This window comes from Chanos chanos, chromosome 5 (genome assembly GCF_902362185.1).
Source record: "Chanos chanos chromosome 5, fChaCha1.1, whole genome shotgun sequence".
Taxonomy (NCBI): Eukaryota; Metazoa; Chordata; class Actinopteri; order Gonorynchiformes; family Chanidae; genus Chanos; species Chanos chanos.
In genome coordinates, this window is record NC_044499.1 from 18,726,935 (window position 1) to 18,789,953 (window position 63,019).

General features: G+C 40.1%; 1 protein-coding gene across 2 annotated transcripts; it reads right to left on the minus strand.

The window, feature by feature from the left end:
* Positions 1 to 6,274: 6,274 nt before the first annotated feature.
* On the minus strand, positions 6,275 to 44,521 carry st3gal3b (ST3 beta-galactoside alpha-2,3-sialyltransferase 3b). 2 transcript variants are annotated; one of them, XM_030773586.1, is made up of 13 exons: positions 44,205 to 44,521; positions 42,679 to 42,826; positions 38,358 to 38,441; positions 37,870 to 37,917; positions 34,840 to 34,882; positions 33,373 to 33,465; positions 28,559 to 28,653; positions 25,410 to 25,473; positions 25,061 to 25,156; positions 24,664 to 24,850; positions 14,475 to 14,621; positions 10,848 to 10,994; positions 6,275 to 7,920 (listed from the first exon to the last, which is right to left on the minus strand). In XM_030773586.1, exons 2-13 carry the CDS (start codon positions 42,785 to 42,787, stop codon positions 7,831 to 7,833), a joined length of 1,203 nt encoding a protein of 400 aa, XP_030629446.1. In that variant the 5' UTR covers positions 42,788 to 42,826; positions 44,205 to 44,521; the 3' UTR covers positions 6,275 to 7,830. The 2 variants fall into 2 exon arrangements, with proteins under 2 accessions (XP_030629446.1, XP_030629447.1); XM_030773587.1 differs by lacking the exon at positions 38,358 to 38,441.
* Between the last annotated feature and the right edge of the window lie 18,498 nt (positions 44,522 to 63,019).

Consider the following 63,019-nt stretch of genomic DNA (forward strand, 5'->3'; position numbering starts at 1 on the left):
AATTCTCCCGAGTACACAACAGAAATGACAAACAGATTTAATGTTTTCAGACTGTATGATTAATGATCATATAGCCTACAGCCAAATCAGTGGTACTTATGTTGGACTATAGCCTATACTTGTCACATTAGGTTAGCATTAATGATACATAGACATTCGAGTTCTGACAATGTTGTAAATACTAAGTTAAAAAAAAAAGATATTTCAAGTGTCAGTAAAATCTACACAGTAGTCGTATCCGATATCGGTTGGTATTCCCCTCCTCATGGAAAACTCACCGTTTATTTTCACAAGTCGGCAAATTTTAGAATTACATTTTATGGACAAAAAATAAATAAAAGCAAATGAAACAACAAACAAAGGTAAATAATCAGTGGTGTATTCCAAAGAGTGTGAATATTCCATATAAAATGCAAGTCCAAATAAAAATCACATTTCAGGTCACTGATAGTCCAATGTAGGCTACTCCTTTCAGAGGAACATCGCCTCTCGGTGTGCACTGAATTGAGCTCTATCGAAGGCGGTCCATGAAAATGCGTGCGGCACTCCTGACGACAAGACACTTCTGCTGGACAGGCTACAGGCACTCACCAGTCAGACATGTGTTTCAGAAACTTATCCAGATCTTGGATAAGGGCCTCTGCAGTATGATTAAGGAATCAGATAGTGATTTTGCCCCTCGGTTGCGATCCGAATTTCAAATTTGTCCAGTATAAATGTATACGACGCAATACGAAACCTGCGCATACGTTCTGCGTTATTAGACCAACATTTTCCCCCACATGTTTATTGCGGGTTGTCCATTAATTCCCTGCACTTTTGCCAACCGGTGAGGCTTTTCGGAGTTATCAAATTACTACATCAGCAGAAGCGACTGAGTCACTGGAAATTATCAATAGGTTTTAAATTAAAATGTGAGACGGTCAATTTGCCTAGAGCATTACGAAACCAGAGACTAGCCCACAGAATATCAGGAAAGACGGCTGTTATTTCCGTCTTTCCACTTGAGATAAAGGGTCCGTATGTCATATTTCAAATCAGAATACTATACAGTCTGTGAAAAAGAAAATTATGAGGAAAACAACGAGGACAAATGGAGTGTGACGTCAGGTCTGTACGAACTATAAATTATTATGCTCAGAAAACTGAAAAAATCATAAACTTTAATTACCATAACAACAATTAAATGTTAATTTTGTAACATAGTTGTAAAGAATTAATTTTTATGTATTTGACACAATACATTCGCTCGAAGGAATCAGATTAGTTTAACAGAGCTTATTATACACTGTGTCAGCTTTAACACGTCAGCAATTTGCTTTTTTTTAGATGACACAGTGCTGTAGTCATGCACATTCTAAGGTTTAGAGAATTGTTAGTGTATAGAGCAGGACTGAGAGAAACCAGACACGAAAGGAGACATTTTATTTGTTTGTGAAAAATCTACAGTATGTGCAATATTATGATCATGAAGAAGGGCTGAAGTTATTGATATTGCTCTGGTTTGCCATTTTATGTGATGTGTAGTAACCTAATTAGCAAATCAGAATAGTTTTCAGAGAAACAGTAATAGGGGACTAAGAGCAGAGCCTTGAGGGACTCTAAAGGAACCGTAGGAACTGAACTCTGCGAAATGATTTTTTTGATTTCAGATGTAGTGCCATAAAAGGAAGCAGATAATTTACCTTTGCTTTCAGTCCAGGTTGTTCACTACACATGATTCTGAGTTACGCTGACTGAATGAATTCTTAATTACTTCAGCTGGATCTTCAAGAAATGTCATCCTAGATGTTTCCTTTGAGCAGGTTACGTCAAGATCTAAGATACAGGAAATTGCTTTCAAGCCTCACAGACCTTCAGTAATATCTAATTTATTCACTCATATTAATCCTCAAGCGCATACCTGAGTTAATCCCTTAGAGAATATTTACGTGTATCGTAAGTAGGTCAACGTTTGGTACTCTGGCCTTGTGTGATCACTGCTGCACGACCTGGCCCCTGGTGACTGAGTCATTATGTCCCTGGTGGAGCAGGTCTCTGCAGTTGGAGGGGGTCTACTGGGTATTGGCATTCCTTGGCCTTGGTTCTTGAAAGCACCTCATCCCACCCTCACTCCCACCCCCTCTCCAACAGTACTCCCTCCACCCACAAACATATGCTAGCTCTGACACTCCTTCCACTGCAAACACCAGGCTTGAAGCACAAAGCTTGCGCAAACAGGGCCTCGCTTGCCTTAGTCTCAACAAAACAGCAAGACAAATGCTGGGAGGCTCCCTACAGCCCTATTTATAGACCAAACCAACAATACTTACAGTTGAGTATGAAATGGAGGAATGTGGATTGGGCCGCAGGAGAAGGACAGTTACCATGAACACAGCATTGTGTTGGACTGTGAGAGAGTTTGATCAAAATAGTGAGTCAACATAATCCTAATGGAGAAAAAAACAACCTCAAAGTTCCTGAATGATTCTACGACAGTCTACGTGAACTTTAGCATATGCCATCTGAATTTTTCTGTGATACAGGCCACTTACATTTCAGATTTATGTTCAAGAGTCTTGACACTTAAGTATAATCCTGTCTAAGGAGCAGGACAATAAAAATATAATTGGATTTATTAACCAAGGTCAGTGACGGTCAATGGAGTACAGAAAAATAGTCTCTCATAAAGAGAAAGCACATGTTAAGAAAAGGGGTTGAAAACATCTTACAATCTTACACATCTTACACTATTTAATGTTTGTGAAGAGTCACTTTTGGAGAAGAGTCCAGAAATAAACATATAGAAGAAAATCAGCCTCAGGCTGACAATGCATGCTAAACATTCTCAGGGCTTTATTGTAAATGTGAGTGTCTATGCACAGGCACAATGAAAACGTCAGCACTTAAACACAACTAAAAATGCATGACTTCATGACAAGGAGCAAGAGAAGCACCTTCTCTGACATAATACGAGACTGTCAGAGTGAGTGATGGACTTGAAGTTGCACTATTGTGTAAGGCTTCAGAACACGTTCCGTGTGTACCCATGGTTAAATCTGTGAGCACAAGTAAAAACAAACGCATGCACTTATAACGCACACTATGGTCTTGCCAAAAACTGTAATCAGGCCATGATTAATGCTACAGACTTTATTCATGTAATCCCTCCCACCTTCGTCAGAAAAAATGCCACTAGTAAGTTACCTATTTGCTCAGTCCACTGAAAAAGCTTTTAGCACTGTGATCAATGCCATCATTACAGAAGAACCCTGACATGTTTGCGCATCTCACCCTGAAATATCACACTTGAAAACGTGGCTGCATCTTTACTAAAGGGCTGTATGTTCATATAAAAATGCTCATGTATTCATTTACACAAAATTATTTTCATCCTACACCCCACAATTTGTCACACAGGAAAGATATTATCCATTCCGTAATACAATAACCCAACTGGCCTTTAGTAAGCTGCAGGAAACAAGAAACTTGTGTGAGAAGAAATTCTTCATTAATAGTTCTTTATCTGATCCTCAACACAGAATAAGCCAAACTGCTAAAAAAAGAGATAAAATGACTTGTGCTTAAAGTAGATACTGTCTTGATATAATCAGAATTGGACTGCTTTCATCATAGACTAATTGTGTAAGAGCCAGAGATTCAAAGGTCAAATTCCCTTAAGGGAATGTTATTTATACTCATCTCATTCAGCTATACCTCATTCGGCTATGAGGCGAGACAGAGAATAAAAAGCAATTGAGCCTTACAGTGAAGGCCAGAATGGAAAGACAATGGTAAAACGGTTGTTACTAACTGGTACTACAGAAAACAAACCCTTAAAGTTCTGGAAGCACATAGTTACAGTGTACACAGAAGTGCGGCAAGCATGTTTGTAAATCATTAGATACTGTAAAAATCCCCATGTTAACCCCACGTAGATTTTCAAGTATTAATGAAATTTCCCTATGCAATGCTGTCTGATGTTAATGTACTCCCTTTGGTAACCAGTTTCTTTGTTAAGTCAACATGGATGCAATAATTTTTGTAATTTCATTGTGCTTGCACAACGACAATAAAGTTCTTGAATCTTGCAATGAAATGGGTCCCAGAAGCTGGTTTGCCACCATAGCTGACATCAAGAGTTCTGGAATTAAAATGGTTCCAAACACATGTGCTTCCACCTGGTTCCACAGCTCCCAGGGGCATGTCTGATGTACAGCATTAGATGAGAGCGCTGATATTTGACAGGACCGGACAGCGTACACTTCCAGATGTGAAGGACATATTTAAGAGTGAATCGTTCTCCCTGAACTTCTCAGGTTTCACTGCTCACACATAATTTTCATCCCCTGACTTTCGTCATGGACACTTTCTTTCCATTTGTTTGGCCAGTCTCTCAAGTTTATTTTACCTCCTGATTTATGTACGGAATTAATTACTGATCAATAAATTAACAAGAAAACATCACCATTCTCAAATTCAGATGACTCACCCTTTTCTAATTCAGATAATAGAGCGTCTTTTTATTATCCGTACTTTCTTGAGTTGATTGGCCTTGATGTTCCTGGGGCAGTTTAGTAAACTAAACATTTCATCTTAACAGTCCATTGAGTAATCAACATGCATCTTTTCTCAGTGACATTATGACAAACACTGAGAGGCTTGGCAAAGTTGTTCAACAGCTACTTGCAACTTTATTTTCCTCTTCCCAGAAGAAACAACTTCAGGTTGCCTCAAAGCAAATGCTTGGTTAAGCCTGATCTTATGCAGTGGTTCTTCACCAGTGTGGTACTGTTTTGATAGCGGTCACCAATGTTCCAGATGTCTAACTAGATAGTTTCTTGTTGCCGAGGTTATTGTTGTTTATTGCATACACGGGGAAACAAACATCTAAACTGTAAACATACCCAAGAGATTATAACAGACTAACTGCTCAGATGTCCAAAAGAACAAAACACATAAAGAAGTGTCAAGAGATGCTAGCATCATCAACCCATGACATTTCCTCGTACTGGGACAGAAAGAATAAATAGAAAAATGTTGAACTGTCCCTGGGACTGTTTTCTGTAATGGTTGTAGATTAAATAGTAGCTGACAGAATTTGTTCATCTTTTCCATCTATTACTCATTTTATGAAGAATTTCGTTTTTATGCAAAAGGTTCGTGAAGAGGATCCAAAAAAGGGGAAATCTGTCAGCGTCGAGAAAATGAGTCATCGTAAGGGAAGTAATTGGCTTTATTGAACACGGCTCTTGCAAACAGACCGTTACGACCTTCAATAAACTGACATCATGCACGTATAAGCTGATATCAACCTCAGTGTGGACGCTGGACAGGGAAGGTTAGGTCACCTCAGCCAGGGCTGCCAGACCCACAAAATATAATGTACTTACACCACAGAGTGACAGCCTGTACTGGGGACATGACTTCAACAGCAGGATAGACATCACCGCTGGTCTTTTAAAGGGCTGGATAATTACCATCTCAGAATACCATTCAAACATGAGCAGCTGTGCTGCTCTCCCTGCACTACTTCTATTCCAGGTTAATGTGTTCCTCTGTGCACAAGAAGGTCTTCCAGGGCCACTCGAATGAAACAGAATCCTTACAAAAATTCAGCTGAAGCGTTATAAGGTAAACAGAGAACAAGAGAGTCGAAAAAAAAAGAGAGCTAAAAAACAGGGTTTTCTTTACATTTTCACACACTCTTTCTCTGCAGCTTTGGCATAGACAAATAAGGATTGATTTTTTTGTTTCCCTTACATCGCTCTCTTGTTTTCAAATGCTCAAATACTGGATTCAATTTAAGATTATTGCTTGAAACAAAGGAAAGGCTTCATGTTGGCTCTGTGTGTCTCAGGAATATACTTACCCAGCACTGTCATGCAAAGCCAGAGAAGAAGTCAGCGTAATGCGGACCAAAGTATTTCTCAGATCTCACACTCTGGCAAACAGGGCATCCATTCTCCTTCATGTCTGTTACTTCCTGTCTTCGGTTCCATTCTCACAAATGTGTTCAAAGACACCAGGCAATAGCATCAAACTACACTCATACCTCTCTTTAAGGGGCAAAATGATTACATTTTTATGTGGACTGTCTAGAACTAAACTGCAGCCAGAAGTATATTTTTAAGAATGCCTCTATGGTGGAGATGTATCAGTGTTTTTATTAGATCAGATAAAAACAGAGATGGATACTGTATATGGCAAGTGATCTGACTGGAATTATAGTGGCCGTTAGCTGGAGCATTACATTAAAAATAATATCAATAACAAAAGACACACTCTCAGAGAATTTCAACTTTAAATCTGACCAGAAGGTCAACTGCTTTATTACAGCTCAAATAAAAGACCAGTTTAAACACAAACACATACATGAACAATTACTATAATACTGGCAGAAAAAAAAAAAATTTGCTGATTGTTTTGGATTATATAATGCTGAAAGGTGACATACTGCACTGGTATAGAGGCATCATTTGCTGTAGACTCATCCGCCTGAGGATCTCTGTCTGTTCACGTGTCTTATTTTGCTGGCAGCCAGCTGTGTAGAAGAGCAGCCTTGTCATCTGTGCTGCAGGACAGATCACCAGGCAGACGAAGTGCCTTTTCTCAGAATCATTCTCCAGTGTGAGGGTTGAGGCAAGAGTACACAGACACAATAATTTTGACTCTCCCGCTTACCCCCCCGAACCGTTGGCCAGTCAGGGCTTCGCTGCATCGTCTCCGCAAAAGTGCTCGACTGGGGAAAACTGGAAAAGAGGTACTCAGGAGCACTGAAATCAAGTACCTCCACAGAATTTCAAAAAAACCCAGATTGTACATCCCAAGAGTACCAAAGCAAAATCAATTTTTCTGAAGGTGCTACTGAAACTATTGAAAAACAGTAAACGTTGTATGGACATGAATTTTTGCAGTTATCACCAGAGGGGTGAAATCTGCTGAAATAGCTAGGTCTGACCCTGTAGTACCCCTGTTAGGACTGACGAACATGCAAATCAGGGGGGGAGGGGGCTCAGTAACATAAGCAGCGAAAACCATGAAAAAACAGTCCTCTCTTTGCTTAAAAACAATAAACAAAACAGAACACAAAGAACCCCAAAATATCTCAGTTTTTTCCTTAAAGAACACCATGAAACTGAATGAAAATAAATAAATTTTAACAAAGAATAACCTCTACTCCCTCTGAAAAGCAATCATAATACATTAATCTCACATTCTGGAGGTCTGCAGCCTCATGAACTTGGAGAGAGGTCTAATTAAAAGGCATGTCCCCTTGCCCCTTCTGAAGGCAAGGGCGGGATATGCACCAAGGGTCCCGGACGGAGATTCTCCTGTGAAGGCAGAGCTGCGATGGGGGGTGATTGCAGGGATTTTTAAAAAGTACCGTAAAAATCTTTGATATTTACACTGTGAATACATTCAGGCAGTGGTGGAGGGCCATGTCCTCCAAAGAGGTACGTTTGGCAAAAAAAAAAAAAAAAAAAAGATTTGTCTACAGTTTACCAAAGTGTTTCGTTTTTCGTCCTCCAGCTCCGTTACTGTTAAGTTAGCTCAAGGTCCTCAGTACCATTTGTTTGATTTCTAGGAGGGTCGAGGGGGATAGAACTGGAACATGAGATCGTTCTTCCCCTGAGAACACTTAGAATCCCCTTTAAAGATCCTCCAAGAAGGAGTCTGTGGGTCTGAAGGCACATGTGCATCTGCACTGAGGCGTGATCAAAATCCCCTTTGTAAATATTTGGTGCAGATAGGACATACACCTTAGCTTCCTTAAGTCCTCTTCTTAATTTTAGGCGCAATGTCCTCTGTTTCATACTTCTCTGTGTAAGGCGACCTGCTCTGGCAGACTCAAATCCCGTTTGTCAAGTCTGTTATGACATTGGCCTTGACCAACTTACGGAGAAACTCCTTCTCCTTTGAGATGTTGTGAGTCCATGACTGCAAGGAGAAAAAGATGGACCCAGATTAAATCTAAAACTGAACAGTGCCAAACCCAAACTGCCTTTTTTGTTCCTACTGAAAAGCTAAGAGTTTGAAGCAGACAGTCACGTACAATAGCATGCTTCAACACGGCTTTCTAATAAAATAATTCATTCACTTACAATCTATGCACTGCAACGAATACTTCTAAGTCAAACTTGCCTACACAACCCTGAAAGCAATATAAAGCTTTCTGGGAAGAACTTTCTGATCTGTTGGTGGCTTTTATTACTACTACAACAACAACAAAAACAAAGACCATGAAACCACATGTGAAGCATGTTTTTAGTGGTTTGGGATCAGAAGACTTTAGTAGCAGTTGCTGCTGTGAAAACCATCTCTTCCTGAGTTTAAACATCACCACAACCGGACATATTGTCTGAAAAATGGATAAAAGCATGTTTCTGCAACTGTTTTTCTTCTGCATGTTTCTCGGCCTTTAGCCAAGGGAAGTAAATGGCAGTTTTGTCTGCTGCCTGTGACTGTGGACCCTCACTGGGTCAAGCCCACTCAACCCACAGTGGAGCAGGCTTGGGTCTGGATCACCCATCTGAAACCAGAGCCCCAGGTTCCTGTGAGAAGGCCCCTGGCCTGAGTGGGAGGACTCCACCATCTGCCTTGCACAGAAAGTTCTGGTCCCACTGGGGCCACAGCAATGGGCCAGGCTTCTCCTCAAAGTTTCTGTGCTGTCTACTACAGCTCGGCTGAAGTGTTTGATGGATCACAATCACAAAAAAAACACAACTGAAATTAGGAATAGGGTTTCACTCTTGTTCAGTACAAACAGGACATAGAGCAGTTTGAGTGGAGTTTAATAGTGGACTGACTATTCTCAGGTCTCATTGCCTGATGATGATGATTATGATGATGATGATGATGATGATGATGATGGGAGGGTGGGGGAAAGAGTGAGTGTGAGAAGGGTGGGGACTGCAGGGAGCAGGAAAAAATTCTCCTCCTTTCATGAAAGCTGCTAGAGCTACAAAAGCTCCTGTCCGGGTGGTGAAAGCCCAAGAGAACCTTATGATTCAAGGCGAGTCACTTCTCAAATAATAAACGAAAGCACACAAAACTCTTTAAGGATCATTACACACGCAAGGCATGGTATTACTCAGCAAGCAATCAAAGAAAAAAAAATTCACTCCAGTAACTGTTATTCTTAGATAACTCACAAGATGTTTAGTTAGTCACAATGATTGAAAGTGACTGATACTGAGACTGAAGCAATAGCTGATTCAACACCCGTGTGACAAGCAAAATGAGTGACCAACTCCCGCAATTATCCTTACAAGTACAATTGAAAAGGATTAAGAGCTCCTTTAATCAAAGTGGAAAAAATAACAAAACAATACATGACATATAGCGTAGCACAAAAACTATTCATCAAACCCATAAATGAAGACGGAAGACATCGGTGACGTGTGCGTTTAGCTGATCTTTAGGCCACTTTGTCAGTCATTTATTTGTATCAGACTTAAAACAGCGTTTAATACCTGTATAAGCATTTTGACATTTCACTACATCCACGCACAACCTACCATTCTCCCCTCTCATGTGACCTAAGACTACAGCAGTGCTGGAGCCAAAGCAGACAGAGGAAAATAGGAGTGAAAACTTCGTCTTCACCGCAACTAGTCGAGTGAAGTGAAGTGAAGACTTGTAGTCTGAGTTTAAAAATATTAAATAGGGTTAAGAGGAAAGTTACATTTTCTACGTGCTTTGAGTACAAATCAAAGATTTGTATTTGGGATTTTGTGGAGTTATGTGGTACTTTGATGTTTGAGTTTCGTGATCAACTTGTATTGTAAATTACTAACATGCAAATGTGACCTCAGAAACTACTGTTAACACAGCCTCCATGACAACACTTCATTAAACTGATCTCATAATTTAACTTGGTCACAATTTAATTTCAAGACAACTTGCTCACCAAAAAATGATACCACTGTAAGGCATATCTAGCCTTCATGAAGCAAGCTATCCAGGTTCCTAATTGAACTTATTTGGATATCAAACACCAAATTTAATACGCCTATCAAATTGTTGTCCTCCATATCTCCATAACTTGCTGTGGCCGCAGTACGGGTCATTCTGACACTGACTTAAAGCTTGTGTACTTGACCCCCAATTTTTTCTTATAAGACTGTTGACGCTGCAGGAGGGATGAAAGCTGTGTGTGGCTGATGTCTGGTTGTAGTTTGGCAAAGAGAACTAAGATGAAGAAAAGAGTACAGCTTGAGGTCAGAAGCTTCCATAAGGATGGCTGTCTCAGAGACTAACACTAATAGGCTCACTGTGGGAGGCTCATTCATGGTGGCACGGTCCAGTGAGAGAGCCTGGGGCTGAGACAATCCAAAATATCTCCATCACTGCACACAGGGTAATGACAGGAAAAGTACTGTAGATGAGGCTACTCCTGTGCCAGTGTGAACGAGTCAGTCATGCTGAGGTGACCCCCTCACAGCAGGAGCTCTAAAGAGCTGAGTGGTCCTTAAGTAAAAGCTATGTTATTACAAACAAATATTAATGTGTATGGGTCACCAGATCAAAACAGTTAGGGACAGAGCATAATTTAGTACGAAAGACAATGTCAGCAATGAAGACAGATTAAAAAAAAAAAAAAAAAAAAAAAAGACAGACAGAAAACAAAGACACAAGAAGGGAAAACTCTGAAGATGAGGTGCCTGAGATGTTCCATTGATTACAATGCTTTTGTTAACTTCCATTAAAGGCATTAGTTAAACTGTACCTTATTTCCAAACAAGTCTTCGTGCATCAACAGCATACCGAACATTTCCTTCTTCATATGAATAAAGTGGAACAACAGTATGTTGTACGGAAATATATAATAGGATTCGGGAAAACAAACAAACAAAAAAACATACCTCTTTAATGGCAGACATTTTTACTGTCTCATAGTAGTGCAAGGGTGCATGAGGGGTGCTCATGTCGTAACCAAATCCAGCAACAGCGACCTCATCGCAATTGTGTAGGGCCATTGTTATGGCAACGGTCCCCAGTGTTGGAATGTTCTGTGGAACAGAGCAGAGCAGTAACATTTCAGAGGTATGCAGAGGAGAGGAGACGTGAAGGCAGATATCTGAATTTGTCTGATCATCATCTCATCTCATAATTTAAAGTTTAGAAGCCTGCTCAATGTTTGTTGGGTTTATTTTTTTTTTTCTGAAACTCAAATTTAACTAAGCTTTAAGTATGCTGTAGGGTTGTTACTGATATGGAGCAAAACTTAAGAGAGAAATATGATGTAAAGGTTAGAGACGATGAGGGAAGTTATAGGTGAATTTTTAAGTTTCAAATTGTGAATCTATATGAATGGAGAGCTTGATGCAAATGGAAAAATGATGCAAAAATGAATCAGACTCAATCTACTATGTATGTGGTCTGCTGTTCTATTATTGTCACTGTTCATTTTTTCCTTTTCCTGCAGACTGTGTGTCAGTAGAAACTGTGTTGTCCTCCGTAGGCCAGGTGGCTGTTAGGGCCTTGGCTTTGTTCTGGCCTGCCGTTGTTAACTCATTCTGAGCTGCGTGTGATTAACAATTTGCTTAAACAGCCCCCCACTCGTGACATGCCAATTTCAGAAAGCAGGCCTCCACTTCCTCGTCTCCCCTGGGTAAGTAACCATTCTAAATAATTAGCCTGCAGTAGCCTGGGGTATGTTTTACACACACACACACACACACACACACACACACACACACACACACGTGCGCGCGCACACACACACACACACACAGAGCAGGTAATCAGTAGTGAGACTGGGTCAGAATACCCAACCCCAGCAGGTGGGTGTTAGAGGACTAAAAAGGGAAGGATGTGTCAGTGCGTATCCCGCCTTGATCAGTGCCTTATGGGACAGCTTCCCTCCTGCACTGCCCCCCTGCTTACACACCCTGAGGGTCTCGAAGGCTACCACGTGCTTTGCACATGTTGCCCTGTTCAAAGGTGGGCGGTGGCCTCCAAGAGGTGGTAACACTGCCTTTGGTCCCACACACAGACCCCTGTCTCTTTATGTTACAGATAAGACTGCTTGACAGGTTTATCAATCTCAGATGCCAATAGCCCTCAAGAAGCAAACTAGGTAGACATTCGTAAAATTACCGTAAATTCTCAAACAGTGGCCGGGCTATTATTAGAGACAGGCCATTATTTAATGTGTTACTATTGTCTACAAGATCATAATGCAAACGAAACAGCGCAGATTGTCTTAAGTTTGTGTGCTATTGTGAAAGCTGCAGTGTACAATTGCTTAACTAAGCTGATGCAATATACACATCAATGCACAATGCACAATAGCAAACACAGATTGCACAATAGCGGATGTTTCATGAGCATTCAAACTGCAGAATTTTCACAAATCATTTTAACGTACCAATATTAGCCTATCTGAATTTGGAGAGAGAACAATTATCGACAGATTATAATTATTGTGGATGTAGCAAATGATGCAATAGCATGCAAAGAACAGTAATTCTATCACAAAATGAAACTGGTAATCATTTACTATATCTACGTCAGTTAGTGTTGATTATTCTGTGAATTATTTGTTTCATTGTTAATCAAGGAGGTTAAATGGAAACAAGTTGAAATAATGACAGATTTAAAGGTAAAATTTGTTTCTCTGTTTCCAGCTCACTGGATGACATGTCCCTGCCATAACTATGCTATCTAAAATCAGACATTTTCCCAACTTTTCCCAAGTACCATAAAGACTTGCTGTTATGTGAAACACCTCATAGTAATAATGAAATCACACATAGGAAACAGGAAGGAGAGAGTTTTGGCATTGTTGTCCCTGAATACTAATAACAGGCCATTAACACACATAGTCTTTCAGCAACCACAATCCGTATTAGTTAGAACACTATGGGTATGGTGTTTCTGTTAAAAAGTGAAACTAATAGCAACAGAGTAGTGAGCATAACTACAGTATGTTGTTTTACTGATGTAAATAATGCTGTGGAAATATGATGAATTTACCACCCGAGCCTTTCTGTATTTTAAGCCTTTTTTTTTTTACCCAGCCTTAATTTGAGACCCGGCCATTATCTGAGACCTGGCTTTTATTTGAGAATTTACAGTAAGTACAAGTTTGTGGAGTTCTTCCTGTGATGTGTTCTGTTTATGGGTCACTAGTATGGGAGTGAGTTTTGGGAAGGCCAGTATTTGGGGCCTGAAACACGTCAAAAACACTTCTTTTATGACGACATAGTCCGTCTTCTTACTTTAGGGGCTTCTTGGAATTCTCTGTCAAATCTGTGTGACGCATATGTGTGTGTCTGTGTAAAAGGGAAATGTTTTGGAGCCAGATAAAAAAGGCGACACATCTCTCAGTCAGATGGCCCACAAAGGGCCCATCAGCATGAGTTTCACTGATAAAAAGGTTTGACTTTGAAGACATCTGGTGGTTTGAGAGCATCTAAGGTGTTAGAGTAGGGAAACTTTCTGCATTGCAAAGAAATTATAAGGTAAATACAGGGAACACTCATAAACCCCACAGATGCAATCAACTGCATCAGGGGTCATCATCATTGCTGAGAAAATCTGTACCTCCTGTAGCTGTGTTTTTACCAAAGACACAGCTGATATGCAGGGGTTTTCTGGAAAGACACAACTATGCTGCATGCTTCCAACAGCAATTTGGAATGTGCTTTTTGATTCTTTTCTTTCATTTAAATCCCTTTTTCCTGCAAATTTATAGCATTCAAAGACCCATGATGTTTTCTATGTCTCTCCCCCCAAACTCCCAACCGTCAGTAATGGCCTGAGCAGGAAGTGTTACTGTGCCAGTTACCAAAACAGCAAACTGACAACACACGTGTCTAGTCGCGTTCCTTTTGACACCTGACCACAACAGACAAGCGCGATACGGGCCTAGATGACACTGCCTGGTGTCACCCCCAGTTTAAGGCAATATTGATCTTGTTAGAGAATATAACCTGGCACAGTGTAATCAGCACTGGATGTCTGATAAAACGGAACCACCCAAGTCCTTAGTTGTGGTTTTATGGAAAAGGCTAATGCGATAGTAGTTCTGTGGAGAAGGTGGGTGGTTTCAATGAGAAAAAAGTACTTGCAGAATGCCCCATCATTTAAAACACAGCTGGATTGGACAAAGTCTATAACTTAAGCTTTCCCTTCTAGAGGATTAGCCATGTTGAATTTGACCTTTATTGATCTCCATGGTAATTTAAGAGCACTTGAGCCAAACACTTGAAAACACACCCCCTACCTCAGGCTTCCTGTGACCTCCATTTACATAAAATTGACTTTGCACATGAACTGCCAAGCTTGTTCTAGACTGTTTGAACTGAAAAAAAAACTTCCCATCTCGGAAGGTAAGATTTAGCCGCACTGAGTTTTTTTTACTTTTATTTTTTTCCAATTTAACGTGAGTGTTCACCTACATGGAAATGCAAAAGATAATGAAGCTCTTTTTTTTTTTTTGAAGACAAACATAAAACAAAATCCACAGTGGACATCACACATACCCCTTTACCCATAAGGCCATTGTTGAGTGGCAGACCAATGAACTGGAAGGCAGCTTCCTGGATGAAGTATGGATTGAGGATACGTATCTCTGAAGGCTCCCGGGGGACCTGGTGAGCCACTGACTTCCAGAAGCCTTCTACCCCCTGCTGTGAGAACAAAGAGAGAAAAAAACCCCTCAAAGTCAGCTTTCACAGGCTTTGATTTTGGAAAAAAAAAAAAAAAAAAAGCTCTGCTAAAAAGTCTCTCAAGTAAATGCTGAGACAACCACACTTATCATATCGCACACCCGTGTTAGACAATACAATAAAACCCAGAAAAACATACCGGGGAATATTTTACAACAGGGACAGAAAAGATGACAAAAGAAATCACTGGATGAGCGCTGGATGTTGTAAGAGGGAGGCAAACAGCAACGTTTCCCCTGAGTAACCTTCAGATAAAGTGGAGAGGCTGTGACACCACAGAGGTACTATCACTGCATGCTGAAGGTAAGGAAAGAAGAAATGTGACTGGGAGGTACATGGACAGCTTTCATTAAAATATGTGGCACTGTATCCTTCGTCATACTGGCCTACAGGAAGTGTACAAATGAGATCCTGACCTCCACGGGTGTTCGGGGAGCCAGCGCAGCCCCGGGTTCTCCCATACCAATTACTCAGGAGACCGGCCAAGTCCTGCAGCTGAGCAATTATTCAATCTGATCTGGAGCCCTCGTATTGAGATCATCAGGCGTTTATACCACTGACGATCGACTCTGCAGAGCCACAAGACTGCTCTGCTGGCACACAGCCAGCCGGGTCAGCAGACTTAATGGGAGTCACCTGTTCAAATAAGCAGACGCTGCCTTTGATATTGCCAAATAATGGCAGCGGCTGTTGAGAAGGGTGAATGGCTTTGAACCCGTTTTTTTTTTTTTTTTTTTTTCCTTGGGTCCCCGCACCCATGGCAAGCCATGGCAAGAAACCATCTCTCTCCTGTCAACAGGGGGTTTGTGTCGTTCTAGCAGGAATACATAAAGTCTAGGGAATTTGCTGAAGTCTCTACCAGGTGTACGCAGCAATTGACTTGGAATCAGCATAACAGGGTTAATATTTTATATTTCATCAAATTCAGTGTTTAATATTTTTTCACTGATGTCCATTACGTAAAAACTATTGAAAACTATTCATTTGTCTCTTGCACCCACTCATCTTAGTAAAGCACTGATTCAGAAGAACCAGCCTGTGCAGAAAGTAAACACTACAGAAACATCCTGGCATCTGAAATCTGATCCCTGTAGTGTTTGGTGAAACGAGAGTGATGGCTTGTTTGAAGGCAGATAAAACAGGAAGCCACAGATTGATTCTCCTACAATCGCTCATGTAGCCCAGGATGCCTTCGTCAACTGAACTTCTCGTATGTTCCTCTCTCAAGAAAGGGTGGTTATACGGACTGTAAAAGAGTTCAACGACATCGGCAAAAATCCCTGTTTTTGCTCCTAGGACAAGTCATATTGACCGAATTCAAATGTGAGTGGAATGCTATAATCACGCACAAAACAGAGCATAATCAAAAAGGCTGTTGCTAGCACAACAAGTGAGAAGAAGTGAATTTCAAAACAGAAACAGTAATTTTGTACCTCATCTATTAATCTTATGGCATTTCAAACAAGATTTCTGGTACGGGCAAGAGGTTTGTACAGGATTTCAAACGCGTTCACAATTCACTGCACGGACAAGTCCACAAAAGATCTTGTAAAAGTCATTGAAAAATAGCCATTCCAGTCAAACACTGTGCATATCCCAGAGGTTTTACAGCAGTCCCATTGGCTGAGATTGTTCTCAGTGATCTGGTTGTACAGGTGTCATGGACAGACAGGCGGAGGGGCAAGGCCCGCTCACACTGACTTTTATGGGCTGTGAGTAAGAGACCAACCAAAAACACTTGTGTTCCAGTAGGATGATTAAACACAGCCATCCACAGCCCATAACGCAAGAATGTATGTTAAACCAGGCGCTGTGTGAACAGCAAATAAATGCAGAAATTTAAAAAAAACAAAAAACACACACACTCCATCCAAAAGGTGTTGTTACACAATGGTTTTCTTCAGAGCTATAAACAGGAGCTCAGGAGACAAATATTCTGCTGTATTAATATGGAATGACAGGAGCTGGATTTATGCTTCCTTATTTTCTGAAAGAATATTTGATATACTTAGATCCCTTGACTTCCTGTAGGACACATTTTCATAGCAGGGCTCTGGTCTGACTCTGGTTTACATTATGACCCTAACAGTTATACAAGACTACGTGACCATTCTAAACATAGTCCTGTTGTTGGTGTCCCCTCCTAATCTTGACTGGCTCTCATCCAAACCCCTCACCAGCATTCCTCATGGGAAAAACCCAGCCAGGAGACTGGAGGGAGAGGGAGAGGGAGAGAGAGAGAGAGAGGGGGAGAGGAGAAACTTGAATGATCACCTCTCCTCCCACACCATGAGTAATGTGCAGAATGGGAACGCTAACAACCGCTGCACTCCCATCAAACAAGGCTGCCCCTGTAACTGATCCGTCCAATAAAGCAGCAGGTGAGAGAAGCCTCGCAGTCCCTGAGCACAGCTCCAGCACACCTTTAACAAGCTTCCAGCATGGCCGCTGAGTGTTAAATCACTCCATAAAAATCACAGTCCATAGCCTTGCCCCCTGCCTCCTCACTTAAACTCAAGGGGGGAAAATAAGAGGTCAGGAAGAAGGCTCATCTGACTACACATTTGGATTTCCCAATACTTCTTTTGCAACCAATGTATCTTTTAGTGGATGGATTTAATTACAGTTGAAAACAACCAAGAACAGATGAGGACTCAGAGACATGCCTTAAATGGTTGAAAACAATTAATGAAAAAAAAAAAAAAATCTGCGTAATTATATGACTGGACAGGAAATGCAGGCAGACCACTGAGTATGACAGACAATATAATTTTAGTACAAACTAAGGCAGGGTACAATCCATGTAGACCCATCAAGGAACAAGTCCATCCAGAGTGGATCATGAGTGAGGAAGACCAACTCCTTCCAGAGTGGATCACTGGTGAAGAAGAGCTCTATTGTCCCTCTTTAGATCAAACAAAGGCTAGATTTGGAAATTCCGTATAATTCAGTGGTCTTCAGAAATGAAAAAAAAAAAAAGGATACGAGAGGTATTAAAGAATTAGTCTAGAGCAGAAAATCGTCTTGCTGGCCAAAAGCACTTCAGTGACAGGTGTAAGACGCTACAGAGGTAAACACTAAAACTAAACACGGCTAAATATTAAAACTTCCCAGAAGGGCTATTTTTAGAGTGCATTGCCCAAGATAAATACACACTTTGAAGTGCATGATGCAAAAATCCATGGGTTGTATGGGGATGCATGGATCAGCGGCTTTTGTAGGGTCAGTGTTTGTTAGTGTGAAGCTTGCCTGTCTAATCTAATCAGGTATTATACGATTCAGATCAACCATGTTTACATCTCAAAAGCAGGCAATGGTTTTGAAAAAGAACTCACTCACAGGACCGCAACAGAGTTTTCACAAAAGCTCCAATGAAAATGTTTCCATTTAGTCTCTCTTATTAGAAAGGATTATAGTGGGACAATGTGAGAATGGAAGACTCAAAGGGAGATTAGGAGGCAACTGACCTGGAAAAAAACTTGATGTTAGCTAATGACATGTGGTGTTACAGTAGGCTGAATGTGGTGTTACAGTGGGTTGAAAATCACAATATTATGAACTTTGAGCCCTTTGACCACATGCCTATAAATCCATGAACCTGGAAATAAAACAGAGATTAAAAAGGTGTGTCACTGCGACAAACAACAGTAGTTAGCATGTAACACGATTCTCCCTGTACCCACACTCCAGAAAAATTAAGTTCACGCTTTGATCAAGGTCTGCTTTGGGGTGTGCTCTGATTTGACAGCACTCTCTCTGTTTGGGATACAGGACTCTCCCTTGTCCTGGGAATGAAGAGAGCAGGGAAACCTTATCTTGCCTTCACAAAAGAGCTATCAGTCAGAGGAAGAAGCAGAGGGGAAAATCCAGTGACAAAAGGCCAGAGGGTGATCACCAGGACCTGCACACTCCAGTCAGCCATTCTCCAGGTGCTCTGACATCTCGCTTCTGAACCCTTAACATACAAAGGGACCGTTAAACAAAAGGCGACAGGCTACTCCTGCCTCTATAAAGGCCCATTGATTTAAATGCCCCATGAAGCACTCTCAGTCGAATATCAACCAGGAGCAGAAGTGCACCTTGTGATGCAGTCAGATTCAAAATGACAGACCATTTACATTCACTGCTGTTGCATGGCTCCTGTGCCAGAAACTTTTTGAAATGTAATGCAAACACAATGCCAAAGAGCAAACAAACCCAGACCATACGGACAGGGTTTCCTTTTCCTGTTTATTTTTTAAGATCTATTTAAAGGGTCAATAAAACAGGCAGGCACACTGTTTCAGTGAAACAAACTGTTTTTACGGCGTGTACTCCAACTGCCTAGGTCCATCTGAGAACCTGGCTAAGAGAGGCACTCAAGCATGCTGCAACACAGATGTCTTCCTGCTGTCTGAGCCAGTAGGCTCTGAGCAGAGCTGGACTTTCTGCAAGGTGTTAAAACAAGGTCAGTGCCAAAGTAGTGCAAGAACATGTAAGTTTGCCAAGCTTTTCATCAAAGGAATGACAAAAAGTAGTGTAACGCAGATCAGTTGGGCACATGGTTTCATAGGAGTCCTATTTCAGAGTTTACTGGTATTAACATACATTCATGTCACATGGAATCATTGTGCTGTTGCATGAGATATGGGTGAATGCGTTTAGGAAAACGCTTGTTCAAAGCTGGTTTGTGAAATGGAGATCCATTTGTAAAAGTTCTAACATAACACTGAGGGTTCTCCTTTTGTTAAGAGGAATCTGAGGCATTTGCCCATTTCTTTCCTTCTGCTCCAACTGTGACCTCTCCTTCCCTTGAGGATTTCAGAGATCTGCTTTCTCGACTCATTGGGGTTATGCTGTGTGTGAAAACCCATGCCTTCACACTTCTAAAACAGAAAATACTAAACAACGCAAGCTTTTGACAAATTTCAGCCTTTGGAAACCTGTCTGTACAAAGGAGCCATGAGGCATTTGGGGTGTTCCAGCTGAACTTTTGCACCAGGTGAAATGTCACAGTATGCCCAGCTATTGATGTGTCCAAAACGGGAGCCGACTTCCTGCTAACCTTTTCAGATCAGTCAAGGGTGGACGCGCAGCTGACTGGGAGGTTTTAACTTCACCTACATATATAGAGATTTCTCATTAAAAACTACAGCCACAGAGCTCAAAAGCAATTGTGCTCACAGTAGACAGACAGAGCTGCTGCAGCTCTGGAAGGTAAAGGAGGAAAAGTGTCTAATTAATCTCCAAATATGGTGAAGGTAAATTAAAAAAAAACAAACAAAAACAAACCTCGGACATACCGAACAGATTATTAAGATTCTTCGTTCGGTAAAGGTCTAGAGATATCTTTTCTTTAGTTTATCTAAAGTGCCATCAGTGGGTTGTGTATGAATTTGTAGAGCTGATTATTGTACGGTGCTAAGTGATGAGGATATACTTGTCTGTATATTTACATAGCTGGTTCCAATCTCTTCAGCTTTGCGTTTTAGAGATGCTTTATGACTCACCTTTTCCTGAAGTTCTACAGTAAACAGTGTCACTCTCTCCTAGCAAAATCATAAAAGAGCTCTGCCAAACAAACAAACAAGAGTCTCACTCTAGCATCTATGACGAAAGGATGAAAGAAGAAAAAACCTTACTTTAGAAACAACAAGTGTCATAACAGACTAAAAAGGACATAAAAAAAATATATGTGAAAACTACAAGAAAAGGTTTCCGAGTAATCATTCCATAAAGTCCTGGACAGTAATCTGGAACTAACCTACCTTCGCAGGACCAATAAGGATTGCATAAATGTGGAGAGCTAAGGTCATAAAATGGAAGTGACATGTTTTGCCTCCACTAACCATGTAAGGCTGAAATAATTAGGGATTAACAAAGATATGGAAGCAGGAAGCAATGGATTAAAAGAGGGACAATGATGGTGTGAAAGGTAAACGGTATCCTGAATAAAAGTCATTCTCATGGGAGCTTTATGCTCCTAACGACCTTTGTAACTAGTTAAATCACTTCATGCTTATCATATTTGATGCTCCATTCATTTCCTCTCTCATTTTTGTCATCTTATTTTCCCTTCTTAATACAGAACTTCAGATCACTAAGCCACTTTGAGGGACTAAAACAACATACAATGTAAGAACTGAGGCATGTCAAGAAAGCCATATAAATATCTTAAGTTATGGGTGGCTAGACAGCTGCTGTGAAGTCAAGCACAGAATGTGTTAAAAGTCAAACTTCAGAAGAAAAAAAACCCATAAGCAATTAGCAGCATTAGCCACTTTTCTAAAGTTATATACAACTAAAAAAACCAAACATACAAAAAAAACAAGATTAAACAAGCGCAACAATTACTTTGCATATGTGAGATCCGATCTCATGGTTAGGTTTTCTTACTGATGCTCTGACCTTTCATCATCAGAAGAAGAGAGAGCCAGATGTGGTGAAGGTGACTTAGGTGAGTCTGAGATACTTTGGTGTTGCAAAAGAAAAAAAACAAAAACAAAAAAAAACTTCCCATCATTTGCTTTCAATACCACAGACCAACTAAAAAGCTCCACATTCCTTGCACCTGTAAGTGCCCACGCGACACAAAGGAGACAAACGACTTCAAAAGCTTCTGTGAGCAACTGTTTAAAGTTACATTACTCTAACTCGGAGGGAAAGACGAGAGCAAAGAGGCAGTGGCATCTGGGGATTTAGGAAGACTCAAAAGACATGTTTTTCTAAAGATAATTGTCTCCACAGTTGCACATGGCTTTATGTGTGTGTATGTGTGTGTGTGTGTGTATAGCCTTCCAGCTTGTCTCTATTAGAACAAGAGAGTGAAAAACATCCTTGTACAATAGACCTGGCTTGCTGTAGTCAACTGCTCATACAAACAAAAAGTGTTTGTTATTTTTCCACTGCGTTTCAACCATTAAAAAGAGAAGTGCTGTTTTACTGGCAAAGTGGTAGCAACCGTACCACAAATCACTCAACAAGAGATTCTCTCTCCTAAAGATGTTTTCCAAAAAACTGTCACAAGCGTGAGACAAGATACTGGGGTTTGGTGGTGCTGTAAATATGTCAAATATGTCGAACTAGCATGAATTCATTTACATTTCCTTTAGTCTCCTAATGTTTGGTGAGATTAAGAATCAGAAAGCTTTGAAAGGATTCCCAATGATAGTTTTGATTAGTTCACAATTATTCAATGGGACAGCTGCAAGTAGGGATGTGTACAAACCTGAACTGGATAAACGCTTAGTCAGACTTCCAAGAGACATTAAAATACATCTCTTCTTACTGGCCCATTTAAAACAAACACATCCAAAAAGGAAAACCATTTGAAAACGGCATGCAATAAAAGGGCAATACGTGAGAATCTCTGAGCCGAATGCTAATCTATCTTAAGAAAGGCATCGAACTTCAGATCATTTTTCATTTGTAAGAATTCAGTGCAGGGATGGTCCTCATTTGTCAAGTGACAAACACTTAAAAAGTCCCTTTAAACATGATACACTTACAACTTAATCCATCCACACTTCAAAGACAAGCTGTCTAAATGTCTCAGGGTATGGCAAAGTCTGACTCTAAATCTAAAGATCTCTCTCTCTGAATGAGCCTACCATACAATTTAAATGTTCTAATAATCAACCCAGAAAAAACAAACAAAAGAAAAAGCTTAGCATATTACAATTTCTGTATCTGACGTCAAGATCTTGCATCAAGTACTTTCATTATGCTTAATTATTTAACAAGTTCCCTCTCCTAAACTTTGATTCCAGCATTCAAACTCACACTCTGGAACTTTCTTTTAAACACTGATTCAGTGGAAGAAATTGTTCCTTGCAACAGATCAAAGGCAATCTATCAGGAGCCTTTGGGCAGATCAATTATCTGCAGTGTTTCCACTTTACAGCTTGTTAGGATCAGACCTATGAACGATTCTGCTGTTTTCAAAGGCAAAGGACTAATCAAATGGTCCAGTCTTGCTTTCCCGTTCCCAACTCTCTGATATTTACATTTCACCCTGTAAAAACTCCAGCTTGCTCCTGGTTCCAGAAAGTTATGCCTCTCACTCAGTCATAACATAAGAAGAGGCTGTGATGTCTTTATAAAAAAAAGAGCCTTTACAAAGAAAATGGATGAGGTCTGAATACAGAGACAGAATAAAACCAAACAAAAAACAAACAAATAACACTACTATGGTTGGCTGATCATAAATCAGTGAAGATCTTTAGAAAAAGTCTTTAGGTCAACTTTGAGATCCATATTTCTATTTCTAAACAATTCAGGAGATCTACATAAAAGTATTACATGAAAGGTATCACTCACCACTTTTAGATGAGTGATTAAGAACATGAAAACACTGTCAAAGGGTAAACATAGTTTTTGAGTGTCCTCTGGCAAGTATCAATGAAAACCTTTTTATGAAACGTTCAATAACAATAATAAATAAAAAACAAACAAATAAAAAAATCAACAGTAATAATAAATCTGCCAGTAGCCAGCTACGAACAGTCTGGCTAACTGACAACATTCATAGCTCATCTAGCGTGGCTGATTAAACGTAAACGTAAGGGGAAGGTGTTTCTTAATAAAGGGAAGCATTTCCGCTCTCTCACATGTAAGTCGGTTTCTTCTCTCATTAACAACTCGAGAAGCTGCGCTGAAGAGTCGTTCGCTCTCAACACCAGTGCGTGGCGCTGATAGAAATTTGTGAGCTGTGGAAGCCAAAGGCAGGAACCGTAGTTGTAGTCCTTTGTATTTCTGCCTCCCCTTGTGTTACAAATATTACAATTAGCAGTTTTACTTTCTTTGTTTTCAAGTTTAAAGAAATTCCAAATAGCTGATATGATTCCAAGTTTGATTGCAATACCAGGGCTCCGCTGTTAGTTTCGCGGCAAGTTTACAGGCCACATCATTACATGTCAGCGTACTCGTAATTGGAAGCATTAAATTATGATGCCGATACCAAGTATGAGTGTTTACCATGCTGTATCAGCCCGATATGAGTACAAACGAGTAGTATTGGGGCATCACTAATTTACATCACACCTCATTACCGTTATTATTTCATTCATAAAAACTTCCTTTGTTTACATTTAACAAGACTTTCAAAAACACTGAGGATCCCTGTTTATATTGTTGAGCAGCTAAGGAACTGACCACTGCTTGAACTTGCTTTACGGCCATTTACCTCAGTGATACCTTATAGAACGTCCTTCAGCTATGCTGGACACACATTCACCACAGCAGACTAACTCTCTGAGTCAAATGGAGTGCTTACGTGCGCTCTTTGTATGATAAGACGTGGAATAGAGGTAAAGTCATTAAAATTGCCATCCCCTCCCCAGACGAGATAAGCAGAAGCTCATTCAGTTTGCCCGACCCCAATGATTAAGAGGCTAATTCACAAGCCGTCAGTCAAGCCACGCAGTAAACCGATTTTTTTTTTCCCTTCTCAAAAATGAGACAAAAGCTCTTGAATAATACATGCGTTTTCCTCCTTCATCAGGCAAAAACTGTTCTCAAGCTAAAAGTGCATTCAAAGTCTTTTTTCTAATATAATTTCAGTTCTTTATATTCAAACCTAATCCAAGGGTGGAAGCCAAATGAATACTCTAAATTCCTGTGGTCTGCCAAGAATAATAATATAAAAAAAATTAGAAAGTCCCCCAACCCTCTGGAACCCTCTATAATTAAGATCTATGTAGCTATAAAATGTGTCAGTGGTGTCTTCAAATACTTCATGCCAAATGGAAAAGAAAAAAAAAAGGACACGCTCTACCCATGTTTACACAGATTAGTCATCGGCGTGTGGAATATAACACAAGAAAACAATTACATCTGAGTTACGTCGAAGAAGAATAAAAGTGAAGGGAGGAGAATCCGTGACGTCCAAGATCCTCTGTTAGTCATGAACATCATCAAGAACATCATATCCTCCACTGATTTTGGATGCCTGTCTAAAAAAAAAAAAAAAAAAGAAGAAAGAAAGAAAAGAAAAAAAAAAGAAGAAAATTACTCTGTCTCTTACCAATCTCTCTTTGAAGACCATTTGTCTCAGCCATTTGAAGTCAAGAGGTTTGAAAGCTGAGAAGACAAACAGGGAGTCCTTCTCGTAGCGCTCGGCCTTCTGAATGGCTCCCTCGGGATAGGTTATTCTCATCGTGGTCTTAGTCCCCACATCTTTAGTGTATCCACTCACCGGAGCCTCGTTCAACCTACACACAAATCATTTCCAGGTCACTTCCTTCTCTTTAGTTTACAATGACAAGATAAACCTTAATGCTACTATCACAGCGTGAACCAAAAATCACTGCCCATCATCTTTCATTTGTCATATGAGCATGTTAATTCACCTCTACCCTCATCTAATGTGGGCAGTAATATTTGGTTTGATTCAAAAATAGGGTCACCAGACGATATCTCACCTTACCACCACGTCATACTCGTCAATACGGGAGCCCAAAGATTTATTGGCAAGGATTCCTCCATTACCCACTATGACGCACCTTTTACAGCTCAAACTGCAGGAAGAGAAGAAGAGCAATTATAAAACACTGTGGATTATGACACCAGCTTGCATAGCTCTTAAATTCTCAACAGAAACTTATGTGTTCATTTATATTGCTAAGAATGTAAACATGACTTTTAAACCTGCCTATTTCTCTACAGTAAAACAACAAACGTTTTTTGAATAATTATATGCCTGTAAAACGTAAGGGAAGGAAACATCTTTGAGTATGATAATTTGTGTTATGTGTGTATGCTTGATTTTACCTGTCTAAGTCTGGACCCAGTCCATAATTCTTTGTAGCAGCTAATATAACATCTATGATCCTTTCTGCAAGAGAGAGTTAAGACAGCAAACAAACAAATAAACAACTGGGACAGATGGAAATGTCTCCAGGTGATAATTAGGGTATTTGCAATCCTAGCACTCATCTGATATCTCAGTTTGACATTTTAATGCACAACACAGATCACAGTTGGTGGTCTGATGCAGTGGGACGATTCTGTTATTCATTCAGTGTTAAGTCAGTTAAGTCAGTTTTCAACAGAGAACTTTATTGGGAAGCAGAAACTCAGTGACACCGCAAAGGAAAATGCAGCCCTTTAAAAGAGGAATGCCATTTTCAAACAAGAACATTCCTCTGACAAAGTATGCAATTTACTGTTCTCAAACTCTTTAAGTCCACTGCTGAAGTAAAATTTACAGAGATGTTTGGTCACAGGGAACATTCCTACGATACCCCAGTCAGTACTCAGGGAATCCAGATCGTGTCTTTCATTGACTAACGAGTAAGACATCCCATGGTGTTACACAACAAACATTCAAAAGGTGTTAGGACTGAGGAAAGAATCTAACACGCGAAGAAGAATCAGGAGCTGCACTCTGTCATACTACTGGAGCAGATAAGACTGGGGCTATCAACCTAGAACAGAACCAGAACCGACACAGCTCCGCTTACATACAGGCCTTTTAGGAACAGAAACACCGCATATTAAGTGCATGTCCCGATGCAAATCTCCAGGGGTGTGTGGGTGGGTGGGTGGGTGTGTGTGTGTGTGTGTGCATGTGGGAGGGGTGTCACATAAACATGGAAGGAAACAGCAGGCCTTTAAACTTAATATACATCTCAGGACCACAGATAGTGAATATTACTGATAACAGGTTTGGCCTCTTAACCGTTCCAATGATTTAAGAGCTCTAGGAAGCACCAGTCACTGTCTGCATGAGGTGTTGATGGTTGGTATCAAGCATCGCCAGTGATCCCATAAACAGAACAGAGACCACACCAGAATAATTACACTTTTAAAAGCTACATCGACAAAAGAATTGTTTAAGCAGGTTTCTGAGAAAAAAAAAAGAGAGACAGAAAAAAAACTGTTGAGTTTTTCAGATAACAATGTAAGCAATTCAACGAAATATCTCTTCAGGTAGTTAAGTGAGCCCTTCACCTTGAACCTTAACCATTAAAGCAAACATTTGTTCCAATAAAATGAGCACTATGTCACAAAAACAGAGAGCTGACTGGTACCTGAACAATTTAAAGGACAAGCCTGAAGTACATTCAAATTCTTTCACCCTCCTCGCTCCATGTTCCAAAAGGCCAAGCCAACTGTATAAATAAGTTCAACTACACTCACCATCCACTTTATTAGAAACACCTACTGTGAATCTCATCTGTTCACTAGCTGCTTTATGACATATACCTATACCTACCTTACAGCTGGACTATAGAGGTGTACAGTTACAGACTATAGCCCACCTGTTGCCATACACAATTTGTCAGGCACCCTACTACCTGTTCACTGATGGTCAGTGTCTGGCCATAGGACCACTGTGGACCAAATATTATTTGGGTGGCAAACCATTCTCAACACACCCCAAACAATGATATAGAAGAGGTTAGTCAGAAACCGGCCACTCATGAAGGGCTAGAGGACAGTTAAGACAAACTGTGCGTGGCAACAGATGGGCCATAGTCTCAAACTGTACAACAATAAGGTGTGACTACAAGTTGTTTCTAATGAAGTGGCTCATGAGTGTATAAGTCAACTGTGCGTGCAATGGTGCATGTGCTGCATATCTGGGGGAGGCCCTCCACTATGAGTCATCAAAAAGTATGTGTCTACACTGGTGAACATAACCAACCTATTCAAGGCTCTTAAAAGCCTTGACAAAACTGTCAATTCATTGCAGCTGAACCTAACAGTTCTTCCTTGAGTCGTGGGGGAGATATAAAAGAGTTCCTGAGCAGACTTTGGCACTTTGAAAAACAACAAAATTACAATCACAACAATGTGAGTGGATTTTTAGCCATTATTCCATTGTCCGGTATAGGATTTGCCCCTATATTCATAATGCCAAATTATAAGACCTATAGGTAGCCTTATGTTATACATAGTAATCTACACATCTCAGAGAAAAGCATAATCTAGGGGAGAAATCACAACGTGTAGGTGGTCACAGATGTGACTTGAAGAAAAAAAATGAGTTTAAAAAAAAAAAAGGAGAGATCTATTTTTATGGGGTTTTTTTCTCTCATTCCTGATTTGAAAACCTTTGTTGAGTTCTATTCAAAAACCACACGTATCACCTCCCAATGTGAATGTGGCTAAAAAGGAAAGCATGTTATTCTCACGATCCGTAGCGAAAACAGAAACCAGGTGTAATGTAAACATGGGGCCACTCTCCTTTGAAAGTCTTCATGTGTGAGGAGATGGAAGCCCTTAACAGAACACAAAGGTTATATTCAGCATGCCCTTTACGTGCACGTTGCCCTCAAGTGCTGGAAAATTTGACAAAGTGCTCAAAATCTAAGCTATCTTTTCAGATAAGTCCTGATGTAATCTCAAAATTTCAAGCAGCATAGCTGGAGATGACAGGAAAAGTGCTGATAGTGACAAAGGGAAGATTATATTACTAGCCCACTGACTGGTAGAGAAACCATTGTATGAAATCATTTAGACACAGAGGGCTTTTAAGAGGAAACAGAAAAGAACTCAAAAATATTCTTTAAATATAATAATTTTTTTATCCAGTATGTTGCACAGCTAATTTGACAAATGACATTCTCAGTGTTAACACTGGGAGAGACAAGAGAGGTCTTTTTTTGCGGTGTCTTCATACAGAGTGCTGCTGGTGGAAATCATTTGTTAGAACATGACTTTTAAAGTTCTTTAGGACTCTATGTCATGAAAAAACAGTTTCTGCTTCCTGGGATAACGAGTTCTACATACAAGTTTATCTGCCTCTGAATGTGTAGTTTAACAGATAGAACTGAGAGGGAGGAGACAGTAAGAACTAAGAGTTCAGATATAGGGACGGCACGTTATGAAGAAGCAGGTCATATATTGAAAGGCAGAAAGGAACAACACTGCCAAATGACAACAATTATAACAAGAGGCCGAGAGTTCCATACCTTGTGTCTTAAAACCAAACGGAGGTAAATAATTGCTGACTTTTGCGAGCCGCTTGAAGTTCCGGTCAAGAAACATTGGTGCTGGCTTTACAAACCTGCAACAGAAACACGCATGTTAACTCAAGTGACTTCTGCACAAGTAAAGGAGGAAAAAAAAATGTACACATCTTCATTTTCACAGCTCCAAAAACTGATGACATGTGGAGAGGGTGAGACATGTGGAGAGGGTGAGCTTCCCTGAAATAAATACTGTGCTGAGGCTTTGGTCGCCTTATGAAAAAGTTTTGTTAAAGTGCATACAGTTCCAACACATTACTGATGAGTGAGGTTAACACATTTCAAGAAGGCAAAACAGAAAAGCCTGGTGGTCCCTGTCTCATGTTTCTAATGACGATCAATTGAGTAAAATATCCAACTAAGCTTCACTTGCAATGAGTGATCTGAAGAATAACACAACAAAAATCCTGTGCCAACCCCCAAAAATAATAAACATTTTTGAGTTATGGCAAACAACCATAAAAACGGACACGCTCTGCCAACAGAAATTCTATCAGAGCAGACACTGGGCTACAGCCTGCTGACTTTTTAATGGGACAGGTCTCTGAGGGCTTGGGCTCCATCTTCCGCTTTTGACCTGTGGTTCCTCTTTTAATGCTTCTGGTTAGAGTGTAACACAGCGGGGTTGTAGCAGCACAAATCAATCATGTGTCACTGACTCCTTCTCATCCCTCACTGAGTCAAGGTAGAGGAGGCTCTGGCCTGAAGCCATTTCCCTGGACGCGCCTTTACCCGGCTGGATGTGCAGTTTTTAGAGGTGCAGCAAGACGATGGATATCCGTGCTACTGACCCGCATCTCCTCGCAATCATTTCTTATCTACTGAGCTACTCTGTCCAGGGGCTTTCTGCCATAAAGGGGAGAGGGAGGTGGAGGAGTGTGTTTTAAGAGTGTGTGTTTCAGAGATTTTTGGAGTTATGTTCAGCGCTTGTACAGTCTATTTCTGTTACATTTTGAGTAACATTTTAAGAGAACTGTTAAAGAGCTAAAGATATTTTTTTTTCAATAGTTACAGCATGCAGTGTGTAAAAAAACCTCAGTAAATAATATATGTTTTAAGATTAAGGCATGTTTATACTGCCTTTTACTTTTAAACATTAACAACACAGCAAAAGAAAATTCTAGAACATTATGATTTGAGAACTATGATGTTTCTCTGTTCCAAAGTTATCGCTAAGAGTGTACACAAATATTTCTTTTCTCTAAATATTAATGCTCTGTGAGTGTGTTGAAGCATGCTTCTGAAACCCAAAGGAGCCGTTTCCCTTAGACAGATTGTGAATGTGGTACTACTGGAAGTATGGTGGACAGTGCTTGTCTGTTTTTACAACCCCTCTGACACACTGAGGCTATTCCTCATTACAAGGACAGGGACTCTGCTGCAACCTCAGCCAGCTTTGAAGATTTTTCATTTTTTGACCATATTCTTTACAGTACATCTAAGACACAAAAGAAAACTTTAGCTCTGAAGATAAGCAACTAGAAACCTCAGCATTTAAATATGAAGTCATGGCTGTTTTATAGTAAATGTAGCGGTAGCAATTAGCGGGGTGAGGCCGGGTGGGGGGCAGGGGGCTTAAACCAAAACCAGGTTAGGACCAAAATACATCAGCATCAGTGTTAACAATTATGTAATGTACATTAGCAATCCAACTTGTTTAATGAAGCTACTTAAAACACCGCTTACAATTGCTAAGAAACCTTGTGCGCAATCTATCATGTCCCATAGCTTCTAGCATTTCAGTAGCGTGAAAGGAGAAGAGCTATTAGATTATAAAGAGCCGCAGAAGCATGGGCCTGTATGAGAACATAGTCATTACATGTGGAACTAAGGACATCCCAGCCGTGTTTACGCTGCGGCAAAGGTTTCTGTATGGCTCAGAGCCCCGAGGAGCAGTGCAACAGTGCACCACATGTCCTTAACAACATCTGCACGGAGAACAAGAAGGTCCTGTGACTCCCTCTTCTGTCATCACCCGCTATCAACAGCATCTGCTTTACCGACAGCAGCTGAGAACTCACAGCGTGTTCGAACGGTGTCCGATCGAATCAGAGCGGGGAAGTGTCCATTATCTGTCTTTAAAAGAAAGTGATAAAAAGTGGAAGCGCAGGAAATTGAGAGAAGAGATGGATGGGACAGCTGTTGGCAAGCGGCCGGTATCCGATAGAAAAGCACCCCTTTTCCATATACTGGCTGTTTAAAGGCCAGATGATGTTCCACTGTGTGGAGAGGAAAAAAAGAAAAAAGAAAAAGGGAAGAACGGTCACCCAAGGCACTTTCCTTGTATCACCTGACAGAAACAGACGCAGTGAGGCCTTGCCAAAACAAACTGTGATTAATTAATGTGTGGCTTTTGGGGCTGGGGCTGGGCAGGTTATAAATAACAGGGTGTGAGGACTCCAGACCCTCAGATAGACAGGGGTCTGCTTGTCATAAAGGACTCCCAAACGGGAGGCCCAGGCACATTGTGCTCATTTCCTCAAGGCTATCTCTCACTGGGGGCAGTATTTTCATAACCGCCTGCTCAAGTTCAACCAAGACATTTGATTTAGGGCTCCAATACAAACAATTTGGGAAAGGAGAGGAGGGGAGGTGTTGAAAATAAATTGGATTCTGAGGGTAGTCCAAGGAGTGAACAAACTCTGTGCCAACACAATTTTTACTTCGAGGGGCTTTTTCTGACATAGCAGAATAGAATTAAAACCCTTTAGCAGCCATAACTGTGTGTCACTGCTAATTAGTCAATATGAAAAACATTAAAACTAGGAAGCCTTGTTTTACATCTCAAAGACATTTGTAGGGTGATGAGCAGTAATAGCCATATAGCCATAAGCCTTGCTCTTAATCTGTACTATCAATCAGAGAATGAAAGATTATGCAAACCAAAATTAGTGCAGCAGTTGTGAAGGCCATACATGTGACAATGCTTTCAAATATAGGTGATGGTTAACTTAGGACATATCCCGATGGGGTTAGCTCCGGAGCTGTCTAAAGAACTTGATAATGCTGGATACCCGCAGTTAATCAACACCTAGAATGTCTGACCCCGTTCACTGAGGCTATCTAAGGACAAGGTCACAACTTGGGTGGGAACGACAGTTTATTCGGTCAATTCAGACCACGGATAAAACCTACTGGCACAATTACACATACACAAACGTGGTAAAATAATGCAAACTTGCCACTTTCTTGCACGACACCCACTCAGCACTCCCCGCAAAAAAAAAAAGAATGAGTGTAGCAATATCTAATAGCCATATCAAAACCAAATCATTGTATTTCAAAACATCATTAGGAGCAATTTAGCAGTTAATACAGCAGCGTAAATATTTGTGTCTGAAATACAATGTGGTAGCTATTAGTTTTTCCTGCAATGGCACACGAGAATATGGAGTGCCTCGACCAGCCACATGTGTTAATTAGAGACCCAACTGAGACGTAGTTAACACATGCACTGTTAATTGGTGGAACAGTTGGCATGTCTTGGTCTCTAATTCAATCTCTGCTGTTTTATGAGGCCCCTAACTGCTTGTGCTGTGACACACATCTGGGTGATCAGTTTACTCCTTGGCTCCTGAGGCAAGCCCTTTGACAGCACAGGTTATCATCTAAAAATTGACTGGTGCAATGATTAATTTTTTTTTTCCCCTGTCACAATCTGAAAATTCAGAGGGACTCATTTCCAGTGGACATCCATCAATAAAATCTTGTTATGAACATCATGACTTTAAACCACAAGAATACTATGCAGTGGTGAAAAATGTTCCATATGTTAAACAATGCCTGTTTGCTTCTTGGACTTAAGACCAAAGATGGTTAACAATGGAAACTGGATGTAAGCGGATAAGAAGACCCACAGGCATCAAAGGCCAAAGACATCATAATGAGCCACTGAGTGTATTGTGGATTTAGTAGAGAGTTGAAAGAATTGTCATGACATCTCCACCGAGACAGTTTTAAAAAATTCTTCCAGTGCCTATGAGGGGAAAAAAAAAAAAATCAATGACCATTTCCACAGAGGGGCTAAAAGAGAGACATTGTGGTACAAGACTGTACAAGGAAACGGTGGTTTGTAGTAGAAAGCCATGAATTAGCCTACAGATTCAAAGAATCAGAGGAGCTGCTCTCGGCTTTCTGTTGAGTCAGAGATATTTAGGAGATTAGCCTTGGGGCCCCACAGCAGAGAAATGAGATAGTGTCTTGGGAATCACTGCAGGCCAAGAGAAGTGGCTGAGGAGACGCAAAGTCCAAAATGCAATGAATGGACAGCAGCGTCCACCAGGAAAAGCACATAAAGCCCGACTGTGTGGAGGTCATGCTCAGTCAATTAGTGGTAAACCCCAAAATCCCTAGAAAAAAAAAAAAACCTTTCTCTCATGAGTGGTCTATGCATGCTTTCACTTTTGAAGCCGTGGACAAGAAGGACCTTAAATACATAGCAAAGAAACACAAACTAAAATTAAAAAATCAAAGATTGAAAGGGTCTGGACACTGAAAAAAAAAAAGTAATGATAATAAAGGAATTGAATCTGACACAGCATTCACTCTGACCTTTATGCTTCCTTCCTCTCCACACTTCCTGCCTAATCTTCAAAGATTTCTCTCAGTTTTTCATCACCCTTTTACACCAGTTACATCGCTTCTATCACAGGAAATGAATAAGGTTGAAAACTGACAATTTGGGCTGCAGACAAAATGTTGGCTCCTAAGAGGCCAAGGAAAGGTGCATACCAAATGAATAGGTGGGTAAAGCTTACTTTGGATAAATAGCAGTCATTTTGGCGGCTGCATAGCCAGGCTTGCACGCTCCTTCGCTGAGGTTGCCATACTGGTACACCAACTCTGGGGGCCTGCAAACATATGTAGACCAGTGAAGGAAAAGAGTTTACATCTATACATTATGAAAGTGATTTAGAAGCTGACATGCGGCGGGCAAAGGATTTACAATGATAATTTACAGTACACAGTTTTTGATGGGCACATTACATTTTTCTATTGTTTTGCAGGTTTCCCATCATTCACCTTTCCACAGTTTATATTGAGACCATTTTCTTATAAACTTTTGGGCTTTGAGACATTTCTCACAGAGTATTAAGAGGTTATGAAACCAAAGAGCGGTGAGGTAGGAATAAACTTAAACCCCCCCCCAAAAAACCTCTTCATTTATCATATTAGCTAAAAACCCCTCAAAATAGTTTTTTGGGGGAGATTGTTGAAATAATCAGTTTGATGTTGGAATAATCAATAACGTCCGTCTCACTGGATGAGGCCGAGTCGAAACTGTCATACCAGTGACACTGTAGCTCCGCTCATTAATAATTGGCAGTACACTGTGAGAACAGTTCAAATAAACAGGGAGAGGGGAGACATTTCTCGCCATGAGAGGCCAGGCAGTCAGGCACTGAGGTAGAGCAGTGTGGGTGAGTGAGGATGGATACACTCTGGCTGGACCACCTGGGGAAAAATGCCAATTCACTTTACTGTAGACTAGCGTTCAAAGCCGCCAAAGTTTCAAATGCGTTTTTAGCGGTTGGGATCGCGTAGCACTGTAATCGGAATAAGGTGTCCATTTCTTTTTTTATCACATTCTGATGAACGGGCTTATCACGCAGGAATGAGGGATCTACAGCATTGCTGTCAACGGTCCATGTTATCTACTGACCACACAGCACCACCTAATAATTTGTTTTCAAAAGTCACATAGTCTATGTTAAAGCAATGAGTTATTTATAAAGTTATTTAGCTTGAGCCATCATGGTGATGAATTAGTGGGTCCAATAGGACGGTGTTGTATTTTCCCTAACTGACAAGCCGGAGTCTTTAAACACTAGGGTAAGTGGTGGACTATAGCCAGGGAGGTGATAAGGCACACCTCACAGACAGTTGTACTCACAGCGTAAATGAAGTCTAAACCTGTCTGAAGCTTTGCTTATTGTACAAGAGCACAGTGTGGATGGACATGGCTTCTCTGATGCTCTGTGATGAGTGTCTGGGGTGAGGTGTAGGTTTGAGATCTCTGGCGCCTTTGAGCAAAAGAACTAAACACTCAAACAGCTACCACAAGTTCTCGCTATACTCACACCAACTCACTACATACATACATACATACATAGAGGTGCACTTATACCTCTTAGATTGTAAACCTATTGAAATACAAACAGGAAGCACGTTTCAAAACAAATGTTTGAACTTAGCTGTAGCAGTTTTAAGAAGAGTTTACTTACAGCTTTCCATCCAGCTTCACCAGGAATCCTTGCTTATCATACACTGCAGAAGCAAAAGAGGAAATTAACAATCAGAGACACCGCAACTGTCGAACAAAGACAATGACTGTGGGATACAAGCAGTCATTTGTTTCTTTATTTTTATCAAAATCTCTTTTTTTTTATGTTTGAATCCTCTAAGGCCAGAAAAATCACCACGGGCAGAGTTTTAACAGACTCCCAAGTCAGTAGATGGTACATTTCCACTGAAATGTTCCACTGAAATATTTCATGTCAAGCGCTCAGTGAGAGGTTAGACAGTGCACAGCAGAACGAGCGAGGTTAGACTTGGCCGGCCAGATCATTCCTTTTGAAAATTGAAAATAAAACTGAGAAAAATTAGATTTCACAGGCAGTTGATGATCACCTATGGGGCAAAACCTTTGTCAGTCCATAGGTGCCCTTGAAGCTCTGCAGATATGGAAAATAAAAATAAAATAAATAAAAATAGCGATGAAAACAAAAGGCAAAAGTGATCCTACTAACATCTCACCAGAGTAGGAAAAAATGAATTAATGTTAAGGTTAATATTAAAATTGGGGCAACAGTTGCTCAGTTTATTTAGAGCATCACACCAGGAACTGGAGAACTGCTGCTTCAGTTCAGAGGTAGGGTACCTAAAGATGTTGTCTCAGTGCTGGATGTTACATCTCTCCCCTTCTTCTGGCTATTGCTGTTGTGCCCTTGCACAAAACACTTCTACCTCATGTTGCTCCTAAGGCCTTGCCCCTGTCTCTTTTATCCACTACCATATCAGTCTTGAAAAAGACAAACTGTGCTACACCGTCCTGCCAAAGATCAATAAAGGATTAAACACGTACACTTTCACCAGACTATTCTGTTCTAAAATATGTCTACATTGGAACAATAAAAAAACATTCTTATTTGTGTCATGGACTACTATACCCTACAGCAGGTCTACGGGAATCGGTAAAAACATGGCCCTATAAGAACAATATCTATTAATCAATAGCTTGTTCTATTTAGTTTTACCCTGTCTGAAACTCAAACAATATAATCAGTAAAATACACAGTTTGTGTATCTGCAGGTCAGAACCGACTAGAGCCTACAGACCCGAGGGCAGATCATTTCTGAGTGTTGAATAACTGAAGCAAAATAAAACCCACTTGCTAATGGACAGATTTAAGATGTGGTATAGAATCAATAGTTATTCTTAAAAGAACCCTTAAAGGCATGATCATTTCTGCCCATGTTAAGTCTGATAACTTCATGTAAACTTCACTTAATTACCTACCACATGTGTGATCCAAGACTGTGGCACAAAGCCATGAAACACACAGATCTGACTAGATAGTACTGAAATACTAAACTGGAACACCATGTAATTCACCTAAGCAAATTACGTCCGTTGTCTCACTACGAATTTATTATTATCCTCAAACTGTGAGAAATCTTAAGTCAAGTTAAAACACACAGCTACTTTGCCATAAAATATACAACTGAGGCCTCACTCTACTGATATTCTGACCTATCAGATTTCATATACAATGCATTGTACCGTATACCATATCATAATTCATATATAATTTACATAAGTTCAAATAAGATAACAGTTGTTTAAATAGAGACATCCACAAGCAGTTAATTGAGAAGAGAAAACACATATCACGAGTACGTTGCGTGACAAGAGGACACAACACAAATTTTAGCACTAAACCTAGACAGAAATCAAAGGAGGGACCCATCCCTGGTCAAGTGGACAGTGGAGCAGAGGGGGTAAGAGGGTAGTGTTTGTCAGTGCTGCGCTTTCAGTGATATGCCCAGGGTGATGCAGCTGGCGTGCTGTAAGAGGAAGAAAGGAAAGGATTTGCCGGTGAATGGTTGTCCATTGCATAACCTGGGGCATGAGGCCTTGTAGCACTGTTATATGGCGTTGTCAGTATGTAGAGAAGAAGCGTAATGTCACCATCTTTGAGCAGCAGGTTTCAGGCAGGAAGCATTAAGAGTCTATCCAAAATAAAGGCCGACACAACCTGAGGTCAGATGTCTAGTGACTTTGTGTCTCTTGCCATTCCACTTCTCAAAGACACACAATGTATTTTCACTGTTCCAGGAAAGGACAGCTTAAGTAAATAATGACAACAGCAATCATAGTGATGGGAGTGAAATGCGGTGATTCGATGTCTTGCTCGTTTGCCAGCCTAAAGACAGCTGAGGACATAGAGGTAGGATTTCTGCAAAGTCATTTTAAGGAGTAAAGGGTTACCAAAACTCCACAGTGATGAAGACCTATAATTCGTTTAATTTAGTGATCGTGTGTGCCACGGAAACTATTACTGTACAGGAGTTTTAACCACCTATAATTCCTCTTGCAACAATGTTAATATAATGAAAGATACACACATTCATAGATTAATCAGATGTGTGAGTAAAACTGCAGGAGGGATGGATTTTTGTTACCTCTAAATCCTCCTGCAGCAGCTTTCACATAAGGGAAAAACACACACATTCACATACTCATTGATTAGTCAGATGTTTAGATAAAACTGTGTCTAGGAAGAGTTAAAAGGCAAGGACAAAGTTACTCTCACACAACTGACACTCTGGCAAAGCAAACTAATATTGGGAGGTCACAGGTTCCCACACAGCTTGACCTCTGTGAAGGGTTACGTGTTTGCTTACTGGATGGACTCTGATAAATCCAATATCACGATCAAACAAGTGAGTTTTCAGGAAGCAAATACTTTGCTTTGAGCACACAACAGCTAATTTAGAAGTTAATCTTCAATCACTTGGTAGCATGTAATTTTTCACGAAACAGGATGCAGAAATTCTGAAAATCCTCTCTCCTTGTAACTAAATATCTGTAAGTGTAGAAAAGAAATTTAGGGTCAACAAAGCTTTAATTTGGTGCGAAAAAATCTGAAAACAGTACAATCCAGAGATGGCGGACCTCCCAACATCTCTACTCGCTTTTGAGTGTTTTCAGGGTGCGTTGTTTTTTTACAAGGGGGAGGTTAGGCTTGTACCTGAGCCTACTATTCGTCCCACGGAGACGATGCTGTCCACCTCTGGCTCTGAAACAGAAGACCATGGGTTAGCCTCAGCCATGACCATAACAACCAGTGCCAGCAGAGACTCTGTGACTGTGACCCAGTCTTTCCAAAAGCAGCAATCCCCAGCCCAAACCTATTATTCATCTCCCTTTTTTTTCCTTTTTTTGTGACAAAAATCTGAGGAAAGGGAGGTTCGTTAGGTGTTAGTGCCTTCGGTTCAATTAAGGCCAACTTCGGTGTCCCATCACCATTTCAACGCGTAGTCATAACCACCAAGTTTGCATTGCTTTTTCTGGTTAGATGTGTCTGAAGATGTTTGAGCAGATTAAAGATGCGAATTATGCCTTCTCTGAATAAGGAAAGGACAGATGGAATAAGGTGTTAGACAAGCCCTTTAGTGTTCATTTCACCAATTACCCACCAACACTATAATGGAAGGCAAAGTGCCGTGCTGTTTCTACCTTTGACTGCTTTTGCCTTAGCTTGGTTTTGGTTTGCTTTAGTGACAGTAACATTGACACTGACGCTGGTCCCCACGTCTTTTACTGCAAATGAAGGGAATTAGACATCAGAAGAGCTGCAATATAATTTTTGCACTGGAGTTATTATTATAATTTTTTTTTTATACATAACTACACATAGGATCAGGTGAACCACACCGCCACAGACATGATCAGCATTACTGTTATTGTGATAGTAAGAGTTATACAGAAACATCAAAACACATCACAGACCAAATCTCACAGATGGGATGTAATGTGTTTGAAAAATTGAAAAAAAAAAAGGCTGCGTTTCCTTCCTTCTTCCTCTTTCAAAGCCATTCTTACCATTTATCTTTACGATTTGTGCAAAGGGCCTAGCATAACAAGTTAGGTTCAAAGGAACACGTGCTAGGTTCACAAAATTTTCCAAAATAAACTAGGAGCAACTGCGTCAATGTGCTGTTTATAATTAATCTAGCCGCTCTCTTTCCAAAAGAGTTCAAGATGGCAAGACTATCCGAAATAGAAAATCCAGGAGAGAGAATCTTCTGGTTAAAATGGGTTTTTTTTGTTTTTGTTTTTGTTTTTTTTTTGGTCAATCAAATCATTTTCAGAAGGTCAAGTAAGCAAAAATAAATCTTAAAAACTAGACTTATTCTCTTGATTCAAACTACTGGTTATGCAAATACTCCAAAATGATCAAGTTACCTTATTTAAATTATTAGCAACTTTACTGACAAAAACTCTGATACAGTTTCTAATCATGTGTAATGACAAAAAAAAATCTAGGCTAACACTTGAAAATAGTTTTACAGTATTTTATAACATGCCAAAACCAAGCCTTCCCTCTCTGTATAGTTAAGACTCATTAACTGAGCACAAATCCTATGCTAATAGACTGTTAAGTGCGTAACAGTGCTTTACACACAAGACTGGTATCTCTCAAGTAACACAATGTCTAAAAAAACAAAAACAAAATCCAGATTTTCCATAGATGATTAGTCTTCACGTAATAGTGGCATAAATTTGTAAAGGTTGGTTCAGCGAGCAGTTATGCTGAATGTACGCCATCAGCGTTGAGAGCTCTCCGACTGTGGTATCTCAGTAATGACAGCGGGTCTTTCTGAGTGTTGATTTCAGGATATTGATCATTTCAGAAGTGGTGAGTGAGTGACACAAACGTGAGCTCAGGAGTATGTTTGCTGCAATCATTATGGTCTTCTTAGAGTCAGAGCTTCGTGGTGGCAAGGTCGTGGCTCAACGCATGTGGCTCAGGTAAGACACGTACCACTAAACGTTTGCTAATCTGTAAAATGAGAGCTACTTCACACCCTCATATGTGCTTGTTGAGTTAAGGAGAAACTGGCTGGGTTGTTGAAATATGCCTGAGTGATACAGAATCAGTATCACAGTATCACCTAATTTTGTTCTTTGCTCAAGTGGAGTAAAGCTAAGCGCCGCCCTTTTATATAATTTGCCCATACAAGTGTAGGGCTGAATGTGCCTGCTAGTAGACTAGGCTGAGAGAGAGAGTGCTTGTAGGGCAGATGAAGTTTGACTGACAAATCAGAGGAGGTGAGAAGACACAAAGGAACAAAGTCACCTCAATCATACCTCCATCCCACAACGCAGTAAATATGATGACTCTTGGAGCGTAGGGAGACTTTCAGCTGAGGTGTGTGTAGGTACCAAAAACATTTGAAATATGTGATGTGCTTGGCGCTCTTCATTATACTTGGGGGCTTTTGGTAAACTAAAAATGAACGTCATGATCCAGGTGATCTTCTCAAATTGTATGTGCTTCACATTAAACTCATAAAACTGTTCACTATTGACAGTGCAGCCTTATAATCTTCTGTTCTGTGACACCACCAGTCAGAGACTGTGTGCATCTTTGTAAATAACAAAATTTGTAGCTACGTAAGCTTGCAGAATTACAAGGGGCAACTGTTAACTGGATGTTCCTTCAGATGCAATTAGTATATCATGAAAATATACAGTAACAATGCCTCCATAAATAGACTATCGCATAGGTCAATAAAGCTTAACACTTAACAGCATGATGAATAACTAAACTGCAGTATAAACAGGTTTGATATTAAAACTGGGAAGGAAAGCGATCTGACAATTTAGACACTGTCACATGTAAACATTGTTACTATAGTACAATCAGGTCATAAATTATTGTGGAGTCACTCAGTAGCAACTGCAGTATGTTGGTGGAAACATTTATCAGGCCTATCACCAAATAAAGCCATACAGACAAAAAAAATGGGAGGCTTAAGAGATTAAAAAAGCAGCCCTGTGGTACAACAATCTTAATACCTGTCAGTTATCTGATTACTTAAGATCTCCCAACAGAAACAGAGGATTTCTCTTATTGCCTGAGAGAGAAAAGTGCTAGTGACCATTTCCTGGTCATAAGCTCACCCATGTGGACAAACTCTGTTGTGCAAGATCCTCAGAAACTGTCATAATGCCTTTCATTATAATGGTTCTTTTGCCCTCTAGTGGCTGAACATCAACTGGAGGGATAAGCTGTAAATCTCTAAATCGTTTTTTTTTTTTTTTTTTTTACTAACTCTTTAACTAAACCAGGCTTCTCCACTCGTTTTCTCAAACTCTTACATAAATCCCTCTTGGTAAAAATGCAAAGTGATAAGGCAGTTAAAGAGCGTTGATGAAAAGGAAAAACAGAAAAAAAAAGGAAAAGAGGAAACAGCTTGCTGCATTTTTGGTCATACATTAAAAATGAACTAAAGATGCAATCATCAACACGGTTTCTTTAGCAACTATCAGACTGATTACACAATATCACTAATGAAAGCAGGAGGATCACTTTACCACATCCAGGGAGCAGAACATTTCTGAAAAGGGGTCACAGAGAGAAACTGTACTTGACATCTTAGTACTGCTAAGTATGCAAAGGCACTTGACAATCACCTAAATCTAAGAAGCCAAAAATGGCAATTTCTCTGTTACAGAATGATGCCCCTTCCCTTGACTCTACTGCATTAACTAAATATTTCTTGAGTGTTGATAAAACAATGTACAATGAAACAAAAATTCTCAATGAGAGTAAGCATAATAAACATGTTTATTTGAACAAATGATTTATCTCTGTTGAATTAAACTACTCATTTGATGTCCAGTTGGCTCAAACCAATCTAATAAAAGACTCATTATTTGACATGGGTGTGAAAATTATTTTGTCTTTTGTTAGCAGCATTCATCTTCTGCCTGACCTCAGCTTACTATGAGCAAATATCAGAGCAATAACAAGTCAAAAACACAAATGTAGAACGAGACGCCTATTTGTGTCGAGACACAACCTTTTTACAAACACTTCCTACTGCAATTAACAAGTATACGTAGCTATTAATTAACACGCTCTTTGACTTTGCACAGCGCTTGAACAGTTCTGCAGAGGCCATAGTAACTCCAGCTATTTCATATCTTCATGACCAAAAATGCTGTTTAGATCTAACATTATCTGATACTTTAGCTACAATCATTTATTTTGCTGAGGAAAGCCTTATCCTACCAGTTCTACTCTCATACAGTCAGTGATCGCGTGCTTTAAAACTACACCAAACACCCTTTGAAAGCTGTTTTTTTTTTCTTTTTTTTTTCACTCAGCGCCTTTTTTGATCAAGGCAACAATGAAACCACACCATGTTACCACTGTCAGAGTACCCACAGTGCACAAACATCCCACAAGTGTGTTGAAAAATGCATGCAGAATTTCTGTCTCTACTTGATACAAATTATACTCAGTAAATGTGGGGAAAAAAAAACATGAATTCAGAGGGAAACTTTGAAGAATGAAGAATGAGGCCAAGCTCACTTTAAAAGTTGTTCAGTGTCTCTAGGTTTTAAATAATAATACATTGTGACTGAGACACTCTGAGAACTGATAATATTAACATGACCATCAAGCCCACCTATCCCCTCCAGAAAAAAAAAAAAACCCTGATACTGACATCAGTATCTAAAGTCGAGAAAACACGTGTCTGTATGCTTTTTCCAACAAAATCAGGAAGTGCATTTGGTAAGATGAAGAGTGTTTCAAGGATTTGCTATGATAGACACACTAAGAGCGAGCACATCTGATAGGTTCTCAAAGATAAAAAGTTGTGTGAGCAACACAGTGAGCAGGTTTAATAATTGAAATGGTGTTTGTAAACAGTAACAGACCAAAAGGGGCATACTGACGCACTCAAAGTCATTTCAACACAGGGATGAAACAGAATGCGCAACAAACGGATAAAAAGAAAGACAAGGTCAGGTTGTTACTTACGCGGCTTCTGGCCCCATACGTTCAAATGTAGCTTTCCAGAAGAGTAATAGATGAAGCCCAGGACCAGCATGGGACACAAAACAAACAGCAGTTTGTGTGTAGGCTTCATGATCCCCAATCATTCACATCGTACCATCTGGTGCATCCTCTATACAGATAGGAGAACACAGGATTAAACCTTCAGGCTCTGCAGGATGTAATACTATCATTTTTAAACCAGGAGAAACAGAGAGGGAGGTGGGAAAAGCATAATTTTAAAGTTTATCCCGTGCTTGTATGCAGAGATTAACTCATTTAAAATTCTTGATCCAAACTCTGTCCCTTTCTTCCATATTTCTAACGAATCAACTGTGTCTCAAACAAAACTTGATGATATCGACCAAGATTATTGATGATTAACATGAATATTGTGTTCCATTGCAGAGAGAACACAATATTTGTATTTAAAATGCAAGAAGAACAGTCGTTCTTTATTTTACCGGGATTACTTACACAAATCATTGTAGCGAATCTGACATTAAATTAAATCTGAAGAAAAGCGCAACAGAATTTGGTTAATGGACGACATCAACGTTCTACCTACGCATCGAACAAACAAATTTAATGATACTATCTGATCCGATAACACAAAATAACTGAGAAATGATTTCAGTGATCTCTGGTCCGTGTTGAGTTCAACAACAAAATAGGTGGCTCGCTGCTAACATGAATTGCTCTAGATTATAAAGAGACATATGTTTTGATTCTAAATTCGTTCAAGTGGACTAAAATACGGCAATACCTTTCACAAACAACAAATAAAAAAGAAAACGTCCGCAAGCTTTTCCATATGTATACCCATAGGTTGCTATGTGGTTAGCTAACTTTTCATCACATATCCCCTCCTATTTTTCCAGAGGCAGACATGCAACTTCTCCAACCCCAGTGGAGCATGTACTGCACGCTAACCTAATTCACGAGCTAACTTGCCTCTAACGTTAGCTTATGCCTCGGTCTTGATGAAGATGAGAATAACGGTGCTAGCCAACTGCTATCCACAAACCTACCTCTCTCACAAGACTCTAGACGCATAACTGGAGCGAATGTTTCTTATCGTTTCTTTCATCATTGCATAACAAGTTCAAATTTAAGATAAGAAAAAAAGAAAAAAAAAAACAAGCAGTAAATACACGAAAGCCGCAGAGATTAACGAACAGCATTTTCCAGCTTGCCGAAATTTTTTGGGTCTCCTGTTGCAGGAAAGTGCCGTGGATTTTGTGGGCCTGTCTACATTGTTGTACCCTTGGGGGGAGCCGAGTTATCGAGTCCACCCAACAAGCTAACCTAATTTTTCTACCATAAACCCCCCTTAGAGCGGTAGAGCAACTATGGCTAGCACTTTGAAAATAATTACAAACATAAACCATGCCACCAATTACCTAATAAACGGACATTCGTATAATGACAAAGGTACAATGATGATCTGACAATGCGAGAACATGATGACATACAGCAATCTAAAACGTGCTTTTTCTTAATTTCTTTACCTGTCCTTTCCCTTCTCAGACCACAGCTCATCCAAACCAACGCCTAAGAAAATGGGCGGAAAAAAGAATTTCATCGGTTACACGGCCGCATTGTCCGTCCTTCTCTTGCCATATTTATTGTTCCAATTTATGGGTAACTACGGTCTCAAATGGTGAGAAGCCAGACTACTGCGTGGAATAACGCTCCGTCACCGCTCAGGGTGGGAGGGCCACTTTTAGTTGAGAAAGCCAGTGAAGTGTCTACCATCCGCTGCGGTCTCTCTGACAACGTTCGTTACATAGACAGGATTAGAGTATCAGTCCTTCACGTGGGTCTGGCTACTATATTACATTCTGATTGGAACAATGCATTCAGCATTTCATATAATATTATATTCGGAACTGGAACAATGCATCCAGCCTGCCCTTTAGGTGCACTGTGCATTAAAGTTTTGTTGTTCTCTCTCTCTCTCTCTCTCTCTCTCTCTCTCTCTCTCTCTTTTTTTTTAGGAACTTAGAACACTTAGAACAAAGCATATGTCAGCCCAAAGATTTAACTCTGTATTTCAGAACTCAAGCAAATTATTTTGAAATTCACTCAAGAGTTATTAGTGTTTACTGAAGGGATCCTTTATAGACAAAAATGTGTGAATGACTGTTGGTTAATACCAGGGTTTGAGTACAGAATAAACACAGCACTAACATTGTACCACCACTGAATAAGACAAAAACAAGATAGCTTTCAGATGAGCCAAAGACAAGCTCCTTACATGTGTATTATGGTCTACTCTAATATTTGCCTGGGACAGTACATTTAGTCTGAAAGGTGCCAGTGCAGCCTTCTAAAGAGCTTGCTGCTGACCAATCAATAAATATTAAATCCACTTGGTAACACAAGCCCTGAACCTCTATGATTGTTTTCCATCAGAGTATGGAGATTAATCCAAGTGCTGTGTTTACATAGTCATAATGATGTGTCTGGTCCCTTCATTCCCTAAACAGAGCTGCTAGTATTTGTTGATATTTTAGTTCTGGAAACTTCCTACCATTGTGAACAAAAATACTACAATTATGGGAAATTATGCAGTGTCTATATGGAAGGCATCTTCATCTCTACCACAGAAAATATCCACCTTGTGTTTTTTTCCCCTTTCTTTTTTTCACCATTTACATACTTTCAGAAAATAACTGACAAAGACCAGCTTTCTAACAGAATTTAGAGGGACTTTACGTAATCAATAGGTTGCGCAAAAACAAAATGTGTTCTAACAATTTGCCAGTTTCTAATTGTATATATATATATATATATATATATACACACACACACACACACACACACACATATATATATATATATATATATATATATATATGGCATCAATTTGTCCATAATAATGCTTAATAGTAATCCATCAGTAATGTTTAATAATGTTTCCACTTGATCCTTGCTAACATGGCTTGTTTGTTAGAGGGTTGCATGAGATGAACATGTTAGTCATTGTATTGGAAACATATGATATGGGAGGCATAATAAATAATTCACACTTTAAGGAACTGGTATTGTATGGTCTCAGAGCTAAAAAAACAAAAACAAAAAAAAACTCCAGTGTTCCCTCTGGACAAGATTGTTTGCTTCAAGAGTTTATTGAACAATCTCTTAAAAGTGCGATAAAATTGATGCTATCTTTATCAGGATAGGATTAGCCGTTTATCTTCAGATGCCAAAATCCCTGTGTTTCCATTATGACTCTTAGCCACAAAGACCCTATCTGAATCATGGAATTCGCTCAGGGGACATAATGCCATGTATCGAAGTAGACACTTCAAAAAGTTATTGCTTTGCATTTTGCAAAGCCTGCACTACTCCACTTTGAATCCACTTTGAACTTATGTACATAATGCACTGCATATTTATGATGAACAAGGACCAGAAATGTACTCCAAAAAATGCATAACAAAATTTTGAGGGTAATCAAGTGTTTCTTTTGACCAAGAAACATACCGCCTGACACAAATTTAAAGTAGACTTTAGTCAGGGTCTATATCCACCACCATCCCCCCAAAAAAACAAACAAACAAAAACAAACAAATTCAGGGCCCACATCCACCCCCGACCCCAAAAACAAACAAACAAAAACAAACAAATAATTTTTTTTTTTTTTGCATGAACACCCTGTGCAAATACGTCTTCATTAAGCATTGTTTTCAGACCAATGAATAATTTACTACTGCTGTTGTAAAACCATGGATGAGTTCTGCTCTTTGGTTCGTTTAACTGTCAAGAACAGACTTGCAATCGATCAAGGGCTGGACAAGTTTTGGAAATGGAAAGAGGGAAAATGGTTACCCCAAACCAGATGAATTACCATTACTTTCATTAGTTTCACAAATATGTTTCATAAATATGATCAGCTATAAAACTGATACATAATCAAAACAAGTTCCATTAACTCTGTTAATCTGTTGCAATGTTTGAAAAACATTACTTAATGCAGATTGGATCATGCTGTATTTGTGTACCAAGATCAGTATTTCAAAGGGTGGTCAAAGGTTATTTGTTTGTTTGCCTTTTGATTGTGCAGTTATACCTGAGTCACTCTTACCTAAGTTACTCAATACATAAACTATTTCCTCATAGTATTTTTATAGAATTTCCAGAAAATTTTGTCAGAGACAAATCAAATATTATAGGGAGCTAAGTAATTTACTCTGCCGTAGAAAAGTAAGGAACATTCTCAGCAACACTGGTTGCAAGGAGAAGCACGTGACAATACAGAGACATAAACAGACTCAGTTAATATTTTACCTTAGTGAACACCATGGACCATTTCAACACTTCCAACTAGACAAATATATATCATTGTACTGTCCTCTATGCTAAACTGTGTGTTTCAACAGTTGAGAAACACCTGCCACGATCGAATTTTAGCAGATCAGAAAGGGTGAAACTGAAAATAAAGGGAACACAGAGGTGTATATTGTACATAACCGTAAGCTCACCTTTGAGCATCAATGAACCTCAAAGCATCCAGAACAGCGTTTCTCAAACTATGGGCTGTGGACCAGCACTGAGGAAACTGCCAGGCCCCCATCCCCTTGACTGAACTTCCTGCTTTGAAAATAGTAATATTTTATTCAAGATTTGGGAATTTTATGTGTTCCTGCCCGTGAGAGCTTGTTTAACATTCTAGAATCTTGAATAAAATGTTACTATTTTCACCGGGTGAGTGACAGAAGCACCGAGCATAATTTGACCGGCACAGTGGCAGGGCTCTACGGACCGCCAGTTTCCTCATCATGGACCGGCGCCGGTCCATGGCCCATAGTTTGAGAAATGCCTTACCAGCAGGGTTGTAATGTTATGTTTATCAGGAATGACCAGGGATTTTTTATCCTGTGTAAGCTCTGCTTCAGTGATGCAACCTCTGACTCTCAGGAGGCAGTGGACATCAATGAATGGGTCCAAGGCTCTCAGAGGGCTATCTTTAGGAATCCTCTGATCCTTCCTGATGAAGGTAGATCCTTGAGCGTTGACTTCTTCTTGAACAGCATGGATCATGGTGTGTTTGGACTGTAAGAGTTGCTGAACTGAGTTTGCTGACTGACTTCAGTGCCATACTTTGCAGAACTGGACTCATGGGTTAGTATTTCTTCAAGGAGCTGCAATGTGAGTGAGTTGAGTAATTGCCCAAATCAAAGACTTCCAGGTGGGATACTGTGGGAAAAGTGTTGGGACCTGAGCAATTTCACTGAAGTTGTTGTGTTCAATGCAGAAACTCATGCGGTGAGCCTCTGTGTCCATAGTAGGGTTGACTGGTTCAGAGAGGGATGCAAACTACTTTACTATCAGTGTAGGAGGTCATAGACTCAAGCTGCATGTCTCTGAGGAAATGAACTTGGCTAAGCCTACTGCTCAAACTGCAGCACAAAGTTCCAGCCTAGGGATGTATGCTTGGGCTGTGGAGTGTTGCCTCATCCATGATGAAGCATACCTGGCTATTACCATCTGTGTCAGTCACGTAAAGATAGGGGACTGTGTCTATGACTTTGGTGAGGGGAGAAACTTTTGTGTAGGGCCCAAGAATGTGAGCCCACTCAGGTCTTTAAGAGAGCCTTGCTCATTTGACCTACCACTCTTCCATCTGATGTCCGAGTGGGGAATCCAAATCACTGTTCTCCTGTCTGAGCTCTCTGAGAATGGCCTTGCCTTCGATGGTGACTGAGGTGACAAATTCCAAAGGGTCATGAGTGTTGTTTACAATTCATAAGACACCTCAGCATGTAAACCTTCAAGTTAAAGTTGTCGAATTTGAGGGTCTAGTTGAGACAAAGACTGCAGTGCATTACTTGTCTTTGGAAGTACTGTTGTCCTGAAACCACAAGACTGTGAAGACATCCTCTTCTCTCACAAATAAAGAAACATCTGTTGGATGTCCACTAATACAGCAACAGCCTCATTGTGGAACCAGATAAGTACTACCAACACAGTGTTTCTGAGATCTGGTCCAGTTTAGAAAACATAATTGAGGGACATTCTGTTCACTGAGCAATAAACCCCGAAGAGAGGTATGCACCACTGTCGTTTATCCTCCTTAGAGGAGGTGCCACTTTTGTGTGGCTGTTCTCAAATATTTTCAAATTGAGTTTGTGTTAGAGGGAAGAGGGCCTGCACTCTGTTATCTGGTAGGTGGTGTTTTGGTGACCTGAAAGGCAGTGCAGCCATCCAGCTATTACTGTCATTCTTCATTTGGCCTGTTGCTCATGATCATTCATCCTAAATAAAACTTCTTCTCCCCTCACCAAAGCCATAGGCACAGTTCCCTATCTTAAGGTGACTGACACAGATGGTAATAGCCAGGAAGGCTTTATTGTGGATGAGGCAAAATTCCACAGCCTGAGCATACATCCTTAGGCTGGAACTTTGTGCTGCAGTTTTAGCAGTAGGGTTAGCCAAGTTCATTTCCTCAGAGAAGATCATGTAGACCTTCACTGCTCTGTCTTGCCAGATTTTGATAAGTGGGACCAATCAGTGAGATCATCCCCACAGACTTAAGTGCATAGAGTCATCACCTCTGATAATTGTGTGGGTTACCCTTGCCCGATGCTCTGCAGAGGAGCCTGTGTCCTTGGCTAAAAAAGATTACAAAGACAGAAAAAGGAAAGGCCAAGTTGTAGTGCTTGTGTGCAGCTGGATCCCAATGATGACCACTTTTCCTGCAGACCATATGGTACCTTCTAGATTACTGGATGATTCCCACAGGAGTAGCAAGATAAGAGGTGCTTGGGAGGTCTCCTTTTGCCTTAGATGTCTCCAGTTCCATCAGAAGATTGCTCAGCTCTTGCAATTTGAGATAATCTTTATTAGATATCCTGGTAAAGCTGTCTTTGGCAAACTGCATTCTCTATTGCTTCTGGTGAGTCATAGCACTTGTCCAGCCTGACCCAAACCTGAATCCCTGAGTCCTGAGTCCCCTCTCTGGCTGGTTGACATGGTAAGCTAGATACACCTGGTATTCTGTACCATTTCATTTCCAAGCCACTTAACCAAAAGGTCCATCTCCTTGCTGCATATTAGGTCTAAGCCTCTGATTGTATTCTAGAGGGAGTGCTGCCAAGCTCTGTAGCTCTCAGGTTGTACACTGAATTGAAGTAGACCAGGGGGGTATTCCAGAAAGTGGATTTAGTGAAAACTCTGAGTTAGTTAACTCAGAGCAAGTAGTAAATCTCCTAATAGAGGAGCCCTATGACTTTGTTTTGCTAGGAGAATGAGGCCAGAAGGCTCTTCTATTAGGAGGTTTACTACTTACTCTGAGTTAACTATCTCTGAGTTTTCACTAAACCCGCTTTCTGGAATACCCCCCAGTGGTGACAAGTAGTGTTATAGTACTTGAGACCGGTCTTGAGACCACCTTTTTTATTCTGTCTCGTCTCAGAATTGAAAGCAATTCTACTCGATTTTGTCTTGGACTCGATGTACATGGTCTCATCCCCATTACTGGGCCATATGAAGAGGGTACATGTTTTATGTTACATTTTTGAGTCAACTCCCTGTAGGGAGCTGGAGATGTAGAGTGTGCCAACAAGCCCCTATTGCCAACAAGCCCCAATCTACCCTACAGAAAATTTACTTTTGAATATTTAAGTCTCGACTCAGTCTTGACTCCTCCAAAGACTCGGTCTTGACCGCCCCAAAATCCCAAAGTCTTGGTCTCGACTCAGGCTCGACCCTTTAAGGTCTTGGTCTTGACTTGGACTCGATATAGGTGGTCTCGTCCCCATCACTGGTGACAAGCTTGTAGCTAAGTAAAATATGTCATGTTAACATCTGTCAGTAGTCCTGGTGGGGACACTGAGATGCACAACTGTAGTGAAGGGTAGGCGAAGGACTGTGATTGTTGAATGCTGGCTCATGCTCTTAGTTGCCATCTTGCCCATGTCCTGGACGATGAGGAACATCTGAAATGAAATGACATTGCTGAGCTTCATCTCTTAGTGGCATTGGAGAACAATGATCCACAGCATCAGTGGTGTCAGCAGGAGGAAGGCCACTCTCTGTTTTGAGATGTGGTGTGTGGACAGAGTGAAGAGGTGCAGGCTCTGTGTTTACATGTGTAGACTTGTCTTGAGAGAGTAGCTCCACCATCGTCAATGACTGCCTGCCTTCCTTGGATTATTCTGAGACCTAATGTCTGGTGTGCTCTGTGGGATTAAATGGACCTGATGCTCACAGATATGCTTCATGCAGTCTACATCGGCCGCTGCTTCCAAGACCTCTGCTTTGGCTAAAGCTACGGCTGTTCTCTCTTTGAAGCACCAACACATCCATTGAAGCTTTATGGTAAGCTTTTTCTAATTTCATTCTCATCTCCCTCTGAGCAAAAGACAAGTGTGCTTCTGCTTTAGCCCAAGCCATGGCTTCAATCTCACCTGTTGACTGTTGATCTACCTGCCTGCCTTGGGTACACATACCCTCTTTGTTTAAGTGTTCAGTTTGCAAAGTCTACTCATTTGCCAGAAAGTTGAAGCCACCTTCTTCCATTATTTTTTTGTTTCTTGTTTGTCGGTTTAATCTTCATCTTTCTTTTTGTTGTATTCTTGTTTATTCATTGTTAATAAAGCCATTCAGCACGTGCACCCAGTGTCCAAGCATTAATGGGATTACTTTACTCATTACTCCTTTTGAAAAGTAATTACAGTAATTACATTACTCATTACTTTAGTTTTGAGTTACTCTCTAAAAGTACAATTTCCCCAATTTTCCACTTAAAAACACAAGGAGAAAAATCATACTCCTTTCATTTCGTTATTTTCAATGCAATAGTTTCATGTCATGCTTAAGAACACCCCTTAGCTGCTCTACAATAACTGTAAACCGTGGCCTCATTCATGAGCTCACATTTTTTGACCAGTGACAAAAAATAGAAACGTGCTAGCCATCTTACAATGACTATAGTGTAGCTACATTAATCAAGATGTTGTCATTCAGCTTGATGATTAACTACTGGTAGTTTCAGAGGTAGCCAGTCATACGTTTTGGTATCATCATCAGCAGACAGCTGTGTTATCTGTATTTTGTGATTAAAAGCAACATTAAAGCTCTCCATATTATTGATTTTCGGGTTTTCTCAAATGAAGCAGGCCTTGCTAGTTAGCTAACTACCCAGTTGTCAATCTTATCCCATTTAACGGGAGCTAGTGTCAAGTCTCCCCTTTGTGACAGTGGGTAAGTCATGATATAGATACCCAACTAAGATGAACAGGTGTGTGTCGCGTCATAGCTGCTTTTATTATCATGTATATTAATATCGCTGGAACTGACCAATTAGCATCCAGGACCGGTACTATGTGATCATGTGATTACTGAAATTTGAGCTTTGATGTTTTACTTCGTTATGGGGGAAAGTAATATAATTACAGTAACACGTTACTTTGTAACTTGTTACCCCCAACACTGATCAAGACAAACTGTGCCCTCAAAAAGATCTACAGTTGTGACTTTAAATTGCCACATGCGGTAGGGCCAATGAAACCCTCATCATGCAATCAGTGCACCCTGCTTGGCATAGATTCTACAAGTACATGCAACTTGACACCATTGATGTGGCAGCACTCTTCCATGAGACATTTCATCATTGGGGATTTTTAGTAGTGGAGAGCACTGTCTTAAATGCCACCCCAGGGCTTCCCTTAGGTGTTAAATAAGTTATGTGATAACTACGACAGTCACATGGTGCACAATGTCCATAACTTTGGTGCTCATGAAACCATTCTGTGATATCTTGTGCTCTATGGAAAAGGACTCTGGAAGATTACTCATGCCTGAAACGCTTCCTCATTGATTGAAGGTTATTGCTATAAATTATTTCGTATTTATTGCCATTTAATTTGCCTCCAATCAAAACCATGCCAGAAAAATACATCCACAATCAACAGAAACCTTTTCTGTGAGAAACAATCAGAGGTGGACAAGGTACACAACCCCATCACTTATGGGATTGTGTACTTTGACCAGGAGTACAGATACTCCTGGTCAAATATTACTCCAATACAAGTAAAAGTTGTTCAGTTAAATTTTTACTTGAGTTAAAGTACTGGAGTACTTGCTTTTAAAAATACTTAAGTATTCAAAAGTACATTTTCTTTTTAATGTCAACACATTGTTGTATTGTTGCCACAATGCATTTACAGAGCTGACTCTGAAACAACCAACTGAATGCACTGACTTACTTGTAGAACCTGTAGAATAAAAAGCTTGTGGAACATGCTACAAAGCCTATAGAAACACAATTGAATCCAATGCGTCCTCTATAAAAGACAGTGTATAGCTTCAGTTAAATAGGCCCTAGGTTAACTCAGACTGGCCTTAAAAGGACAAACACGTCTTAATGTTGTAGGATAGGTTAATTTTACCTCTACTACATAGCATAGCCTGAAATGTGAAACAGCTGGATGACCCTCGTCACCGCTTGATTCCTGCTCCCCCTCATCCTCGTCTTATTGGGACCTGGTTCTACGTGTCTCCACTGCCTTCACGTGACCTTACTAATAGTACTGTGTTTATCTGACAATATTGAAACATATATTTCTGAAAGGACTTTTGTCAGTAACGTTAACTTTTGCTAGCTAACTATTAGTATGCGTCAGCAGTGGATTCACACATGACCTGATGTTATGTCCCAAATGGTTCCCAAGCTAACTGGTTTCCGTACGTGTTCACACGCTGTGTTAACAGCAGCAGTTGTGGTCTGCCTGTCACCAGATTCGTCACACATTCACCAACATATTAATCGCGATTTTCAAGTTGCATCTCATCTACTGCGGCGAATATGATTGTAAGTGAGCAATGAGCGCTGCATCACAGCCACCTATGGAAAAAAGTTAGGTGAACACAGTGCACGTATGCGTGCGGATGCAGTTAGCCTGAAAACCAGTTGACTTCAAAAATCTCAAACATGGACTTAAGATATGGCCATGGGTGCTCTGGTGGACAACCTTTATCTTTATCATCTTTATCTGCCGTGGTAGCAGGCATCAGTAAAACCGCCAAGCTCAATTGTTAAAAAAATGACTGACAGCATTGGAGTAATTTACTGTGATTGGTTTTTCTCCTGTGACGAACACAATGTGGCCTATCACATTTTAGAAAAGAAAATTCGTTCGCTGACTTCAAAGCTATGCTTCAAAGTAATGAGTAAAGAGAACCTTCTTAGAAATGTAGTGGAGTTAAAAGTACAATATTTGTCTTTCAAATGTAGTGGGGTAAAAGTCATAAGTTTCCAAAAAAATAACACTCAAGTAAAGTACAGACACTCGAAAAATGTACTTCGTACTTCGTTACTGTCCACCCCTGGAAACAATCACTTGGGCCTGTAGGTTCCTACTGACAGTGCTTTGCATGAACGCGCTAAAAGAACGTGTTCATTGCACTAGCTCGTTTTTTCAGTGAACAGTGATCGTGAATGTGTCCGTTTGCAACTAAAGAACGTGAACTTGAGCGTCGTTCAGGTTCGTGCGAGATTCGGAATCCTCAGGGCCCAGTTTTGGAAAGCGGGTTTAGTGAAAACTCTAAGTCAGTTAGGAAGTAGTAATAGAAGAGCCCCCTAATAGAAGAGCCTTATGGCTTCCTTTTCCTAGCCAAACAAAGTCATAGGGCTCCTGTATTAGGACGTTTACTACTTACTCTGAGTTAACTCTGAGTTTTCACTAAACCCGCTTTCTGAAACAGGGCCCGTGTGCTTGCACACATGGTGCAGTGTAAACAACACTGGCTAGCTTAACCATTTTCTTGCAAGATGGTCAGTGGTGATTCAGACAACGCAGCTGGTGGTACTGCTGAAGCCAGTTCATATGATTATTTGAAGGAGTTTTATGAACTAGACAGTACAGATTACAGACTGAAAAAATCTCACATTTTTATGCAAATTGTGCCCGCCGGGTCTGAAAAAACAAGTCAGAACGTCAGCCATATCTTCATCAAATTTTTAAGTTCTTGCAAGGTGGGCAGGACATGTGTAATTAGTTGTTGCCTTTGTCTGAAGAGTATTATGCATGGTTTTTGGTAGGTGAATAGTGAGTACTGAGTACACTGATGTACATGTGCATGCGCATGAGAAAACAAAGGAATTTACTTTGTCTTTTGAACTTTTTATTTTATAAGCTTTTGCACTTCCACTAGTAAAATATATATGAATGTACAAGTATACACAACCAGTGGGAAGTGGCAATGATTGGGGGCTGGGGATGGATGGGTAGGAGGTTCTACTGAAAAAGTAGAATCAGCTCATTAAAAGATAGAAAGAAAGAAAAAAACGGAAGAACGGAACTAAGGCTGTCAACTTGTTCAAAATTCAAAATTGTGAACTATGAATGTGAACTTGTTCATTTTAATCTGTGTGAACTGAACTTTGAGCTTGCTCTTGTGAAGTGTGAACTTGCACAACACTGCCTACTGAAGTATTCTGCAAATCGACTCATCCACTTAGTGAAAAGAAGGTGACAGAGAACTCACTCACTCACTCATTATCTAAGCCGCTTATCCTGATTAGGGTTGCGGGGGGTGCTGGAGCCTATCCCAGCGCTCAAAGGGCGAAAGGCGGGGAAACACCCTGGACAGGTCGCCAGTCCATCACAGGACAGAGCACTCATCTGACCTTTTTCCACATCTCAGTAGGCCAGTGCCTGTGCTTTTTATTTGCAGATACATATTTTTACGCATAGTAGTTTTTTTTTTTTTTTAATGAATTGCTACTCAACAACAATACGCCTCTTTGCAAAATCCTTAGTGGACTGTTCTTCATTGTTTTATATTTTTTGTTTCAATCATTTACACAGGCCCTCAGGAGCAGGCCACAGCAGACAGCTCTCTGACCGGAGACATAAAAGCAAGAGATGACCACCTGCAATCTAGCGACATGGAGAGGTACACCGCAACTAATCAGACAAATGAAGCTCATGAGTTTTATGAAATCTGATGAGATCTCTTGAGAACAGATCACATGAGTTGGCATCTGTACTGTCCAAAGTTCTTTGATTAATGTGAAAGTATTGCACTTGTGTTGTACCTCAGCTTTCTAAAACAGAGTGAACCTACCCTGTTTAAAAGATGAAATTCTTGTGTGTTTTTTTTTTTCTTAAACTGACACCAGTTCACAGTGCAATGTCTTTGTAGCCTCAAGCAATATGAGAAGAAGACAGATTGTGAGAGTATCCCCTCAACAGTCCTTTTGCTGCTTATATGTCAGGAACCAGCTGTTAAAATTTCCCTGTACTTAAGAGGCTATTCTCAAGTCATCTAGTCAGTGCATTCATTTGAGTGATTTATTTTGCACTCATTCTTACAAGGTTCACAGACTCCAGCACATTTATCAAAGTTTAAACAGTACATTCAACACAGTTTACAATTTTACATGAATAATGGTTTTATTGACAAAACCTACAACCCATACACATTTTAAAATCGCTTAGGTCCTTCTGTCTCTGAAACTGTAAACAAGAAATCATTTTTGTGCTATGAAACGCATCCTGTATAGAAATGTGGGGGGAAGTCTGCACCACATGATATCAGCAACATATGATACATGCACTGTTACAGAGGAAGCTTACGTATTGCATGAATATTGCATGAACATAAACATATGCTCCCATGTTGCCAAACTTTAATATACATGTATGCTCACATACTATTGTACATAACAATAAATGTATGCACACATATAACTGCACTTCAATATCGGTGTGCACAGACATATCACACATAGGAAACAAAGGAAAGAGAGAGGCACAGGCAGCACTGTGTGTAAGGGAAAACAGACATGTTGGGGCATGAATGCCAGCCAGGTGTTGCTTGGGCAGCACTAAAATTACCCTGTTGCTCAAGGTGCATACTTCCATAAACAAATGGTCTACCAGTCAAGCTCTACATCAACCATAGACCTGCTCACAGACACCCACCACACTAACACAGTGGCTTCAGGATGAAAATGCTAATTCTTAAACATATAGCAGATTGAATTTTAGTGGCAAATTTGATGACTGAGTACTTCTAATGGAACTGAGGGCTTGAATTTGTTTTCAACACATTGGAAATGAGGTTGCACATAGGGTATTATAAGATTAGTCCAAGAATGAAGTAGAGCCACTTCTACAGGCTGCTATGATCCCTTACAGCTAATGATATTTTTGGTTGATGAAAAACGTGAAGACGTTTAGCAAACACATAGACACACAATGAGAGGGTGAGAAAAAATTGCTGTTCAATTCAAGTAAGAATATGTTTGGGAAACAGACAAGATGTACTTGGAACTTAACAGAAAAAGTGACTCTAGACTCCCATGTGTGCATACAATCAGGTTTGGACATCTGCCGCTGCTGATTCTAATCACAGCAAAAATGTACTGTTAACGCCATGGTCTGTATGACATTTCAGATAGGGCTCAGTAGGGGGGAGACATGGGTGATGTAAGATGTGGTTTCATCTGAAGAAGAGACTAAGAGGATCCTGTGTACTTTTAAAGCAGAAACACATGCATGAAGGTCTCGCTGATCATGTTTATGTGAATTAGGGAAAAACTAAATGAATCTGAAGCCAGATGAACCCTGTACTTAAATATTTTGTTCCTAATAAAGCTTGATGTGGGCTTAGCTCTGACACAGCTTATGCACAATTTTAACTTGTTGCTTCAAGTTGATCAGAGCCCTCTCATTTAAAAAAGTTGCATTAATGATTATTATGAATTAGGAAAAGGTCTTTAAAGATCATTTCACATGAAAAATCACAAAAAGTAAAATTGTGATCCTCTGAAATAATACAGTGCTTATGAACAGGGTATGAATAGAATGATATGCACATTGCTATATGCACATTTTCACACCAGCTGTATAAATAACACATTTTGTGGAAAAATGTTTTAGTATGCAACATCTAGAGTAACTTCTGAACACATGCATGGGTACTAAAATATCATAGTGGTGGGAATACATGGTCAACATGGGCCTGTTCTCCCTTTCTTGCTCACTCACTTGCTCTCTCCCTCTCTCTCTCTCTCTCTCTCTCTCTCTCTTTTTCACATTCTCTGTCTGTCAGGCCTGTTGGAACTGAAGTCCAGCCTGTTGGTGGAAGACAGAGGTTTTCAACTGATCAACATTAAACCCCTTTATTCTGCCAAGAAATAGCTCCAGTATCTCGCAGGAGACATGGGAGACAGTCTTGACAGGAGCATATTCTGCCGGTGCAGCAACAGAATGTTCTTTACGTGGAATCACTGACTCTGCCTGTCTTTGCATTGGAAGTGTAGAGCTTGTGAGGTGAATAAGGAAGAATGAGAGGTTTATTTCATTTATTTATTTACAATGCAAGTCACCGAAGGAAATTGCAAGCAATCTTTAAGTAAAAACTAAATAATTGTTATGGATTTAGGCTCTCAGTCTTCCTGCATTTCACATCTTGCAATAAATTTCTCAGTTTTCAGTCAGAACATAAACACAGTCCGGACTGAAGCTCACTTCTCAAGCACACTCTTGTCCTTCAGCCCAGTGAGGTTCTTTCCCTTCCTGCCCCAAGCAAAGTTCTGGATCACATGCATATGACTGGGAATGTGCTTCAGGCAGTAACTGCTATTTCTCTATGTTGATTAATAAAGTTATTCTAAGGAAGCTAAAAGCTATCCTTTTATCCTTTAAACAAGAGATTCATTTTTGTTGGGAAGGTTTGAAATTCTACCAGTCTGAAGAGTCTGCCTGTGGAATTCATGCTAAACCCAAGGGATGGGGGTGTGGACTGTCCATGTTAAAAGTAGGATTGAGAAATGTTACATTAAATTTGACCAATCATAGTCAGAAATAATATGGTCTAATATGGCCAAAAAAAAGTCCAAACACTATATTTATATACCCACATAAAGCTAGCATGAGAAATTAGAAAGTGTGGTTTGTAATTGTGTAATCGGGATAATTTGCATGTGCCTAAAGCTCAGTACATCAGAGATAACAGCCCTACATCTTGAGTTAAATCAGCCCACAAGCTGAGTGAAAACTTGTGAAAAACAGAGAACAGGTTTGACATGACAGATTCAGACGAATCACCAAGGGAGAACAGAACTGTTGTGACAGGCATAAGTTCTCACCAAAAAAAAAACAAACTATTGCAAAGAGAGAGAGAGAGAGAGAGAGAGAGAGAGAAAGTGGGTTCTTTAAAATGTGTAGATTGCAGCTACATGCAGGGTAGGAGCATAATTCTCAACATCAGCAATCCAACAACGAATGAGAAAGATTGAAAATGAATTTCTGAACATTATTAGAAAACTGAAATTAAGCAGAGAATATGGAACCCGCATATAAAATAAATAATCGAAAGTGAATCTAGTCAAATAAATTTAGACAGTGACCATGACTTACTTTCAAACTGACCATATCTGACACGACATAAAAAAAAGAAAAAGAAAAAAACAAAACAAAAAACAAACAGCAACAACAACAACAATGCTGAACTGAGAAAAATCACTCTCTGGGAATCACAGTTTAGTCATTTTCCATTTTAATACTCACAGTAAAAGGGTGTAATTAAGGTCCACGGAGAGAACTCTGATTTGACAGCATCATTTCTTCCAGTCTAACTAGGTCCCAGCCACAGCCACCAGGTGAGGTCCTGTCTGAGAGATGACGTAGACCAGTCATGTGCTTCAGCTGGAGAAAACTCACTGGGGTGCCGTGATTCTCCAAGGGTTGATGGTAATAATATTTTCAATGGTTGCACTCAGCCACAGAGAGCTCTGGGGAGCACTGGCAAAGGGCCCAGTGTTGTTCAGTTAGAAGAAGCAAACACAACCACCAGTATGCCCTTTCAGCTGTTTGTTCCTTGATACTAATATAAAACAATTGAATGTCAAATTGTTATGTGTTAATATAAGTGGACGGAATGTGTTTTGACTTCTTCAACCACAGAATTTCACCAGCACACTGCTCAGCGGCAAATGTATTACTTCTGATATTTCACGATTTTCAGCTGTGATTCAGAAATTATGTTGTGCTAAAATGATAAGTGAACACCTCAAAGACAACACACACACAGTCTATGAAAAGCACAGCATTTTTGGACATCAAAAAAAAAAAAAAATGATTGAAGGTAAGGGTGCAGGATCACCTGACCCCCATGTGAATACCACAGGGCCCCTGAGCTGCTAATATGCCTAAGAGATTAAAGGGGCTTGGGTTTTGTGGATGGGGAAAGGAAAATGGTGAGAGGGCCGGGAGAAGTGCAATGAAAGGCTTTTCTATTTTTTCTTGTTTCTCACAAGCGGTCGAATTCTGTGTTAGTTGAGGGAGGGTACAAAGTCTCTACACGGCACCCATGGCACCCAATGTTGCATAGTAAATAGTCAAAACTTCCAGTGCATGTATGCGCTTAAAGCAAGGCTATGTGAGTATGTAATGACCTACTTTACCTTCATGGCGCACACTCATAGTTAAACACTATAATTAGTTGTATGTTAAGGTCTGTTAAACCAAGGCACTTCACATGGCTTGTATTACTTCAACTGACAATGCATTTGATAAATTACTTACACAGTGGGCAAAATAATGTATTACTCATGAAACATCATCCTGGTCTGTTCTATACTCCACTGAACATATGTTCGTTCTCGCCGAAACTGCACTCTTGCTGCACATTCTCAACATTGTTAGTAATCCGAGTGAAATGGTAGACTCATTCCAGTTTATCATAGATACAACAAACAATTCACTGTGTATCTGAGTTGAAGTTGGACAAGACTCTTCAGATGCTGATAATGGTTTTCTGTCAGGCACTCAAGCCTACAATATAAAGCATCATTGTCAGAAAGCCATTTGAGCACAGTGAGGTTCATGGTTAAGTTAATGTTATTCCACAGCATGGTTGTGCTCTCCACTCTAGGTCCTAAAGATGAAATCATTGACTCCATTAGCCAGCTCTGCTGTGGTCACTCCGAATGGAACAGCAGCATCTACTCTTCCCCCCTCTCTCCCCCTGTCTGCTTAGTGAGACACATTATTTTGAAAGACTGGGTCAGTAAATGGCATCATAATTGTTGGGATGTTGAGGGGACATGAAAATCTTTAACATCCAAATGCTGTAAAAAGCAGGATGGGAAAAATAAATATGTAATGGAAGATTACAAACCACAATGTCGACTATGTTCCACATTCTTACTTTTGACTCCAGATCATTTGTTGATGACTTTGATTTTTAGTAAAGTGAACTGTGGAAACCCGGACTCTGATTTCTTTGCAGCTTACCATTGTGTTTTAGCATGTGACATCAAAAGCGCATACATGTTTAAACTGTGACTGTGCCATTAATGTGATTTGCTTTGCGTTGAACCTATTTTCTCTTCTGAACAAGAGGCATCATGAATTCAAGGAAAAGTAAGGTGAAGTCACTGAAAGGAGAATTTATCGTGCTGGTAACATAAATAACATAAGTATAACAATGTTTATCGACTGCCATTTCTTTAGAGGAAATAGGTACCCATCCTATAACTCCACAGACAAGCCATCGGAAGCTGTCTCACATTGTAAAGTGGAAAATGTTGATGAAGAATTGGGTCGCAAGGGTGCTATTTTTAAAAACCATGACATTAGAATAAAATGTGCTCAGCGACCTCCAGCACTACACACTGAAGCTGTGTCTGCTGAATTGTCGTGTTGGTGATCTGAAAGTCTTAGTTCCCTCAGTGCAAATGAATAAATGAATGAATGAATGGATGGATGGATGAATGAATGAATGAATGAATGAATGGACCCATCCTTCTACTAAGGAATGTCCAATATGATGAATCACAGTCTTTTGTCTGGATGGGTTTAAGCTCAACAGCACAGTGTTTGGTGTTTTGCAGACAACACCCAGAAATTTACTGAAATTGTAGTCTACAACTTTCAACATGTGAGCATGTGCTGGCAACTTTAAATAAAAATGCGTCAGTTGCAAAATTGAGACACATCAGTGCGTAATGCATGAGAACACAGAACTGCTAAGGGGGGGAGGTGGGGAGGCAAAAAAAAAAAACCCAAAGCAAAACAAAACTGCTCAGTTCAAGCCCTGCTGTTTCTGTCAGCAGATGTCGACATGATCCAAGGCCAGGTGGCTTTGGGAGAGGGACTGAGGTGGAGAGCGGAGCCAGTGACCAGACTCATTAGACAGTCATATGCTGCAGGTGGCACCTGACAGCCTGCAGCTCCCCTGGAGGACAGAACTAACGCTCGCCATCTGAGGAAAAAAACAAGAGCTCTACAAAGCACTCAATTTCATTCAGCATGGCCTTGAGTCTCTTGGGGCGTTCTGTGATATGTGAGCACTTTTTTGTGAAGCATCCAGCTTCTCTCTGTGGTGCCGAACCAAGAGGTTTGAAGTCTGGTAGTGCAAACCCGAAGCCCCAGTGTGAGGAGTTTACAGTTTTCTCTGTTTATGATTGTTTTGACCCAGTTTTCCTGAATAGGATCTGTACTGAGAAAACTGTATGATACAATGTTGAATTTCGTATATTACACACAGCATAACCATAAAGGTGTCTAAAAAGGTTTATACACAATACATTCACAGCAGCACACCGTTAGATAGTGCTGTCATGGTAACTGGAATGTTGTAAATAACTGTCAGTATTAGACAAAGCTATCAAACACAAAGTAATTACTGAGTTTATCCCATGTTTCAGCAGGCTTAATAAATGTAAAATAGGCACCCCAGATACTTTATGTCTAGAATTAATTTATGGATAAAAAATCCTGTATAATACCCCAGTGGTTTAAAATGGTACAGTCTAAGATTTTGTCTACATGTGGTAATTGTTCAAAAATATTGTTACTGTTTCTTTTTTGTGTAGTTACACTATTTATTTTACAGTGAAAATTCATTTGTTAAGTGGAATTTCACACTTTTTCCACAAACAGGCCCATTAAAAATGATTCAAGACTTCTGTGTCTATTTTCAATGGCTTGTCAATCACTTGCAATTTTTTTTTTATCAAAAATGCTCACTTCTCAATGTGACATAGATGTACAGTGACATTCATAGTGACTGTGATATGGAGTCCCCAAAGACATTTTTTTTCAAATGTCATAGGGATGACCCCCCCACCCCCCCACCCCCAAACAAACAACAACAACAAAAACAAAGATCCATTTCTAACATGTTTGTGGTCTTTCATATCCTATAAATACAGTTTTTATTTGTTCTCACAGGAGGTGGGACGGTCAGCCAGCAGGAGCGGCTTATTAATACAAATACAAGATATCAAAATATACTCAACGAAAAACATCGGGAGATAATGTTGTATTGAACGCATCAGAGAAATGGTTCAGATGAT

Bases quoted from the DNA above. Each gene is read 5' to 3' on its own strand.
- st3gal3b (XM_030773586.1), bottom strand. From the start codon at position 42,787: ATGAAGCCTACACACAAACTGCTGTTTGTTTTGTGTCCCATGCTGGTC. The intron at 28,654-33,372 runs GTAAGCTTTACC...TTTCTGTTGCAG, and splicing joins ATGACTGCTATTTATCCAAA to GTTTGTAAAGCCAGCACCAA. The intron at 14,622-24,663 runs GTAAGAGACAGA...TTGTTCTCACAG, and splicing joins TGGTCTTCAAAGAGAGATTG to CAGGGGGTAGAAGGCTTCTG.